Consider the following 72,089-nt stretch of genomic DNA (forward strand, 5'->3'; position numbering starts at 1 on the left):
AAGAAGAATAAACAATTCTGTTGTGTAGTCTTTATAAGAAAATATGTTTAAAATGTTAAATAATTGAACAATGCAGTGAATGTTTCTTTTCATCTTTCTTATGTAGCCTTTCTGAAAAGTGTGAAGCTACCTTAAGGTGTTTCTAACAAATAGTACCTAAAGTTCTGGTCAACGCTGGGTAAATCAGCTAGTGTACAATAAAAACGACAAAGGTGCTAAATAAAACACACCCTTCTCTAACTCCATTTGGGTCATTTTAAATGCATAAGTAGATTTTCCTTGCGGTTCATTCCTCAAGTTTCTATGTTGTTCCTGTAGAACAGTTGAATCACAGTGAGCAGGGAAATGGGGATCGCTTTGTCCTTTAATATTTGCCATAAAATAGCCCTATTGTGCTATCAAAAGCGGTTTGGAAGTCAATAAACACCAGATCATTAGGTATTTTATTTTGTGTGGTGACTTTTTGGTTTAGGGCAGTTCATACAACACAACATTTTGTCGGGCCTTTATTTTGTCTGAACTCTCATTGCAAGTTGGTTGTTGGGCAATTTACATTTACCCAATCTTCGAGTCTCTAAAGGAAACTTTTACCATACACTTTGGCAAGAGAATCTATGATCATTTGTTTATATATTGGTGGTAGGTTTAAATCAAGATCAATTTGACTCCATATTCTGCTTCTACGGTTTGGGGCTTCTTGGTTTGCACAACTAGATGGAATACATGGGATCTTGCTGTTGAACCGGAGATACTAAATCAAAATAATGGGGACGTGATCACTTGCTACTCGGATGGTTACTCCGAAGTATCGGACAAAATTGCTATTGATATTTTATATGTATCACGCTCGTTCACATGGGTTTCAGAGCGCGACGAGGCATGGGAGGGTAAGAAGGGAGTACAAAACAACGATGTTACTAGGACCAGTGACATTGAGAATGTGCAAGTGCATGGGAGAGTGAAAGGAGAAAGTTCAAGGGAGGGAGTAGGAGTGGAAAGTGCTGAGCAAAGGAATGCAGATAAATAATAAATAAATAATTAAATAAATAAACAAACAAACAAATAAATAAATACATAAATACATAAATTGGAAAAGCAACAAACAGAGGTAGTACAGCCAGCAAATGGCAAGTGCTAAGTATAAGGCAACAGGCAGGTTGTGTCTGATAAGTGCAAAAGAAAGGGGTGGGGGAGACTGTATGGTTACAGATGCACACCCCAGTGCAAGGGATCACCAGGAGGAAGTGCAGGAGGGTGGCAAGATGAGCAGGTACCTGGGCCAGAGAGTCAGAGGGTGGCCAGGTGCACAATACCGAGAATAGAGCAGAATCAGCAAGGGGGAGGAGGAGCAAAAGCAGAAGGAAAGAGGAAGGTCTTGAGGTGCTTCCGGAACCAGAGATGGTTCTCCAAAAGTTTGGCTGGGGAGATGTTCCAGAGGGAGGCACCAGCTGAAGACAGAGATCTCCCCCCAGCTCGTTTCTTTGAAAAATGACTGACCCTGAGGGAGTTGGAAGTGGAGGTGTGAAGAGCTCGAGTGGAAGGTATTTACAGAGGGGCAGCTGAAGGTATTTTGGAACCAGGCCCAGTGGACAATGCAAAGGGTTTTGAATTTAATCCTTGCAGCCATTCGGAGCCAATGGAGAGAATTAAGTGCTAGAAAGATATGATCCCAGGGCTTGAGGCTAAGCACAAGTCTTGCAGTCTTGTTCGGGATAAATTGCAGAGGGCAGAGAGTAGAAGAAGGTAGATTTAAAAAGAGGCGTTGCAATAATCCTCCCTAGAGAGAACCAGGGCTCGAGAGACAGTGAGCTTCTGGGAAAGGAAGAATAACTCTGAGGAGGTGCAGCTGCTAGTGTGACTTTTTAGAGACGTCAAAGATGTTAGGAGAGAAGGAGAGCGTGGAGTCAAAGATGACCCCGAGGTTCTTAGCCTCACACGTGGGAGTAGGAGGGGGGCCAAAGGAAGCTGGCCAGAGAGTGACAGGAAAGGAGGGTGAAGGTGTGCCGATGAGGAGGATCTCCATCTTGATGGCATTCAGGCAGAGATTGTTGGCAGCACACCACTCCTGAATAGCAGATAGGCAGTCAGAGATGAGACAAAGAGGGAGATGGCAGAGGGAAGCCTGAAAATGGGTTGAGTGTCAAAGGGCAAGAATCATGATCTACCTATATTGTATCAATGTTAGAAGAGGGCTGCCCTTTCCTAACGGTGGAGTTTTCTGGCTGGCCACATTTTGCCCGGCCATTTGCTGTGCGAAAGCCTAATTCAGTGAGTTTGGTTGCTACACCTAATGCATTCAGGTGCGCGCATTTGGAAAAAGGAGCAGTTAGGTCTAGAATTGACCAGGTCTAATCCTCGACCATCAAAAATGCTCCAGGCAGAATGTAATGGCTCAAAATGTACATTTACGTCACCCAACATAATCATCCCACATCTACAATTCCTGGCAACCGCTGATCTAACCAGTGAAATGGTGGGCTCCCATATACAGCAAAAGGGTGTACGTCCAACTTCCCATTAGATGGTTTCAGATAGACATCAAACAATTTCAAACTCAAGATTTAGTTAAAATAACAGCGTAAACACACTAGATCCGGTGATCCAGTCTTTACAGTCACATCATTAAACCCCAATGTAGAGCGGAACCCACACACACAGCCCCCCCACTTCAATGCTCTTTTGCATTTTTAATGGCGGGTACATACATATTTTGTGAGCCTTGTTTTACCACTGAATGTACTGTCTAAGTTTCTTGGAATCAAAGTATCTGCAGCCGACAAAATCCTGCCCCTTATGATGCTCACGGTTATTAACAATGAGGGTGGGCTTTTTGACGTATACTGAGTGCAAGCCGAGTGTAACAAAGTGGATATCCGGGACACCAAAGGTAAGTTTATGGTGATTTATTGTACTGGTCCTGTACTCCATTAGTAAACAGGGGGATGGTAGGGGACACAGATGACACAACATCATAAGGGAAACACCGGGCTCACCCCCACACCCATACTTCTCCGCTCTCACTCTCAGTCCAACGGTCACCCAGTAAAACACTCCGACCCTAACATTCCACCAGCTCATGACATCACTACACTGCTACTCCAAGCCACATTACAACACCTCTCCCTCCATAGGGAAACACAACAGAATGAAAAAGGTAACGCGACCAGCACCAAACCCCAATCATCCAAACACAAACACTGCACCAGATATCCCACACATAGCGGCCGCCTATGTCCAGAAACCCTGACAACCCAAAACATATAAGGAACCACACGCATAGGGAAAAATTCACAGGCCAACCGGACCACATAGAAAATGCCAACGGCACACTCACTCCCATGACAACAACCTGCCACGACCTTCAACACCAACTCCCCATATCCCTCGACTATCACCCTCTAGGACTAAAAACAATAAAATATGCACTTACGCATGTCCCAAGCTGCTCCTCAGAACCTAGGGTACCACTAGACATACTATTGATAGAGAACACTAACACAACTACCTAACCAACTTACCCTCCTACGCACCAACACCATCTGCTCCAGTCTGCCCTGCGGAGTCTCAGAGCTGCCCCTCTGAGCACAAACCAACCACTCCCTCAACAGAGCAACAACAAATGCCCAACAACAACCGAGGGACCCACAAACCACAACTCTGATTGGAGTACCACAAAAGAAACCACATTCACAATCCTGCTCCACAACCACTAACTCATTGCCCATTTTCTCTCTCTTACGCCACACCACCTCTAGACACATCAGTAAGACCGGGGTTTCGGGGTTTGCAGGAGCGGAGCCACGGTCTCTGGACAACAACCACCATCACTCTGCTACTGTGTGGTCTCTGCCTATTACAACATCGAATCAATAACTTTGTCAGGCGAGAAGGTTTCCCCAGGGAACTTTTTCCTGTTCTGGCACTGGAAGTTGGGGTAATGTATAAAGAACAAACCCTACTGGCAGAAACATGGTGATTGAACACCATGCACCATTATAGACTCCTTCCCCTTTGTTTTTAGAAGACTGTCCTGAAGAAAGTGGTCACACCTAATATACACCACTGAAACCGGTAGACAGCGGTTGTGATGTGGCGGAGAACCAAAACATACTCTACCATGACCATGAACAACCTTTTATGTCTTTTAGCATAGCCTTACGTCCCCTTCCACTGCAAAAACACTTTACTCGAAGGGATTATGTAGCCTATATGTTTGTCTTCACTTGATCTACACTTGAAAACGGGTACATCCCCAATAGTGTGGACCTGCTGTATTCATAAATATGGGTTTCAGCAGTAGAATGACATTGTCCTAATACCTGTTTCCAATGTGGGGTCTTTTTTTATTTGTAGAGTCACCCTGGGAAATCTTGATCTGTCTATCGGATAGTAAAGTTATATAGTGCCCGTAATAGACAGTTCAGATCTGTTACCTTGTGTATGTATATTCAGTCCCAGGTGTAAACCTTACTTTTACTTTCACGTTGATACTCTATTTTTGGTGACCAAGGACACACAAGAGTTGAACAACCTTGATGTTCTTCCGGTTATTCAAAAATGAATTCTCTTTGACCTCTTTTACTATCTCCCCCTTTTTGTAAGCGGCACACCAGCGCTTCCTAGGGGTAGGTCCCTTGAAACCTTTTTGAGTGAGGTTAAGGGCTAAGGGGTAGACAGTTTTGTTCCTCTCTGTCCTACTATCTTTCTAAGGTAACCTTGTGTCTCCTTTGGCCACACTCTGCACAGCGCTTTGGGTCCATACCTAATGGATCTCTCCACTGCCTTTCAAAATGATACACAGTTGTGTGTTGCCCTCCTTTGTTGTGTTACAATATCAGTAAGACCACCTGATTTACCAAACTAGAAATCAGGAGGGAAACTGCACTACCTCAGATCCAACACAGTAACTTACCCCAGTTCAAAACCAGGTACTATGGAAACACTGGCAAAACTGGAAAACACCCTCAACCATAGCGACCTACCTCAGCCATTAGACCAAGCGCTATGAAACAACAGGAACTTAAGTACATCCTCAAGCATAGCAACCCGCCTCGGCACTTGAACCAAGCGCTATGAAACACAACAGAACAACAGTGCTCTGAGAAACAACACTCATAGCGACCTACCCTGATATTGCATCAGGCACTATGACCACCGAACAACACTGCATTATGTCACCACAATACTCAGGAATAAGGCACTCTGAACACCCCTAACTGGACCACACGCAAAAGTTAGGTTCATCACTAAACACAAATGGGTAATCCAACCGAACACACAGACATAGCAACGTATCCTGGCACTAGAACCAGGCACTATGGGCAAAGACAACACCTACCACTCTAAACTGCTCCAACACGCGCCCTCACACACAGACATAGCGACCTACCCTGACACTAGGACCAGGCACTATGGACCCCACTGTAGACAAAAACATGCGACTCCATTTGAACTGGTCCACCAACTCAATGTACTCGCACCTATGCACTACACTCGACACTACAACTTACACAACATTAAGCATACACACTATGAAATGCTACTAACATTACAATATGCATGGCAAAAATAGGTGCAGACAAATTTGAAATGTCGCCCAGACACTGGTTAATTTCATCTGCGGATATATCTGGGATGGCATGCTACCACGCTGCATAGAATAAACGTTCCATGCTGCAAGAAAATCAGAGTTCCAAATAATGGAAGCCACACTAAATAAACGTATGTTCAGATTACTCAGTTCACGAGTAAACCTCAGATCACACTCCCTGAAGTTACCGTTTCACACTCCCTGAACCTTATCTTGGGGATGAAATGGGGCAGAAACACTATTCCTGACTACACAGGGCCCTATACTTTTACGGAAGGCCACAACAAAGGACACCACAGGCAACAAATAATGGACTTCAAACACTAATCATAGAAGACCCCCCAGGACTTAAATGAGGGCGCTGGGTACCTATCACATTAACATGAGCCACAACATGTACTCTGCACTCACACGCACTCACACGGCGCGATTAACTAACCTGACCAATGCCCCAAAGCCACGCTGAACACCAGGCAGATTCCAAAACTCTTGTGCCTAGTCGGAAATCAGCAAACGTTACAAGAAAATTGCTCCAAGATGGTTTGGCTGGCTTGTGATCGTCTCCTAATTACAACCAGTCTATGCCCAATAAAACGGCCTCTTGTAGATGCGTTCATGTTTACATCGGGACAGCTGAGAACGGGGCTTGACACGCAGGAAAACAACGTTCACCGCACACGTGACCGGCTGGGAACGCCTCTCCCAGTTGTGACGTCACCAGTTCAAATGGAGTTGCTGCCCCAACAACATCCACCGGAGCTGCTAATAGACTCCTTCCAGACTCCATTCAACAGGCAGGCGTATATCATACCAGGCAACGCCATGGAAAAGCCCCAGGTACACACAAGAGCTGGCACTCTCTCCTACAGAGCACCGTGGGTGTTCTTCCTGACCATCTCAGGCACCTTCTTCTTCTTCTTAATTATCGGAAGCGTGGGCGGACCCACGCAGGCGCTTCCCCAACCTATAGGATGATGTGCACCTCTCCGCCAGGTGGCTGAAGGAGTCGGGGAAAGGGCAAGGTCCACCCCATGACTACAGCTGCTGGCGCCCCTCCCCTCACCGCCGCAACAGCGGGCCCGCTCCCAGTCCAGAGACACTCTGGGAACATCTCCTGCACCAAATGGATGGGGCGGACCACTTTATTGCTTTTTTTTTTCTTTTGCTGCTTCGCCGCATTCAGAACTCCTCCTGACTGGAAACACGGTGGCGCAGGTCTGCCTTCCAACACAGCACAACGGGCTGCGCAGCTTGCAGGACTGCCCTCAGTCCGAGATGCTGGCTGCACACAGAAACAGCGCTCGACTCCATACTGTTAAGAGGAGCTCCAGTCCACTGCAGATTCACAGCGCCGCCTCCCATAACTGGAGAATTGCCGCCCATGGCTCCAACTGACAGAGACAGCAAACACTGTCCCACGTAACAATTGAGGCGCTCCGGACACGGACCTTGCCGAAGGAACCAAGTACGGTTGGCCAACTCGACACGGACCCACCTGGGTGTGGGGATCCTCCACGGGGCGGTGTTCCTGAAGTGCTGCACCGCCCCCCCCAGCAGCGCCGATGGCGAGGCAATCCACCTACCATCCCATCCTCGTCGCCTGTGTAACAAAGTGGATATCCGGGACACCAAAGGTAAGTTTATGGTGATTTATTGTCCTGGTCCTGTACTCCATCAGTAAACACGGGGATGGTAGGGGACACAGATGACACAACATCATAAGGGAAACAATGGGCTCACCCCCACACCCATACTTCTCAGCTCTGAGCTCTCACTCTCAGTCCAACGGTCACCCAATGGAACACTCCGACCCTCACATTCCACCAGCTCATGACATCACTACACTGCTACCCCAAGCCTTATTACAACACTGAGCCGATCCAATGACACACGCAGGTGCTTCATAATAGATGGTGCTGGGCTTGGGTTACTGAGTGGAAACTGGGCAATGCCAGACAGAAAAGCGTAACTGCAAAGCAGGATCTCAGTTCTTTCCTTGGTTGAGGCAGAGCTGGATGTGGTACATCTGGAATTTGCCCGCAGCGACACACAAAGATAAGTTCAAGGTGTTTGTCTAAGTGTAGGTCAAATTCATAATTGATTCTAAGTTGTGTGCTATCCGTGTATGTACTGAAGGACCTTTTAAGGGACAAGTGTAGACATTGAATTATCATAGCGAAAGGGAGAAACCCAGTATGTATGTACGTATCTGTATTTCTTATTTGTGAAACTATGGCCCAGAGTCATGTGGGCACTAACAGCAGATCAGCAAAGCAGTAAAATATGCCATTAAACAGAAAGATTTTAGGGGGTTTTTGGTGGTAAAGCAAATGATCAGAGATCCCTCGCAAGCTTTGAGGGAGTGAATTCCAGAAAACTGGAGCCAGTACAAAGAAGGAGCATCCTCTGGACCTTGACCTGCGAAAGCACAGGACTACAAGTAGATTTTGGGAAGTTGATTGCAGTCTAAGCGAAGGAACATAACAGATATGCTTTGAATGAAGAAAAACAGGACCTGCAGAGTGGACAGCTCGGTATGCAATGCACAGAACCTTAAACATAATAAGTCTACTCACCGGAAGCTGGTGAAGCTCAACCAATGAGAAAGGCTAGGCGCATTTAGGTCTAGACGTGCTGCAGAACATAGTAAATTCTGGAGTTTCTGGACTAAAAATCATTACAATAGTCCGGAGAACCCCTGATAGAGGCAGTGACTACCGAGGAGCGACATTGAGGCATTGAAAATGGCAGAATTGTCCACAGGAGTATTAGCCTAAGAAAACCGGCATTACAGATGGATACTATCTGAGACTCCCGCGAACCTGTAGGGAGAGGGGTCATCCCTAGACTCTTTACACAAGCACTGGAGGCCGGACATGGGCCCAAAGAATCTGGGTAAAAACCTGAGTTCCAGAAGGAAAGGGGATTTGTAGAGCCGTCCACCAGAATCTTAGTTTTCTCCCCGATTAATTCAGCCGCTTTATGGACATCCAGCACCCGATCCCAGCTAGACACTTCTTAAGTTTAGAAGGAGTATCTGAGTCTCGATCCCAAAGCGAAAAACTAGCTGCGTATCATCAGCATAGGTGTAGAAACTAATGGCATAGGAGGATAAAAGAGGCCGTAGATATAGATTAAAGAGAAGGGATGATAAAGAGGACCCCTGAGGCACCCTGAAAGGGACCGGGGGTGATGCCCCACAGGAAGAAAATAAAGAGACAGTCTGTTGGCAATATGAAAGAAAGGAAGCAAACTAGGCTAGAGAAGCCCCAGACATCCCGGTCTTCTCCAAATATTGGAGAAGAATTTCATTATTGATGGTATCAAATGCAGCAGAGAGGTCAAGGAGAATAAGAACTCCGACCTCTTCATGACCCTGGGGTAGTGCCAGATCATCAAGAATAGAAATCATGACTGACTTTTCCCATTAGTGGCCTAAAGCCTGCTTGATAAAGATGTAAATGACCCCCCCCTCTCACGAAACCTAGATAACTGAGGAGTGACAATAACCTCCATATGTTTCATCAGAAAGGGGGGCAGCGAAATGGGACGATAGCTGTCGGGTGCTGCTGATTGAGTTGGGGCTTTTTTAAAAGAGGCAAAGCAATAAGAGGCCAGAATAAAACCATTTGCAGAAGCAAAATGGAGGGCTGCAGTACATAGTTCAATACAGTCTAAAGGGAGAGAATGAAGCAGATGAAAAGAAATGGGCTCAGAGGGAGATGCTGATGTCAGTTTACAAACGGCTTTAGAAACAGTCTCATCAGTGACAAAGTCCAAGTGAAAAGCTGAGGGTGATCTGATGGAGTGCACTCCTAAAGAAGCAGTCGAAACCAAACTCCTAATCCCGGAAATGTTTTCCAGAAACAATGGAATGTGATACTGAAAGGTCTTTAAAGTAAGACCAAATCCAATCCAAGGCAGTTGCCTCAGTGCGGTGCTCTACAGTATTGTACAAAGCGGACAATTCCAAGGGGATTATTCCCAGGTGTTGATTGGCAGTGAGACTTGACTGTGCATGTTTTCTGGTGTCCAGCAGTTCAGTGTTGGTGCTTCTTCAATCAAACAACTTGTCAGCGAACCAACCCACAACCAAAGAAACACACTCAACTTGATATTGCCCAGCTGTGCAGCCATTGACTGTCACCCCACACCATACCCTTGGACTGGACAGTATATGCAGCCATACTCATCCTGCTCCACCTCTGACCTCTCCCCCACCATGACCAACCCAAACAAACTGCTCCTCAAGAACGTCCTGACAGGATGAACTGGAAGGACACCTCATCACTGTGGCCTCTACTCTCAGCCTTCTGGAAAAAGTAAACACCCAGCTCAGTGTACTCTACCACACCCTGACTGAGACAACTGTAGAGGAGGTCCCAGACATGGCCTGCACTCCTTCCCCTCATTACGAGGTACCAGGAGCGTATTCACCAAGGTATGTGACATTTGAGGAGCCGTACGAAACAAAGAGTACCTACAAACGGTCCATGAAGAGACCCAAAGAGCCCTAATGGAAGGACAGTGGAAATGACTCAAGGGCCTGAACAGACTTGTGAATGAACAAAAGCAGCTATCGAAGATAGCACGCCAGTGAGAGTAACTATGAAAATAAATTTAATGGACACAGAGAAGAGATGATATTAAAACATGAGGAAACGTTGCCACAAGACAAGATGGAAGCAACCGACCTGTTAAACGTGTGTAAATAGGCTTGCAACGCAAGAAGCTAAAGATATTGATACTGCTTGCAATGCTTAGTAGAAGACAGAGCGGCAAGCGCCAACTATATATATCTACCTCAATAAGGCACTTTATACAAGTGCGACTCCATTTTGTAAAAGCAGAAATATACCATGGCTGCCAGAGGCCTGACAGGCCAAGTTTCGTAACCCAGCCAAAGGCAAGAAAAGGAGCGGAATTGAAACTCAACAAAGAGTGGCTCATGCCTAGGAAATCGAGGTCAACCAGAGAAAGGGAGGAGAGCATCAGCTAACAAGACTCAAACTTCAGAGCATACCAGCCTGCCCCATGAAGGTCATGATAAGGGGGGGCCCATGCAGGTGGCGAGGTTGAAACAGAATTAAATGCACTAAAAGCTGGAAACTGAAGCAGATTCATGGTGACCTAACACGTGACCAGCCAGGCGCGAATAAGTATCACCGCCTGATGTCATCCAGGACCCGAGGATGCCATAACTTTTCCTAATAAGAGGCCACAGTTTCGAGGCCATACCCAGCCAACTAATTGACACATAGCCCTAAGATACTGATTGATGGAAGGGAGGCAGGATGAAACTTCATCAGGCACATGAGTGTCCATTCTGCATGCTGCTAATTAAAATGGGGATTTATGTCTAGGGGTCTAACCTGCCCAATCCCAATGGACCAAGTTATCTGGAGTCCTATAGATAGTAGAACCAATAAGACGTTGTACTTGTAGTGACGTCAATCACGTGTGGTGTAGTGGGATGGGCATAGCCGCCCACCCGATAAGAGTTATCCAATCCGCATACCCTATTATCAAATATAGATATAGCACCTATACTTAAGTTACCTTTCCTAACCAATTATATTGCATGTCGAGTTTTTGTAGAGTTAGATGTCAATGATGATGATTATTGCCTATAAGAATTGCTGTTCAACTGAAGTTTGAGGAAGTCGGAGCAAGACAGGTGATCGCAATGCTGCTGATTTCCTTTTGTTTCTCTGTTTGATGTACTTGTCATTAAACGGACTTCCCTTTGCCAACTTACTGAGTCCTCATTATTGAGTCGTGTTGGAGTAAGTGAATCCTGCACCCCCTGTCCTCACATGGTTCAGCTATCTTGTCTTACAAGTTCTAGAGGGTGAGCGCTGACCTATGGGCCCGTAGTGAATTCCTCTCCTGCTGAACACTTGGTAGCAGAGGATGGTTTCGGCCATTAATTATTGATTATATAATACTAAGACAACTTAGACTGACGGCACGAAGTACCTCCGGGCCTTTGGCAATATCACAAGTCCTTACGCATTCTGGCTGAGTAGACTGAGAAGCTCCCCGTGGACAATGATAGAGTAAGTCCATATATTAAATCTGCAGTGGGTCTGAAGGAATCCGCCTTTCCAAGCATAACCCTTCTCATTCCCACGGGCAGCCAATCGGACGAAAAAACCTTAAAAGGCTGGAAGAGGAAGGGGCGGTGATCCTGAAGTTCCAGAGAGGAAAAGATGCAATCGGTGAGTGAAACAACAAACTCGTTACTTTGGCAAATCTCGTGTAGGCATTAGAGCCAGTAAGGGAAAGGTAACAGTGGGTGGCGGAGAATAAATTAAATAGTCAGAAGTAGAGAAGACTGTATATATATAGGGGGTAATGACTCGAGCATAAGAGATAATGTGTGGATACCGGGGGGACACCCGAGAGAAAAACAAGGGGTACCGGGGGGACACCCGGGAGAAAAACAAAGGGTACAGGGGGACACCCAAGATAAAAACGAAGGATTACCAGGGGGACACCTGAGATAAAAACAAAGGAGTAACAGGGAGGCACCTGAGATAAAAATGTAAGGATTCACCTTATTCCTGCGCTTTAATACAGCGGTCAGAAGAAACGTGAACTCATAGCCCATATAATAAGGGACAAATAGACTACGGTGACGTTTAAAGACGCATCAAAGGAGTTCATTTAAACTCCATGACGGAGTATTAATTAGAAGGCAGGTATGTGTATGACCAGCTGGTGTCTTTCTAGTCTGTCAAGTGTCTGTCACATGTGTTTTGTCGTACGTCAAATGTAAAATAATTGTATTATTGATTGTGTGAAATTAAATTTGGTTTTATGCAATTCTGTAACTGAGAGGGAATCGCCAATGAATTGATGGTTTTGAGTTAATTGATAGTAAAATTTTGGCAGGAAAAGCTTGGATCGGAGCTTGCGTATTTGGTGCTTGCTCATACTATTGGAAGGATAAATTACTGTATAAACATTGTTGGTGGCGGAATCAAAAATGGAGGAGGTCACCCCACTTGCGCATCTGTGCATGCAACTACCTAAGCATACACCAAAATTCAAGAAGTATAGCACAAAGTGGGTTAAGGGTACCGCCCACAAAATGTCCATGCCTTGGCCACAGAATGGGTCCCTTTCCAAGGCTGTTTTACAGCATATGACGACCTTCCTACACGCCACATATACAGGCAAGGAGCTAGAGAAACGTCTTGCTGTTCTAGAATTGTGGAAGATGTTTGAAGAAACGAAGGCGGAAGAACCACCCACAGACTGGATACTAAATGTATGTATGGAGGGGGGTGAGATGCCTACCGCGCCACCAGCCCCGCCTTAGCCAGTCATTGAAGGGAGTAAAACAGAGGGGCTTTACCCACTAAGAGAACTTAAGGCAGCCACAGGGTATAGCAACCCCGCATATGAGTTGCCTACATACAGTAGTGACGATAATAAGGGAAAGGAACAGGAAAACAATATCGCCTCTGCGGTCTCAAGGGCCAAAGAGAGATGCGAAGATGAAGGAAAAGATTGGCACAGAGTTGTGCACCTCCAGATAAGGAGAAAGAGGGAAATAAACATAAAGAAAATGAAGGTAGAGTTGATGAGATAGCATTTACGAAAGACGAATAGATGGGAGGTCAGATATTACTGAAGTTGGATGGAAAAGGAAGTGATGATTTGAGGCCAAGGGAGAGGTCTGATGAGACGCAAAGGAGAGAGAGAGAGAGAGAGAGAGAAAGAGATGGAAGTAAGGGATGAAAGGACAAGAAAGAAAGATAGGCTAAGGCGAGAACAACTATATCGCGAAGAGCAAGAGAAACAGCTTGATCGCAGACAAGAGGTAGCCTACGACCGGTACAGACAGACTAAGCAAAGGATGGAAGAAGAGGAAAGGGTACGTGAGAAGAGAGCGAAGAGACGAGAAGAGGAGGAAATTAGAAGGGCAAAGGAACGTAGAAACGAAAGAATGCGGGAAGTAGATAAGGCTAGAGAAGAAGAGAGGAAGCGCAAGGAAGTAAATGAGAAAATGGAACGTAAGCGCAGACAGAGTGCACGGGATCTTGAATATCTGGAGCGGGAAGTTAAAAAACCCAATCCTGGTGTAGAATGGGAAGACATAAAAGAATTATTTCCTGCACACGAATCAGTGCAAGGTATAAGTGGGACAAATATTCAAGATGACTTCGACACCAGAAGCATCGGGGAAACGATTGATAAAATATACAATGAGATGGGGCTAGAGCAGATATCCAATGGGGGAAGGGAAGATGAGCACTTAGAGAGCACTCAGCTATATGACACTGAGGATGTCACCCAAAGTAGTGGGAGCAGGGGACTATCCCTAGACAGACTGGAGATCAGGCAGAATGAAGATAATGCAAGGAGTTGTGTAGATTGGGATCATTCAGAAACCGACTCCGGTGGGGAAACGGAGGACGAGGCACATGAAGAAGGGAGACGGTGCAAAAAACGGTCCCCATGGGACTGATGGGTACCATGGTCAGACGCTAGCGAGTCCACAAGTAGGACACCGAAGTCTGCCGCGCAGTCCAGCCGACATGAAGCAACACTCCATGGTCAGAGGGGGGCGGCAGCACCTACCTATGCAGACAGATTAAGGGCATTGCCAGGAATATGGCAATTCGAAAATGCCACCCCAGCGGTAGACAGAGGAGCTATGAGGAAGGAAAAGGAAGACTGTGCATTCCAATTCCTGTTGCTAGAAAAGGGGGGAGCAAGACCACAATATATTCCATGATCACACATGGACCGAGAGAACCTTAAAAATAAGCTTCCAATGCTGACATCGGGAGCCGGAAAGTGGATACATGAGTTAGAGAAAATGACAGGGTTGTCATCTTAGCTATAGGGGACATTAAGGGCCTCCAAATTGCCATACTTGGAGAAAGAGCAGATGGAAACGGGAAGGCTATCATAGGGTATCCCTAACTAACACCTCCCATGATGGAGCGCCATTTAATAACTGTAGGGCAGCAGTTTGGAAAGCGCTGCAAACGCTATATCCAGACACTTCTGATATGGGGGCTATAATGACTCGGAAAATGAAAGAGTCAGAGGATCCATTGATCTATATCCAGAATTTTCAAGACACGTGGGTGCTCGAAACGCATAAGTCTTGGACGAAATCTATCCCTGTATTCTACCACATATTATGCCAGGGGTTGCCTGAGCCGGTGCAGAAGCAGCTAAATAAATTGGTAGGAGTAGAAGCAAAACCATGGGCCGAAATACAGTTGACAATTGCACATTACTGGTGACTGCTGCAAGAAAAGAATCGGAAAAAGGAAGCAACCCGTAAGGGTGAGGAGGCAAAGCTGGTGCACAAGAATCTCTCAAAGTATTATCTCAAGGGAGCCATGCTGATGAGCTCAGCTGAGCCAAGTGCACATCAAGCGACTAACCCATTGCAGAACAATCAGGGTAACGCAGGATTTTACCAGAGTGGAAGGGGTTTTGGAGGAAGAGGATGGCAGATTAATCAGGGAGGGTTTCGAGGTATCCAGGGAGGCTTTCAGAATAATCAAAATGGCTTTCAGAACGCGCACATGGGAGGTCCAGCTATGCCAGATGGACAGATGGCCCGACCACCGCTAGTGTGTTGGCTGTATGGAATGACAGGACATGTGGCGGGTGTGCACAGAAGCCAAGGCATGTGGCAAAATAGCCAAGTATGGGGGCAGGCATGGTGAATCAGCCTGCTTTCCCACAGCAGGGCACTGCACAAAATCACACAGTGCAGCAGCAGGCGCCAGGCCTGCAGCAAGGTGCACAGCAAGTGGTTCAAACCCCGAACATGGGGAACGTACCGCAGGGACAATCCCAGCAGGCACCACTACAAATGTCACAGGGCACTAGCTCCGGAGGGGGAGTCAACTCTGGGGCTGGGGGAAATCAACAAGTATACAGTGGGCCGAACTTTTATATGAAATAGGACAGCTCACGGGGGACTCTGATGTGTTCTATCCTATCAGTGAAACCGGACCCTAAAAGGGAACCCAGGGTGAATGTCATCATAGGGGGTACAGAATATTCCTTCTTAGTTGACACGGGTGCGACACGCTCGTGCATATGAGAAGGCAAGTTTTCCTTGTCCGGCGGGCCATAGATACTCAGAGTTTCACAGGAGCTCACAGTAGAGTTGCCTTTACAGACACACTCCCAGTCTCTGTGGGAGAGCGCGAAATGAATGTACCCTTATTACACTCACGACAGACCCCAGTAAACATCCTGGGTCGGGACTTAATGACTAAGTTGAATATGACAATCTCATTTACTGAGAACATTATAGTGTGCTCCACTCCAGGAATACATTGTTCAAACTTGTGCGAAATGATCAGAGCATACTCCGGATGTATAGCCGTGAGAGCTATACCATTAGAGCCAGAAGACTTCGCATTTGGGGTGCGGGTGCTCATGGCAGGATTGCCAGGCCTCGCAGATAGAACTATGAGGACACCTGATGAGTTTTTAATCAGACCCAGAATACCTATGCACGAAGATGAGGGACAAGTATTTCCCTTAATGATACAATTTGCCGCAGTGCGAGGGAAAGTGGTATTGGTAGAAGGATATGATGACGAAGGCAGACAATGGTGTGCTATTATTGCCATCGAAGAAGGGTATCGAGTGACTGACGTCACTGACGACGATCTGTTCGAAGATCACCCTGACCTGGAAGAGACGAGGGTGGAAGTAAGTCTGACACTTTGGGTCAAAATGATCAAACAGGAGGTGCCACAGAGAATGATGTTGGCGCTGATACGTCCAGAATACTTTGATGACGACATGGCCCAAGTGCCTGCCTCGGCATGGACTACAGGGCCCTATGACGTAGGCCTCCTGAAGGGGCAGGTGAAGTAAAAATTAAACTGAAACCAGGAGCAATTTTACCACGAGTGAGACAATATCCCATGTCCAGAGAGGCAGATGAGGGGATTGCGAAGACAATTTCTGCCATGATGGAGCAGGGCATCCTAGTGACGTCGGAATCACCTTGCAACACGGTTATTTACCCTGTCAGGAAATCAAAGGGAGGGTCTTGGCATTTAATCGAAGATTTACGAGCATTAAACGATATAGTTGAAGCCGAATTCCCTCTAATTCCTAATCCATCCACAATTCTGTGCAACATACCAAATGAGGCAAAATATTTCACAGTGATTGACCTGAAAATGCGTTTTTCTCAATCCTGTTGCACCATGACTCTCAAGATCTGACATCATTTACTTTCAGACAAATGTGCCTGAAAAGCACGCGGTTGCCACAGGGGTACTATGAGTCACCATCCATTTTAAACAGAGTCCTGCATATGTACCTAAACAATATTGCAGTAGACAGTGCTGTTTTGCAGTATGTGGATGACATTCTGATCTGCAGCATCACTGAGGAACAATGCAGGCGCGACTTTGTCCAGCTACTGACAATCCTGGCTGAGAAAGGAAACAAAGTTGATAAGGAAAAGTTACAACACTGTCAGCGAGAGGCGCTGTACATAGGCCAGCTAATCTCACAGAAAGGGAAAAAAGTAACCCCAGACAGGGCTGAAGCTATCATTAACACCGCTAAACCACTCATGATAAAACAAATGCAAAGCTTCTTAGGCCGGTGCAATTATGTCAGTGCATGGGTTTTCGACTACAACTCGTATACCAAGCATCTGCTTCAGGCTTTGAAGAAAGCCCAGGCAACAAAAGGAGAAATTGAATGGACTGAGGCAATGGAGAAGGGGTTTGCAGAATTTAAGGGGGCAATTTGTAAGGCCCCATTTCTTGGGATTCCTAATCATGCAGAGGAATTCTACCTATTCTCACACTCTGATGGTAATTTTATGATGGCAGTGCTCGCGCAGCGAACCTCACTGGGGTACAAGCCCCTAGCATATTACAGAGGGAGTCTGGACCCGGTCTTGAGGGGCCACTTCCCACGCGAACAAAATCTAGCTGCTGCCGCGTTCGCCATTGAGAAGGCGTTATCTATTGTGATGGGCTGCTCCATAACATTGTACATCGAGCACTCGTTATTCGCCATACTAGTGAAACCAAAGGGCACGCTGACATCACAGGGAGCATCTGCCTATGAGGTGATTATCTCTAACCTATCGTTCAAAATACTTTGATGTAAAACTGTGAAACCTGCTACATTCATAGCTGAGCCAGTCGCAGAAGGAGAACCTATACATGACTGTGCGAATTATGAGGAATTCTCTGATGAAATCCCCAGGGTAAAAGAAAATGCCCAGGAAGGTGGCAAAATCGTGTTCATTGACGGTTCTTCAAGAATCGATCAAGAAGACGGACAAAGATATACAGGCGTGGCCGTGGTAAAACACCTATCGTATGGAGAGTTCCAGGTACTCATCAGTGCGCGAATACCCTCTCACTATTCTGCGCAAGCTGCAGAACTATTGGCGCTGATACTCGCCATTGAGAATCATGCAGACCAGGAAGTAACTGTGTACATTGACTCTGCCTATGTGACATCCACAGTACATGCAGGTCTAGCGCGCTGGAAAAGGAGGGGCTACCTCTGAGCGGATGGCACGCCAGTGCAACACGCAGCCTTATTGGACAGGTTGATAAAAGCACTACAGCTCCCAGTGGGCATAGCGGTCGTGAAATGCACCACCCACACCAAGGGGACAGATTTCGTGTCACATGGAAACCATGAAGCGGACATGGAAGCCAAGCGCATGGCATCTAAAACTGAAACAATCATGGACGTGGAGGTGGCACGTACCCACGAGAGCATGATAGTAGTGCGAGCCACACCTGAGGCCTATAGTAACATGGGCCAGACTCAGCTAATGGGACTCGAAGGGGAGGTACCTCAGGAAGAGAAACATTTGTGGAAGCGTTGAGGGTGTTCCTTAAACCCTCTGACGGTTTGTGGAGGCAGGGCAGCACTGGTAATGCCTGTCGCCCTACTGAAGGTAGCATTGGAGCAGTTACACTACCCTATACTACCCTATACATATGACAAAATAAAATCTTGCTGCAATGCTCGCAGAAGACTGGTTCACACCGAATTTAGCAGAGCATGTTGCATTTTTCATGGTGAACTGCATTCTCTGCCAACAGTTCACCGCTGGGCACAGATTAAAAGTAATGAGAGCAGTTATCCCCCGGAGGAATGGACCATTCCAGCACTTGCATATTGACTACGTCGACATGATTCTGTGTGCAACGGGTACAGGTATTTAATTGTGGTGGTGTGTCCATTCTCTAGTTGGATAGAAGCAGGTCCCTGTACACACCCAGACGCTACCTGTGCTACCAAATTTCTAGTGAGGGAAGTGTTCCCTAGATGGGGGGTGTGCGAAGTAATGAGATCAGATAACGGGGCTCACTTTGTTAATGCAGTGTTCAAACAGATCAGCTTGTTGTTTGGTATAAAGCAGAAGTTCTCGTTGGCGTATCACCCGGAGGGGAATGGGATATGTGAGTGGCTCAACGGCCTGTTGAAGGAGAGGATAGCCAAGTTTAAGCTCACATTAAGAAAGGGATGGCTGCACTGTCTACCACTGGCATGGTATGCACTTTGGAACCAACCCGGCTCCGACCATCATCTTATGCCGCACAAGATAGTTACAGGCAGAAGGATGAGGACCCCTCTTACCCATCAAGATAGAGCTAGAGGTGATGCCCAGCCAACTAGAGAGGTTCTGGGAACAGAGATACAGGAGTACCTTAACTGTATGACATCCAGCGCCTCTGTCATTTCAGGCCAGCTGCAGCAACGGCGAAACGGGGACAGTGCAGCACAAAACACATCAGGAGGTGCTGGAGCTGACCCCGCCCAAGGTCTACATGGGCCCCCGTCTTCCCTGGTGACAGCGTGCTTGTAAAGAACTTTACCAGGAAGAGGTGGGATGAGCCAAGATTTAATGGCCCTTTTATCGTAGAAGACTGCACCCCTTCCGCCGTCAAGCTCCAGGGCAGAAGGGCATGGATCTTCATAAATGACATTAAGTCGTATATAGGGAAGAGCCCTCCTGCTGCATCCAACTGCGAAGAAACCACAGACAACAGGGAAGAACCTCAGCACGTGCAGATAAGAAACATGGCGAGGAAGAAGGATGCATGAGCAGCATAATAAAGGCAAAAGGAACACTGATTTAAATTGTGGCTTATAAACAAGACATTTTCTCAAACCAGTGAAAGATAATGAAGGACATAAAACGAACACTCTGTGCATCCCAGTTGCAGGATAAAGAGAAGCACATCCAAAGCCACAACAATATTGATAAAACAAACTTTTGAAAGCACGTCATGCCCAAGTAGTACAAAGAATCAAGACTCTGATAGACTGTAAACAATATATTCTCTGAGAGTGTACCACGGTATCCTGATGCGACCAGTACTGAGACTTTGTTCACAGAATTTATGGTACATTCCAGCAGAAGTCTCAAGTGGGATGTACTCACCTATTTTCAACTGGTGGTGTTATCCTATCCGTCACTCATAGGGAGAAAAGCCGGTGTCACAGACTTTATTCAAGATCCAGCCAACAAAAAATTGATCAGGCGACTGCTGACTGTCATCACGGAAGCCTTTGCCGAACTACCCGAGCACAGCGAGGAGGACACAAATGCTTCCACCATGAGTAGACATTGATGAACTCACATTTAATTTGTTCTTTCAAGTAATCGAGAAATGCTCAGGACTTGTCGGGAGAACAACTGACCCAAACACTTTCATCAGAGACCCAAGAAATCTAGCTAAATTGAACCAGCTGTGGACTAAACTAAATCACCTCATGTTAGTCCATGCAACAGGAAGGTGCAGAGACTGTGCGAATCAAAAGAAAAGCCCATGACCAGGACCCAGCCAAACAGGACAAATGTCCCTATCTCCCGAGGACTCCCAGCTGGCACACAACGTCCTGCTTAGACTAGTGACAGACTATCCGGAAATGGTGGGGAGTCTGCAGATGTTGATGTCATCACCTTCCTTAGAGATCCGGCCAACGCCCCACACATGGGCACACTCCTCCACAGCATAATGCTCCAGGTGGAGTTATCCAATTTCCAGCGAGACTGCCTTAGGAGATTCCAGTAAGACTTTCTGCCGTGGTACAAACAGAGGACAGAGACACAGTTCTTCAATTTTCAGCCGCATGACAGATTGCGGAGAGCAAAGACAAGAACTACACCATCCTATTTTTTCTTTGTACTTTTCCTCTACTCTTTCTTATTTTTATTTTTTATTTTTATTTTTATTTTTTCATGTTTGCTTTTATTTTTATTTTTATTTTTATTTTTATTTTTATTTTTACAACATTTTATTTTTGTGTGATTTTTAGCAGTTCCATCTCTTCATTCCTTTGCATTGAGCAAGTTCCAGCATGTCCTCAGGACCAAAGCAAATTGAAGGAGTGCACTGGGACCTTACTTATTATAGATATACATAATGTATGTGATGTACCAAAGTTGCTAGCCTAACCCTTTTCCATAGTCTAGCACAGGAACTATACTGAATACCCAGAGACTACCGTCGTCACTCACATGAGGGGGGACATTTGGGAAGCACTTGTCACTTAATAGTAATGAACTCTCGAACTACGAGACCAGAGCAAGAGAAGGAATAAATAACTGACTATGAACTCATTCGAAATGGGGGCTCAGAACAGTAACTTGGTTTTACCCCCAACAGAAGGGCGCCCCCACTTCCCTGAAAGAAAATTCTGCAAATTGTCGTTCCAAACGATTATGTGTATATTTATAGTTATTATTATTGTTTTTCTGTCATTAACAATCAGAACTGCTTTCATGCCAGCTCGAGTACTGCAAACAAGCACCAGATCTATGACTCAGCCACACGTTAAGGAAATGGTGAGCCAATGGCGGCCAGAGAACCTCAATGAAAAACTACAAGAGGAGAGGAAGAGAAACGAAAAACCTTTTCCTACCACAGCAATGCAGCAAAAGGACCCTGCCCCACCAAGACGCACAGAGTGGAAAAGCAGCACAGTTGCATTTAGAGACATAGTCATAACAAACTATAGAAAAACGATGAGAGTCAAGAGACGCCCGTACAAAGATGACAATGAGCTCAACCATTACCTGGACAGCACAGCGCATCTCGGAAATAACATATGGTACCAGCACATGAAGGAAGTAGGACAAATGCAGTCAGAAGGAAAATGCTTTGTCTGTGCTCTCCTGCCGTACAGCATGGGCAAATCCAAAACCTTTGTGGCTGTAGAAATTGATGTCCCCATAGCACACTATATGTCACACGTAGCAATGTGCAACACCAGAGGACAATTTATGGGAAGAGACGCTTCACTGATATGGGCTACCGAAAAGGACTACCCAGATGAAGATGGCTAAATCCAGGACATTAAAACAAGAAACAGGGCACACACCAGGAATCACGTGATCCGATACGAGAATCCTGATGTCAAAGGATCAGGAACACGACCGGTGACAAACCTGAGACTGAATATTCAAGGAAAACTGCAAAAGAGGCACAAATCTGGAAGAGCAGAGGCCAAATGCAGATCTGGGGAACAGTGGTTTCCCCATATGGATGGGAAGAAGGAGTAGTGATCTGTCGAGCTTGGATGGTCCTTGGAGCCTGCAAAGAAGCAATAGACAACTCTCAAAAACTGTGCAAACCCCTATGGCCAAAGCTAGTAAAGTTACTAACATGGGTCACAGATAGAGGGGGACCCCTGCAGATAGTGCCACTGGAGAGCCTGAAATTATGCTTCAGAAACAATGGCACAAGGAAGATGGGAGAGAATCAAAACTGCGGACAAATCTTTGAAGCTCCAGGAATGACACAAGGAACCGCAGTTATTATGGACCATTACTGGCCGTGTGGATCCAAGGCATACATAAGGCTGCCGAATAACTGGGGAGGCATATGCACACTAGTGAACGTCCACGTTCCCGCACTAGTGATCTCTAAGAATGACCTGAAGTTGGACAGTTTCCTGAAAGCAGATGCTCATCTAAGAAGGAGATCTGTGGAACTGGTATCCAGGATGAAGAGGGACAATTACTTTTCTCCCAAATCAGAAGATGCATTCCATTCAATCCCATATGAACACAGGCTGTTCAGCCTCACCTCAACAGTATTCACAACACTACTCCTGCCCCACATCCAAGTTGGAGTGAATGCTAAATGGTTGCAGATAACCAGATGGGAGTTATTGCAGACCATCATTACCACTATCAAAGGATTCAATGCAATCAAAGAAGAGCTGAGAGCAATCAGACTGATGACCCTCCAAAACAGATATGTGCTTTACATGATCACAGCAATGGATGGAGGTGTTTGTGCAAAAATCAGAGAATCATGTTGCACATTTGTACCATCACACGATGAAGAAAACGGAACCCTAACAGAGGCCATAAGCATGTTGACAAACCTGAAAACCCAGATGATCGATGAAAATGATGAAGTGGACAATGACAGCTGGTTTGGAGACCTATTCTTGTGGGTCCCACAATGGATGGCAGATATATTCAAGTTTCTGGGAGCTCTACTAGCAATGGTATTGCTAGGATTCTGTGTTATCAAGATAATCATTACACAGTGCCAGAAAACTGTGAAGAAAGCCATAAGGATGAAAATAATGGTTGATGTCGAGCCAGGGTGGAAACCCAGAGACCTGACTGATGAAGAAATAAGAGACTTTGTGAAGGCCAGCAAATTTGCGCCAGAAGGAACAAGGTTCACATACCCTAAGAAACGAAGACGGCATGAAGGAAAATGGATCTACTGCAGCCCAAATGGACAATGCTAGCTAATGACATCGAACAAAGACGAACATGTGAAAACAGCAGGGAGTTTGAAAGGAGTGATAGCATAGGGACTCCAAAGGCTCACACATTCACACCATCATGTACAAACCTTGAAGACGATGAACATGACACCGAAGAATCAAAAGAAATAAATGCAAAAGAGGTTGCAGAAGTGGTCGATGAACCGACCAGAGGGGGGAGTGTAGAGGAGGTCCCAGACATGGCCTGCACCCCTTCCCCTCATTTTGAGGTACCAGGAGCATACTCACCAAGGTATGTGACGTATGAGGAGCAAATGAACCAAAAAGAGCTGCACTGGGACTCTGCCCAGTATACATCAGAAGATCCATACCTGTTGAAGCGCCCATAACCAGACAACCCTGGGCAGCACGGTACCCTATCAGACAGCCGTACCAACCGCTGATACGAAATGAAGAGCACCTACAAATGGTTCATGAAGAGACCCAAAGAGCCCTAATGGAAGGACAGTGGAAATGACTCAAGGGCCTGAACAGACTTGTGAATTAACAAAAACAGCTATCGAAGATAGCACGCCAGTGCGAGTAACTATGAAAATTAAATGTAATGGACACAGAGAAGAGACGATGTTAAAACGTGAGGAAACGTTGCTACGAGACAAGATGGAAGCAACCGACCTGTTAAACATGTGTAAATAGGCTTGGAACGCAAGAAGCTAAAGATATCGATACTGCTTGCAATGCTTAGTAAAAGATAGAGCAGCAAGCGCCAACTATGTATATCTACCTCAATAAGGCACTTTATACAAGTGTGACTCCATTTTGTAAAAGCAGAAATATACCCAGGCTGCCAGAGGCCTGACAGGCCAAGTTTCGTAACCCAGCCAAAGGCAAGAACAGGAGCGGAATCAAAACTCAACAAAGAGCGGCTCATGCCTAGGAAATCGAGGTCAACCAGAGAAAGGGAGGAGAGTGTCAGCTAACAAGACTCAAACTTCAGAGCATGCCAGCCTGCCCCATGATGGTCAAGATAAGGGGGCCCATGCAGGAGGCGAGGCTGAAACAGAATTAAATGCACTAAAAGCTGGAAACTGAAGCAGATTCATGGTGAACTAACATGTGACCAGCCAGACTCGAAGAAGTACCACCGCCTGATGTCATCCAGGACCCAAGGATGGCATAACTTTTCCTGATAAGAGGCTACAGTTACGGCTGGCTACAGTTTCGAGGCCATACCCAGCCAACTAATTGACACATAGCCCTAAAATACTGATTGATGGAAGGGAGGCAGGGTGAAACTTAGGACACCAGGCACATGGGTGTCCATTCTGCATGCCGCTAATTAAAATGGGGATTTATGTCTTGGGGTGTAACCTGCCCAATCACAATGGACCAAGTTATCTGGAGTCCTATAGATAGTAGAACCAATGAGACATCGTACTTGTAGTGACGTCAATCACGTGTGGTGTAGTGGGTATATGAGTTAGTGGGTATGAGAGTTATCCAATCCGCATGCCCTATTATCATATACAGATATAGCACCTATACTTAAGTTACCTTTCCTAACCAATTATATTGCATGTCGAGTTTTTGTAGAGTTAGACGTCAATGATGACGAACATTGCCTATAAGAATTGCTGTTCAACTGAAGTTCAAGGAAGTCGGAGTGAGACAGGTGATCGCAATGCTGCTGATTTCCATTTGTTTCTCTGTTTAATGTACTTGTCAATAAACGGACTTCCCTTTGCCAACTCATTATTGACTCATGTTGGAGTAAGTGAATTCTGCACCCCTTTTCCTCACATGGTGCAGCTATCTTGTCTTATAGGTTCTAGAGGGTGAGCGCTGACCTATGGGCCCGTCAGTGAATTCCTCTCCTCCTGAACACAACCAACACCCATGTGCTATTGTAATGTTGACTGAACAAACATAGACCCGTCACAACTTGCTACACTCAGCAACTCATTGCCATCAATCGTGGCATGCATAGACAAGAAACAGTCTGGTGAAATACCCAGCAATAAAAATACCTTACCTTGCCGGGCACTCACCAACACAGCCAAAGCCTGCTATAATGCAACAATCATCAAGGAAGCATCAACAAGAGTGGAGCGATCTTCAAAGGAGTGAGGGTCCATCAACCCCCTATCAGACTCTGTAATACCACAACCCACTGATACATGAAACACCATTAACAACAAAGACAATGGGCCTCATTACGAGAATGGAGGTAGCCATGGAGCTGCTAGCTCCATGGCTGCCTCTGTTCCGGGCTCTATTACCGGGTTCCTGCAATGGGGACTCACCAGGTTACTCCAACATAGGAGGACCCGGTAATTCCTCCTTGCAGGAACCCATCCTCATTCCCATTTGAGCCCCCATAGGGCTCAATGGGAATGGGGAGGGAGGTAATAACGGGCAGATTACATCTGACCCGTTATTGCCTCCCTCTTCCCCTCGCATGACCCGGAAAGCACGCCTGGTTTTACCAGGCATGCGATCCGGGTCCCGCCATGGGAATCTCGTAATCAGCGCTCCGGGAATGAAGGGGGCCAGTCCCGTACCGGCCCCCTTCATTACGGGAGCGCCAGACTTATAATGAGGCCCAATTAAGTCAAGATAAGGGAAGACATTTACAACTTCATACATACCACAGACAGCCCCTGCCATAGAAAGAGAATAAAGTCAAGATATGGGAACACATTAACAACTTCATACACACCACAGACAGCCCCTACCATAGAAAGACAATATAGTAAAGGTAAGGGAACACATTGACAGCTTCACACACGCCGCTGGCAGACCCTACCACAGAAAGAATATAGTCAAGATAAGGGAACACATTAACAATTTCATACACACCGCATACAGCCCCTACCACAGAAAGAATATAGTCGAGATAAGGGAACACATTAACAACTTCATACACACCATAGACAGCCCCTACCATACCAGGCAATATCATATTAAGATATTTTGAATAATTTTGAATAAAGTACAATTTCTGCAGAAGACCTGACCAACATTCTCGCAGCCCTCACACTCACCACCTTTGAAGATGACACCTTTCCCACCCTCATTGTGAGGGCCATCACAGATGAACAATCAACGCCACTTCTCAATGCTATCAACACATCGCCCATGAAAGGCACCCTCCCAGATGCATTGCAAATAGCGCCCATCATCAACCTGCTGAAGAAACATGCACACAATTTGGGTGGCATGGCCAACTACCATCCATCACACATCTCCCCTCCTCTGCAAAGTGACCTGGAGGACCTTCACCATCCAGTTGCACAAAATGATCCTTCTGCAATATCTGTGATAGGACTACCAATCCCGATTTCAACCACAATGAAGTACAGAGGTCGCCACCATGCAAATTATCGAGGATGCTCCACACATGCTGGACTGTAGGATATTTTGTGTAGATCTGGGGTTGGCAGTATTTTCTTACTACCAAAGAAGAGTGGTAATTTGGTGATGACTTATCCTTGCAATTAGATTGGGTTTGGCCTTACCTCCGTTCAGTGACCATGTCTTATTACACAATATGGGATATTTTAGTAGTATACACTATTGGTGGTAATTTCTGGTGGTAAATTACTTAGTGGCAAATGACTTAGTGGTAATTTAGTTAGTGGTAAATTACTTAGTGGTGAGCATAACTTTCCTGTCTATTTATGGGCCCAACATACACAAAACCTTCCTTATTCTTATAATGTTCTTGTGATCTATAGAGAGCCTTGGACCTACATTCAGAACACCATAATTTTATATAGAGCATTATCAATAACCTGTGGCGTTATCACTGATTTATCTACACCAGTGAACTATGCTTTCATAGGCCTCATTACTGATTCATTACTGGTTCATGGACCCCCAGTAATCTATATTTTGTATTAGATTTCACCCAGACACCATGCACTGGGTGAACACACGCACATAACTATTTATCACCGCTAAATCTATCTATTCCTCCATCTGCATGAACAAATTAACAGCTATTACCAAAGAACATGAATCTTCCCCACACCCGTTTAGGCGGACCCAAAACAATTAAAACTCAGAGGCATATATGTATATATATATATATATATATATATATATATATATATATATATATATATATATATATATATTCAGTGAAAAAAACTTTGTTAAAGGGACGTTATGGTTAAGTTGCGCTACTAAAGACCTATGAAATTCAGTGAAAAAACTTTGTTAAAGGGACGTTATGGTTCCAAGTAAAACCGAAAAACCCTTGAAATTCGCCAGTTATGGTAGGCTAAGCAACCATAATTCGCGCCACCACCGTGCACTGCTAAGACTAACACCCAGGACTTCAAAGATGACATCACAAATGTCATTGATGACATCACTGATGACATCACATGTCTGGCTCACTATTTTTTCTTTTGCTGACATATCTAGGCCACATGGTTTTCTTCAGTAACAGTCAGAAACTAAAAATTTTATTTTATTTGTAGACATATCCTTCTAGTAGGTTCTTACAGTAATTCCCTTAGAGTCCAGTCACATCATATGAAACATATACATACGGGAAGACACAAGCTTGAAAGACAGCAATCCTTTTTGTGCATAAAGATAATCACTAGACTTATGAGCACTTTCTGATAGTTCTGTTGTTTTTTTTATGGCTGTACTTTCCCTGTATATGGTATATGGTCATATTTGTATACATTGTACTCACACTACTTCCTTAGGGTCCAATCACATCACATCAAGTGATACATATACATAGGGTAAATAGCAGCTTTGAAACAGAGCAATCATTTATTTGCATGAAACTAATCAGTTAAGTTATGAATTGTTTCTGCTAATACTTGTGCTATTTTGCTAACTTCACTTTCCCTGTATATACCCATATTGGTATATTGTGTTCTTGTGTCTTTGTGTTTTGTCTATAGTAATGCAATTATGTAATACATGGGTTTTATTAGCTACTTATTACATATTTCACAGTACACAAAAATCTATTAAGAAAACAATTATCATTTCATTATTCAACATATTAACATTACGAATATCATACCTTCATCTTGTACGCTGCACACAATGCTATGTTTCTGTATGAGTAGCTTAGTATACTAGATAGAACCCCATAATAGGATGATATTTATATCAATGCATCGTTCAATGCACTTATTAGGGTATATTTCTTGCAATGATTCTTGACACTTTTTTCGCAACATAATAAGAATCCCTTCTACACATACTTCATGAGAATTACATACACATGTGATGTCATCAGTGATGTCATCAATGACATTTGTGATGTCATCTTTGATGTCCTGGGTGTTAGTCTTAGCAGTGCACGGTGGAAGTGCGAGTTATGGTTGCTTAGCTTACCATAACTGGCGAATTTCAAGGGTTTTTCGGTTTTACTTGGAACCATAACGTCCCTTTAACAAAGTTTTTTCAGTGAATTTCATAGGTTCTTAGTAGCACAACTTAACAATAATGACTTTGACTTTATATACATGTCATATGGAACTGACTAGATCTCTTCTTATGAACTTGATGTCCGCAAACTTATTTAATGTTCGCGGACATGTTCGGAGAACAGTACCACCACCTAAAAACTCTGGGGAGGTATGATGAGTAATAGTTATATCATAACATAGGAAATTCACAAAGCAGCACACATACAAAGTATATGTAGTAATACTTAAAAAATGTTACCCATATATATAACACACTAACCATTCATGTAAATACAATATGTTTTAAAATGGAATATACCAAAAGAAGATAAAGTGGCTTCCACCATAATTACCTCACAGACGCTCCACAACCAACAGCAAGACCAGACGTATACACTACTGATTACATATCTCACCAGACATAGTAAGTGCACTTCTTTTTACTCATATATTTATAAACTTTCTATATTAGAAAAAAAAAAAAAAACATATTACTTCTTTGTTTTCTCACAGAAATGTGTAGTACTCTGGACTGTCTAGAGGACCATTTCCCACGAGACGAAATGTTAGAAGATAGTCCTCCTAATGGTACACACTTTACTGTATAAACCAATTGATAAATATTATTTTGTATACATTCAACATATACATTTTTTTTTACAGACCCTACAAAAATTGCAACTTCCAAAGAAAAAGAAGTGGTGGATAACACTCTTGAACACATTACCCACAAAATGGACCAACTTATGGCAAATTTTGTGGATTTAAAGAACTTTGTGGAAGATCACCTAGAACCACCAACAACATACCATTGTCCCACCTGTACTTGTCCCCCCTCACCATATCCCATTCATTTGTCCCCAAACTATCTCCATGGACCACAACGTTTTGATGAGATTTCCATCCCTTCTTCACCTGATCCCACTAATATTGAAAACCCTAATTCTCCTGTTTTTGTTTCCATTTCTGCCCCACCTTCTCAGTCATAAATTGTTTATATATGTTAAATAAAGTTACTTTTTTATATTGTGTTGTAATTACTTTCAGTTCCTTGTAATAAAACCAATTTAGGTGTCCACGGACACCGCGGTTGTTCGGAAATGTTCATAAAGAAACGAAAATGTAACTGTCCTGATGACACTACATCTGTCCGTAATGTTCTCATGCAAGTTCAAAATGTTCTAAGAACACTCGTAGTGTCCTGATGTGTTCGTAAAGAAACAAAAATTAAATGGTTCTAAAGAACACTATAGCTGTCCGTAATGTTCGCTATCAACTTAAAACTGTCCTAAGAACACAATTGGTGTCCTGAAATGTTCGTAAATAAACAAAATGATGTGTCCTGAACAACAGTACAACTGTTCGTAGTGTTCGCTACCCAATTGAAAGTGTTCTAAGAACACAATTGGTGTCCTGAAATGTTCGTACATAAACTAAATTACACGTGTCCTGAAGAACACTATATCTGTCCTTACTGTTCGCTACCAAGTTTAAACTGTTCTAAGAACACACGCGGTATCCTGAAATATTCGTTTCACGTGTGACGCACTTTTAATTACTTCAGAACCCGAACAGTGTCCGTAGGACATCAATGCGCATGCGCTAACCAATCTCCATGCACTTAGTGTCCTGCGGACAGGCGCTTCCTTCGCAGACTAGTTCGCAAACAGATCATATGACCGCGCCCACGCTCATCGTGTGTCCTGAAATGCGGACACTGTTCGTGTCCCCGAACATTTTCAGTTAATCCATAATATTTTTCAATAAAATCTCACCATGCCACAAGTCCCACATAGCAATCTTGAGTTTCTATATACCTTTTGAAACTTTCCGATCCTTTTTTTGTGTTCGATCTGTCCGCGCACAGTGCGCATGTCTGCGGACCGCGCACAAGCACCCCTATAAAAGACCACGCCCAAGAGCTTATTCCCATTGTGTTTCTGGCTATTCTTCAGAACACAGTGATTTTTGCTGCCACCTGCAGACTACACCATCATCGACATGGCATCCTTGGCTGCTGAACTGCCACTTGGTGCTGCACCTGCTTCAGCACCACCACCACCCCCTCCACCCCACCACCTCCCCAAGGGCCTGAAGAGGGGAACAGGACTGAGGATGCAGAGGAGGAAGAAGAGGATGATGAGAATGAGGTAGAGGAAATCCCTACTACCCGCACTAGGCGTGAGTCTTGGGTGTGGCGGTTATTTACCATTCATGGGAATGGTCCTAAGGCTCGTGCGAACCATGTTACCTGCAATGAGTGCAAAATGATACTCAGTCGCGGGAAGCACTGTCACTACAGCTTTGGGACCACTACTATGAAGCGACACCTGAGGTCATTTCACTCTGGGGCTATTCGCAGGGTTGTACCTTGCAAAGAACGTAGCAGGTTGATTTCCTCTACTTCATCCTCTGTTTCTGATCCTGTCACCACAAGGACCACCTCTGTGGGACAGCGTCTTTCTCAAGCTGCCTCACAGGCCATACAGAATGCTGATGACCCTTACCTTTCGAGGGTCACAGTTGTATGTATGTACTGTGACACAGTACTCTGCAGGGGGGAGCGACTTTGGAGTGCTTTTGAGACTATCATCTCAGAGCACGAGAAGACCTGCTCACTACCCAAATAAAACCCACTCTACATCTTCCTCTCTCAGCTCGCCCTTTCTTATCCCTGTGGTTGGTGTCCCCCCCTTTACCCTCCTTTACCCTCCTCTCCTAATGTGTCGTGTCTGAAAAACCAAAAAAAATACAAAATTACAAAAATCAAAAAAAAATAAGGCTCTTTTCAGAGCCGCCTTTCCCAGTTAAAAAATAGAAGTGAAAATAAATGAAGCAGGGCTCTTTGTATTTTTTAGAAGTCCGCGGACAGTTCGCGAACATTAAAAAAATTGGGTTACTACTCCAAACATTGTAATTTTCTCTGGAAAGAAGTGGTGGCTCTGAAAAGAGCCTTTGGGTGGTGTTTGTAAGTCAAAAATTGTAAATGCTTAACATCTACTTCAAAATCGTTGTTGTAATTCCAAAAAAGGTCGCAATGCATTTTGTACATTTCTCAGAAAAATCTGATTGCCAGCATAAGTAAGATGGACTCCATCTCTGCGAAAAATGTATGTGCTACAAAACATAATATTTTCATTGTGAAAAGAAGACATGCCAAAATCTCTTAGAAAGCCACAAACAGCCTTATTAACATTGCGCCTTGCTTTTTCCATTTGTGGACCAAATGAAGAAGAACAAAGCCACATTTGTCTCTGCGCAATCCGTGAAAATATCACTTGAGAATTAGGAAACATGTCCATAACCTTCCTCAGTCCTTCTTTCATAGCAAATTGCAAAAAAATTCCAGTCACATGCCCTAAACTGTTCCCTCCACAATGAATTACAATTATGTCTGGATGTTGCTCTGTCTCCAAAGTAGCACAGAGAGGTAGCAAATCCAACCACTTCATTCCACGTACTCCATGCCAGTGTACTTCCACATGTGGGAATCCAGGATCTACAGCTACTCCACAGCTTTCTGCATGCACCTTCAACCAATGTATCCACAAATCTCCTAAAATCCAAACAATCTGTTTTCTGAAACACACAGCCATAGCTATCTTTTGTTCTCTCAGCAAAAAGAGTATCTCAGAAAATCTCTCCTGGCACAACACACCCAACAAACTTTCCTGACCAATCCCTTTCAGGGCTTATTCTCATTTGCATGACTTCTGAACCCAAAAATCCCCAGATGTAACTCCCGATGTCCGGGAACTACCGCCATGTCCGCGGACATATCGTAACATGAACAGCCCTTCTACCATCATTTCCACTACACTCTCTCTGCCATTCCCTCATTGGATGTACCTAAAAAATCACATGACCATGCACCAATCACATTCAAGACCTCTACATCTAACTGCATCATCATATATCAGCACTGCAAATGTACTCTGAATCTCTCTGAGTACAAGTGTCATATCATTGGCAAGCAGCATCTACCAGAAATACTGTACAAGTCTTCAAGATTTCTACTTGCAGCTCCATGCATATCCATATGCATGAACACAAACTTCAGGTATGCATATTTTCTATATAGTAGATGACATAGCTCTCAACCATTTTTGTTTTACAGGCGGGTGAAATCACCCGATTTTGTTTTTGGCGGGTGAGACGCCCATTGGAATGAATGGGCGTGCAGGAGGCTTGGCGGGTGAGTCTGCCCTTTACAAGGCGTGTGACACCCGCCAAAAGCGTGTGAGTTGAGAGCTATGGTAGATGAACACATTTTCAAACAGACTTTTACCTTGTAAAATCTGTAAAATGAATTTACTGTACTTTTTTCAATTTCCTAAAATCAACTATCACTTATACACCTTTATACTTTTTACTTTCTTTATACACACACACTCAAATCATGTTAAACTAAAAAATGTTTTTAAATGAAATATATAGACTACATATATTCAAACAAAATTGCATGCAAACACAATCTATGTTTAAACCTTTATAAAAATACTTATACAATTTCATATTTTTTGTTTTTATTTATTTATTTACTTAATTACTTTAAATTAGACATGACATTGAGGCGCTATTACCTAGAACAGTTTACTTACAGAAATAGTGGTATTCACTAATATATTATAAATTTCACAAGACATAGTAAAGATATTTTATTTTTGCTACAGTTAGTCATTCAATACAATTTGTTCATTAAGAACATATCATATGTACTGAACTGATGCAATGTATCTTATGTAAATAAATTAGTTTAATGGTTTTACAGAAGGCACTGAGGATTTCAATTAAAAAAATCAATATCTAAATTAAAAACAGTGCTATATACAAACAAAGTTACTAATTTGAAGCTTTTACAGTTGCAGTGAAGACCAGTTTCCTGAAAAGAAGCAGCCAAATTCGAAGAAGAAAGAAAAACTAAGAAGTTACCTGTTATTTTTTTTAAAAAAGTAAGTAAAATATCACCATAATATTTATATTATTAATCAAATATAGTATAACATTAATACCAGCTATTTTGGTTTCTTAAAATAGAGATTTTGTACCATTTTGTCCAAAAAATTTCCATGTCGTAAACAGCGATTTACAACCAGAATGGCCCACACATTTCTATTTTTGGACACACAAATTAGCCAACTGAACCACTACAATTTTCATATTATAGAACAAACAACTGTTTTATTGTATACATTAGATTTACTATTTGTACTTTTCCACACCACTAGCTTACTTTTTTTTTTTGTCATCTGAACCCCAGTTTAGTGACACATAAATTCAAGAATACCTATCCCTACTAGTTTTAGTTCCCAATGCACAATCACACACCATTACAAACATCTTTATCATCTTACTCAAACACTCATGCACACAGCACACATACATTCCAGAACACCCCAACCCATATCTTCTTTATTTTTTTCAACAGACCCTAAAGAATGCCTACCAAAAGACAACTCCGTAGAAAGCAACGCAAAAGTAGAGCAAATGAAAATAAAGGTGTCCAACATAAGCATCCATCTCTAGCAGAATTTGCAAAAAAAGTTGAAACAAAACAGCTAATACAATCATTTAGTGAAACACAAGAAGTTTCAAGTACAACAACTTCGCTTCCTCTATCAAAATGTAAAAAAAAAACAAAAAACAATTAACAGAAAATCAGCTATCAGTACAGATAAAACTACTTATTCAAATTTTAATATAGTGCAAAGTAAGCATACCAAGAAAAGTATTTTAGCCAAAATATACCGTCACAAAGTCCTTCAAAATCTTATAAAAACAGGAGAGAAATCAGGTTCAAAGCTTAAAACCTATCGTAGGAAATTAATCTTAGAAGCATTGATGGACAGTGCAATTCTTCTCAAAAGAAATTTATTTATTTTACTGTTAAACAAAATGAAACCACTAACAAAACTAATAACTAAATTACAAAAAAGACTTCTCAATAAGCGAAATGTCAACAGAAAGAACTTCTTAAGTATCTGCGGAGGTGAATGGAATCACACTACGAGCACAGAACCATATTTTAATGAAGAAGCGTACAAACAAAAGCAAACGAATACAATTGCCATAAATAGCAGTGGTCGAGGTTATGAAAAAGTGAATAATACCATAATGGAACAAGAAGTACTCCTTACAAAAATATGCCCTGAAAACTTAGAATTACCCCTCCATTCAACTGAATCAGAACGTCTAGTGTACAAATGGCCATGCACGTCAATGTGTAACATTCCCAAACAATGTTTCAAATCTTTACACCAATTCCTCAATAAATATGTAAAAAGCAAAGACAAAATCAAAATTAAATTACTGCAAAATATAGATACCTGTCCAGTGCACAAGTACACAGGACTACAAGGACATTCATTGGCCTGCATTACAGGACCTACTTGTAAAACCACTTTCCATGATATCAAAAGGATATCAACACACCATTCAACTATAAGAAATCTAGTCTATAAACTGTACTATGCTAAAAGTCCTGCTTTAGCACTAGCAAAGTTAAATAACATCCTTATACATGGTACAGCAAAAGACCTACTTGAAGAAATTCACTATATCCAGAAAGAATATTTTGGAAGAGAAAGCCATTTACAGAATAAAATAGCTTTAAACCAATTAAGCAACAATTCTACACATGGCAACCTTTTGCTAAACACATACAAAAAAGAAATACTAAAATGTAAAAGTACATCAGCTGAAGTACCAAACCATTTATGTGTATGTTGCTGTAGAATTTTTTTATAAAAGTAACACAAAAACTGTGGACCTATCATACAAAATAGAAGACAATGAAGATTCTAAATGGTTTGAATTAGCTCTCTACCTTCTAGCAGAAAACAAATATGAAATAACTGAGCCCTTAATACTTTGCAGTTATTGCACTACAAAACTTGACAACAACCAAACTCCTTCACGTTCTATCACAAATAATTTGGAATTATACCCAGTACCAAAACCTCTACAACAACTTAATTTATATGAGAGCATCATAATTCAAACAGTACACCCATTTCAAGCAATAATATGCCTTCAACCAAAAACAGCAAAATTACCTCCCTCTGAATTGGTAAAAGGCATTTGTGGAAAAGTAGTTTATTTACCATTAAATCTAAAAGAACATGTGCATACTCTAGGAGTGCAACATCCAATGCAGCAATCTTTAATTATATTAGTAAATGGAGTACCTACAAAAGACAAAAAAATATGGCAACAGCTGGTAGATTTATATATATAAAGTTAGACAAGCCTTCCAATATCTTAAAGAGAATAATGAATATTACAAAGAAATTAATATTGAAGAAAACTTGAAAGATACAACTGAAATAATTCAAGAAACACAAGAAGCTGGTCAATTTGAGCTACTAGATCCTGCTACAATATCAAATACTTTAGACCATTATACAATTCATCCTTTGCACTGTAATGACACCGTACAAGATCTACTAGAAACTATCCGAATGCGTCAAACAAAAGGATCACCAATCAGTATATGGGAAAAAAGTATAGAAGCACGTGCTTTTCCTCTACTCTTTCCTACTGGCAAAGGAGGAAGGTATGATGATAGACCTATTCAAATATCAGCTTCAGAATACCGCTCATTACGGATGTATTCTGAAGATCCCAGATTTAGACAAAATGTGGAATACATATTCCACCTACTCTTTGAAAGTGAACTAGCAACTTTATGTTACGGAGTTGCACACATATTAAAATCAGGATCACACTTTCAAAATATGACAGTTACACAATTATTAGAGAAAGTGCAACAAAAGGATGAGGTTTTACAATCAAATATTACAAATCTATTAGCCAATATGCGTGGTACTAAAGAGTACTGGTTTCGACGTCATGGCGATGTACGTTGTATGATCAGAAACCTTGGCCCACCCACTTGGTTTGTTACATTAAGTTGTGCAGAATATGCATGGGAAGATTTACATGATTTCCTACGCATATCAAATAAAAACAAAACAAACATAGATATTCTAACACCTGGAGAACTTTGTTCTTTGGATCCTGTTAATGTTTCAAGATATTTTCACCATCGCTTCATTGCTAAGCTACATTTTATTTTTAATAAAACTGTTCCTCCCCTTGGAGAAGTGCAACACTTCTTTTGGAGAAAAGAATACCAAGCCAGAGGAGCACCACATATCCACATGCTTTTATGGATTAAAGATGCTCCTAAATTTGGTCAAGACAGTGATGCCACTGTTTTACAGTTTATTGAAAAATATGTCACTTGTGAAATTCCATCAGATGCCACAAATAGTGATCTTCGTGCACAAATTTTACAATTTCAAAGACACAAATATGGAAAATATTGTCGTCGCAAATACAAAAACAAAGGCAAATACTACACCAAATGCCGATTTGGTTTCCCTAGACCAGTTACAAATACAGGTCAAGTAAACAACCTCATGTCTTCAGTTAGACATACTGTTAAAGGAAAGTCACCTAAAAATACATATTACATAAAAAGAAAAGAAGAAGAAAAATATATCAATGATTATAATGCAATCATTGCCCACTTATGGAATGCAAACATAGATGTGCAGTACATTGCAGACAATTCTACTGCAGTTGCACGATATGTCACAGCATACTTAACTAAAGCAGAAAAGACAGAGCTCCAAGACCTCTGGAATGACCTGTCATCAGATAAAACGGTATCTCAGAAATTATACAGCTTGGGCATAAAAATGCTCACCCATAGAGAATGTGGATCTTATGAAGCAGCTGATAGTTTAACTGGTACTTCATTGTATGGTAAATCTGAAAATATAGTATGGCTAAGTCTTGGTCCAGCTAAATCTAGAAAAAGAGTTCTAAAATCATATGAAGATATAGAAACAATAGCCAAACATGATCCCAACAGCCAAGACATTTTAAAAAACAATTTATTGGACACATACTACCCAAACAGAAGTAATACTTTGGAAAACATGTGTCTATACCAAATAGCCCAAAACTACACATACAAAAATAATATGAAACCCGATGAAAAAAAAGGTAAATATAGAGTGACAGACTGTGAAGGCAGCTTAGTTAAACTCACTAAACCAAATGTAATTAATCATATCAAATTGTCATTGAAGACTCCTCAACATAAAGAAGTATATTACATGTCCCTGCTACAACTCTTCAAACCATGGAGAAAAGAAGAACAATTACTAGATAACTATGACTCATATGAGGATGCTTTCAAAGCAAACGAAAGCACTATAACTGATGTAAACTTTACACAGTACAAAACAATGTACAAAACAATGTTGCACAATGAACAGCAACATGAAGAAGAACTCCAAGCCCAACTAGATAAGGATACTCCTGACAGTAGTCAACCTTCTGTAACAGGAAGCCAAGAACCACTGGGAGAACCACTAATAACAAATGAGGCAGAATTAGCTATGATAGAAGTAGAAAATACCATGTGTCAGTATGAAGATAAGGAAGACTTAACTATACTACAATCAAAATTAAACAATGAGCAAAGTAGCATTTTTCAAGAAGTAACAAAACAAATTGCACATGGTGTAAAACATGAAAATAAAGAATGTTCCTGCCATAATTATAAACCTATACTACTGTACGTCAGTGGTGAAGCTGGTTCTGGCAAAACATTCCTAATCAAAATCATTAGTAAGTTCCTTCAAAAGTTGACAAACAACAAACTGTCAGCTGTTGTCACTGCCCCCACAGGTTTAGCTGCCTACAACATAGGTGGTGTTACATTACACCGATTACTACTATTACCAGTAGAACACCAGAACAAATTAGACTATTACAAACTTTCTGCAGAAGCTGCAATGGAATTACGCAGAGTATTGAAACAAATGAAAATGCTACTACTAGATGAAGTGAGCATGGTCTCCAACCTGATGTTAGCTTTGATTCACCTCAGATTACAAGAAGTACTCAAACCAGACTATGAAGAGCTCTTTGCAGGAAAACACATTATTGTTTTTGGAGATCTGCTTCAATTAACACCAGTAAAAGGTGAACCTATTTTTAAAACATTAGGGCACAAACTCTGCCGTAAAACTGTTGGCAGCATTGGAAATGTCAACCTTTGGCAACATTTCCAATACAGAGAATTAACAGAAAACATGCGCCAATCTGCAGATCTAACTTATGCCAACATTTTAAAAAGTTTGAGAGTTGGTATACTTTCTAAAGAAGCAGAAGCAACATTGAAAACCCGGCACATTAATGCACTTTATGGCGATAATGCATGTGCTACAGATGTTATGGAACAATTAGCCCACAAAAATGTCAATTGTATGGCCTTAATACCAACTCTTGCAAGCTGTTCCAAATTCAATGAAATCATGCTAAGTAAAGAAATGCAACCAATAATGGAAATTAGCGCCACAGACAAACTAGATGTACATGGTATGACACTACCCATGTGTGACCAAGCCACAGCAAGACTAAATCATTTAGAAAAATCAATCTCAAACACAGCAGGCTTAGAAAAGATGTTAAAATTATCCTTAAATTGCAGAGTAATGCCTAAACGTAACCTTGACGTGGACCAAGGACTAGTTAATGGAGCACTGGGTACAGTTGTTGGCTTTCAAACATACCCACGTGACAACAAAATTCAGTTTGTCAATATACTCTTTGACAAACTTTCAGAAGTAAAACGGATAGGACGCTCAACAGCTAGATTCCTTCTCTTCAAAGATATGTATGTACGCAGAGAACAATTTTCTCTAACTCTTGCATACGCAGTCACAATTCATAAATCACAAGGTCTTACCCTAGACAAAGCAATGATAGATATTGGTAACACAGTCTTTAAAGAAGGCATGAGCTACGTAGCACTATCACGCTTACGTACACTTGACAGTCTATTTCTAATCAACTTTGATGCAAGTAAAGTAAACGTTGATATTCCTTGCATTTTAGAATATAATAGACTTCGCTCACTATACACTCCCCATCTAAACACATATTCTGTTCCACTAAAACTAAAACGTTGTAAAAGAAAACTAAATCAAATAGAAATGCAACAGGACGTCACTGCAAATCCTCCGAAGAGAGTAAAAGAAACTAATACTTCATCAAGTACCACAAACAAAAAAGAATCAATTAGAGAAAGTAAACCAGGTACTTCTTTAAAGAAGGAAAACAAACTCCAAAAAAAGCAGTTAGATACAGAACTACCTGGACCATTTAAATTCTCAAATATAGTTGGTGTAAGTTGCTATGCAAATGTAGCAATGAATATTCTATTTCAATTACCACCAATTGTTGACAACATTTACTCACACAGTACAGACCCATTGTGTTTGCAAATGTTAGTACTTCACAGAAATGCAGCAAACAATCCTGACAACACATATAGTGTTTTTGGAATAAGACGACAATTGAACTACTGTGCTGGAATGGTGAAATTCACTATAAACTCACAGGAAGATCCACAAGAATTTCTAATGCACTTACTAAAAGTACTGGAAAACAAATACATACCTATAAATGAAATCTTTCAGATTTCATACATGTGGAAACATACATGCACTCTCTGCAACAATGTGACACAAGAAGAAATCCCCAATGAACGCTTCATATATATATCAATACCAAATTGTGAATCCATTCCATTTCAGCAACTTGTACAAAATGCAAACCATGGTAGATTATGCTCTACCTGCAATTCAGATAATCGCTCCACGTTAGTAATACAAACACATAGTAAATACGTAATACTAATGCTTCTACGTTACAATGCAGATGGTACCAAAAACAACTGCAAGCTGACTGGATTCACACATGGTCAAATATCACTTGGTAAGAAAACCTTCACAACAATAGGTATAATCTACCACGCAGGAGCCACAACCAATTCAGGGCACTACACTGCATACATAAAATAGAAATGTGGATGGTTTGAATGTAATGATAGTACCATTACTCTAAAGCAGAGATTACCAGCAAATCTTACAAATGCTTATTTGATGTTCTTAAAACCAAAATTTGATAAATAAACTGTATTTAAACCTTTAAGTAAATTTGTGTTACAAAAATATAAACTGTTAGAATACTCCAAATCTAACTGCTCAAAGATTCTACAACAACTAATCAGATAAATGAATACCACTAAATTAGGCCAAAAAATACACAGTTAGAATACGCCAATTGGTATCTAACTGTCCCAAAATTTAACAATATCCAAATAAGTAAATCAAAACCACTAAAATATATTAAAAAAATAGACAGTTAGAATATGCCAATTGGTATCTAACTGCTCCAAAATTTTATAATATCAAAACAAATGCAGAATCTGTTACTGCTCCAAAGAAAATACAACAAAGCAAAGTATAAAGCATTAGCCAGAAACAACAAGTGAACACTGAAAACAAACAAACAAATAAACTGTAGCATAACAGAAAAAGGTTTTTTTTTTAATCCAACATGGATTTTTTTTCTCCCACAGACCCAATGATTTTAGCAACAAATACAGAAACTGAGCAAATTGCACAGTACTCTGATTTGTACTCGACTAAATATGAGGGTCGAAAAAAATAAAAGTATATTGCTTATACAATGTAATAAGTCATTACAAAATACTAATACTAACATGCTATTTTCTTTTATCACAGAAATGAAGAAAAAAAACATGGACTCCCATTACTAGACCAAACAGTAAGTATACAATAATAAGGACAACCATAGCAGCATATCACATCTATAGTATCTAATACCTTTGTTCCTTATACATTTGTTTTTCACCCAAAGTTATAAGCAAATATGAATGTGATATGCTGCGTTGGTTGTTGCCAGGGCATAGAGTCTTGGGTGCATGGATGGCCAAAGACTCTATGCCCTGGCAACAACCACCGCAGCATATCACATCCACAGAGTCAAACATTTCAACTATGATCTATGGGAAACTTTTAATGTCCGTGAACAATGTGAGTGTTCTTAGAACACTTTGAACTTGCCAGCGAACAATACGGACACCGTTTTCAGGACACCCCCTATGAACATTTCAGAACAACGCGATAGTTCTTACAACACTTTCAACTTAACAACGAACAATACGGACAGCGTACTAAAGACACCCCATACGAACATTCCAGGACACCGGGAGTGTTCTTAGAAGCGTCTTCAGAACACCACCATCTTGTTTATTTGCGAACATTTCAGGACACCGCGAGTGTTCTAAGGACACATTCAACTTGACAAAGAACAATACGGACAGCGTCCTCAGGACACCCCCTACGAACACTCCCCGGACACCGGGAGTGTTCTTAGAAGCGTCTTCAGAACACCACCATCTTGTTTATTTGCGAACATTTCAGGACACCGCGAGTGTTCTTAGGACACATTCAACTTGACAAAGAACAATACGGACAGCGTCCTCAGGACACCCCCTACGAACACTCCCCGGACACCGCGAGTGTTCTTAGAAGCGTCTTCAGAACACCCCCATTTTGTTTATTTGCGAACATTTCAGGACACCGCGAGTGTTGTTAGGACACATTCGACTTGACAGAGAACAATACGAACAGCGTCCTCAGGACAGCCCCTACGAACACTCCCCAGACACCGCAAGTGTTCTTAGAAGCGTCTTCAGAACACCCCCATTTTGTTTATTTGCGAACATTTCAGGACACCGCAAGTGTTCTTAGGACACATTCAACTTGACAGAGAACAATAAGGACAGCGTCCTCAGGACACCTCCTACGAACACCCCCCGGACACCGCGAGTGTTCTTAGAAGCGTCTTCAGAACACCCCCATTTTGTTTATTTGCAAACATTTCAGGACACCGCGAGTGTTCTTAGAACACATTCAACTTGACAGAGAACAATACGGACAGCGTCCTCAGAACAACCCCTACAAACATTTCAGGACACCGGGAGTGTTCTCAAAAACGTCTTCAGAACTTCAGAACACCCCCATTTTGTTTATTTGCGAACATTTCAGGACACTGCGCGTGTTCTTATAACACATTCAACTTGACAGAGAACAATACGGACAGCGTCCTCAGGACACCACCTACGAACACTCCCCGGACACCGCGAGTGTTCTTAGAACAATTTCACTTTGCTTGCGAACAAAACGGACACATATTGACTCCTTAGAACACCCCCTAGTCAGTTATTTAGAACATTTCAGAACACCCGTGATGGCCGCAAACAAATCGAACACAAAAAGAACGTCTAACACATAAAAAACACAACTTTCATCCTATCTCATACACTCTCACCCTCCCCAAACACTCCTACACACCAACACACTCTACAAAATACACATTTTGAACAAAGTTTCACCGCGCTGTCCGGGGACGTCCGCAAATCCAATATGGCGGGCGTTACCGAAAAATCTGACGCGCTTCACGCTCCACGCCGTCCAATCAGCGAACACTTTGCATGTCCGCGAACATCACGCAAGACGATTGGCCAATCAGGACACTTTCCGCGGAGCGAACAGGGAAGTGTATCCGCAAACCTAACACAGATATCACTAATTTTTTTTTACCTACTTTTTGGTCATTTTAAAAAAAACTACTGGACGGATTTTCACCAAATTTGCAAAAGCACGCTTTCGGGGCCAAGCCGCTGCTCCTGGTCCAAATTTGGTGGAAATCCGTCCAGCGGTTTGGGCTGTATGCGCGAGCAAAAATGTTTTCCCATTCACTCTATGGAGAGTGAGTATAATGTATACAAATATGAGCATATAGAGGGAAGGTAGAGTAATACAAATAAAACTATGAGAAAGTGCTGATAAACATAATGATTATCTTCATGCACAGAAAGGATTGCTCTCTTTCAAGCCTGTATCTTCCGCTATGTATATGTTTCATATGATGTGACTGGACCCTAAGTCTTCAAATATAGTACCTTTTCAATTTTTACTTCCTGACTGTTACTGAAGAAAACTATGTGTCTTCGATATGTCAGTAAAGGATAAAAAGGGAGAGCCAGCCATGTGATGTCATCAGTTATGTCATCAATGACATTTGTGATGTCATCTTTGATGTCCTGGGTGTTAGTGTTAGCAGTGCACGGTGGCGCGAGTTATGGTTGCTTATGTTACCATAACTGGCGAATTTCAGGAGTTTTTCGGTTTTACTTTGAGCCATAACGTCCCTTTAACAAACTTTTTTCACTGAATTTCATAGGTTTTTAATAGCGCAACTTAACCATAACGTCCCTTTAACAAAGTTTTTTTAATATCACGCAAACAATATACAAACATGGCGTGCAAAAACCAACTTCTACAGATGGCTTTACACAGAATGTTGCAAAGTAAGAATTTATGCTCGTTCACAGTGAAGGTCAGATGCTTCCACAACTTCTACAGATGGCTTTACACAGAATGTTGCAAAGTAAGAATTTATGCTCGTTCACAGTGAAGGTCAGCTGCTTCCATTTTTTTCTCGGGCCCCGGAGAGGCTCACGAAGCGGACTATAAGGTTGTATTGTGTTTTGACCTTGACAGACAGAGATTGTGATGAAAGACTTCTCTTGAAGGAGTGTTGCTAAAACGTAAGAGAAGATAAAGATGAAATTTCTGAAACAAAACCGCTTTTACATATTATATCACTATACGAAAGATCGTTGGCACACGCAGAGTCGTATTTTGGGACTGCACCACTCGTAGACAATGGAAATTGCAATTGTACTGTAAGTAACCCTTTAGATTACTTTATACCAAATATAATTACAATAGCATAGCATTAAAGACCGCTCAAGTTGAACTTGTTCGTTGAAAGTGGCATAATGTTTTCTACTGCGCACTATCACCGCCGAATTGATCCCCTGTCGTTTAGAGGGCTCTGAAAAAGGAAGACAACACACGGTGGGTTAATAGAAATAATTTAACCGATCTATAGGCGGTTAAGCGCTCTACTCGCTGTGCCACTTCACTGTAGCCTGTCAAGTGGCACAGCGAGTACAGCGCTCGCTTTGACATCCGTGCACAGCTTGCTAACGCAAGTTTGAATCCCGGCAAGGCGAAACTCAGCCTTTCATCCTTCCGTGGTCGATAAATGAGCACCACACACCGTGGTTAATAATAAGCACCGCTTACATACCTCACGGTTCTTAGCGCTATATGAATGGGAAAATATTATTATTTTATTATTAACATACTCTGTTGCACTATCTTCGATAGCAAATAGTTTCACGCCCTAATAAATAAAATGATGATTTTTAATGAAGATCGGCTGGTGAGACTAATTTATGTTTTTTAAAACGGGTACGTGGCCCCATTTTTGTCTATGTCACGATTTACAGACTCCAGCGGATGGGGTCTTCAACTGCCAGGTGCAAGTCCAAATATGCAACTTCATGACCTTCACCATTTTATGGGACAATTGCCAAGGACCAATATGCCCTTACGCAGTACAACATACCAACCAATACGGTGGTCTAATGGCTCGTTGTTGGAGCAACCTTCTGATTATCAGAGCGACCATTTACTGCTTTTATCATAAACCAACAGCCTATCTACCGCAAAGGAACAACGCGTGGCTCCAAATAAACTTTTGCTGATCGACAGCAGAGACAATAGCAAATCGCTGAATATTCACTAAACATTTCATGTGAAATAAATGTACTTTACCAAATGTACAATCCTGCTGTTTACTTTTAAACCACAGTTTCATATTCCGAATTGTGGTGCACTGAGTTGTAAGCTGATCTAACACTCTCTGTACCGCAAAGGAACATCGCGTGTCTCAACATGAACTTTTGCGGATCGACAACAAAGACAAATGCAAATTGCTGAATATTCTCTAAACATTTGATGTCAAATAAATGTACTTTACAACATTTACAATCTTGCTCTTTGCTTTTAAATCACAGTTTCATATTCCGAATTGTGGCGCGCTGTGTTGTGACATAATGTGTGTTGTCTTCCGGGTTCTGTGTAAAGTCGCGTAGTACTGGAGACGACTGGGCACGTTTCATTACGCACCCTGTAACGTCACGGAGAAAGGCGGGGAATATGAATGCTTTGATAATATCAGGCTTAGGGGCGGGAGATATGATTTAGTGTCGCAAAAGCAAGTCAGCCAGGTCAATAGCGCCAGTCATAGGATTATCACATAATGTCGGCGCACACCAGCCGGATTTTTCGTTTCTTTAGTGGACAAAAAGTCGGTTGACGCCCCTAGGAAATTGTACTATTAGCGAACAAAAGGAGTGCTCTTAAAACACTTTCACCCTGACAACAAACAATACAAACAACGTTCTCAGAACACCCCCATTTTGTGTAATTGCAACCATTTCGGGACACTGCGAGTGTTCTTAGAACACATTCAACTAGACAGATTACAATACGGACAGCGTCCTGAGAACACCCCCAGTTTGTGTATTTACGATTAATTAAGTACACCGCGAGTGTTCATAGCTCATTTTTACCTTCCTTGCGAACAAAAATGACACATACTCCGTCCTCTAAACACCCCACCATTTAGTTTATTTACAAAATGTCAGAACAGCCGTGTTCTCCGCGGACAAATCGAACAAAACAAAAAGGTCTAGCACATAAACAAAACAAAACATTGAACCTATCTCATACTCCCCCCACCCTCCCCAAACACTCTTACACACCAACACACGGCACTAAATACAATTTTTTATCCACGTTTCACTGCGCTGTACACGGCCGACTGCGAATACAAGATGGTGGGCGCCACAGAAAATCTGACGCACTCACGCCCCTCGCCGTCCAATCAGCGAACACGTCGCATGTCCGCGGACATGACGCAAGCCCATGGGCCAATCGGGGTGCTGTCCGCGGAGCGAACAGGGAAGTCCGTCCGCGAAGCGAACGCAGATATCACTAATTTTTTTGCCTTACATTTTGGTCATTTTTAAAAAAAACTACTGGACAGATTTACACCAAATTTACAAAAGCACGCTTTTGGGACCAGGCCGCCGCTCCTGCCGCAAATTTGGTGTAAATCTGTCCAGCGGTTCGGGCTGTAGCCGTGCGCAAAGTTTTTTCCCATTCAGTCTATGGGAAAAAAAAAAGTTTTGGGACCTCCCCTATAACTTTTCCCCCCCTGGACGAATCCTCACCAAACTTTGCAAAAGAATTCAGAGTGACCCAACTACTTTTTTTGCAAGGTTTGGTGAGGATCCGTCCAGGGAGAGCGAAGTTATAAGCCACCCAAAAAGTGCTCTTCCTCTGGAAACAGCAACTTAACCATAACTACATGGCCATGTTATATATATATATATATTGCAAAGAATTACCATGTCATGATGCAGTTCTTACATCTACATTTCAGAGCTCCCTGTAACAAAATGAGAAGAGAAAAACAAAACCACATATACAATGCAAATAAATCTTTTAAAAAACAAGCATTATATTTTATGAATCAACACATGGCACATGAAGATGCAGGATGTCTCTTTTGCTTTGCTACTCTGACTGCATAGTACTTTGAAACACATTCGCCAGTCAATCGCATAAAAAAAAACTCACTTCGAACTAAGCTGCTTAGCAAAATATTTCTGGTTTTCTCCCCCAGGCGATTTCCCTCTGAAGAGCGGCCCGGACGACAGGGGGGCCTTTCGTAATCTCAGTGTCTAAAGTGTGTGTGGCGAGAACATAGGGTTCTCAAGCCAATGTTAAGACACCAAGATCATCCGTCTCTGCAGCCCAGCACCAGTGATCTGAACTTTTTCTGACAGACTTTCCCCAGCAGAACTCTGCTGCCTACGTGGCATATCTGCAGATATTCTTCTTTCCAATCATATTAACAGAAAATGTATTAAGTTAACACCCTCATGTCACAAACAATGGTAGCTTCGGATTATATATTAACTGTTTTTTTCTCTTTTTCCTGCTGTCTTCCTGCCTTCTGCATTCACCACAGCAAGAGAAACTAAGAGAGAAAAATGCACGTTTAAAAAACGAATTTCAAAACCTGTGCTTGCACCTCATTTTTCACATAGAGATTACATTATAAGGTTAATGAGTTAGCACTAGTGATTAGTACTTGTTAATTAGGTCAGGTAGTTAGATGAATAATGTAGCCCCCTGTGTATGAGGCATTTCAATGAAGAGAAAAGAAATAAAATAAATGATGCACATTTTACTCTCTGTAGCTTTGTATTGGACTTTCTGGTTGCATTATGAATTCCATACCTTGCACGCCTCCATCCATATATTCACCTGTTATATTGGCAACATAAAGATGACTATATGTGTGTGTCACATTATTGCTGGCAATAGAATGCTATCACATTCAGTGAGGTGCTATAAACTTCAAGGCGCTATACTTCAAAGCACTATTAATTATACTACAGGACACAGGAGACCCCCTTCTTTGGTGTCCTACTCAGCCTCTCTCCCACCATAGACACCTTTGACCTTGAAGGCCTCTTCGCCATTCTTACCACCTGCATGACTTCAACAGAACAATCCAGTGGTGGTTTGCCACGAACCTACCAAATGTATTCTCCTTAGAGACCAAACTCAGCATACCAGGTCAGGTAGAGTCGTGCCTCACCTCACCTGCAGTGTCCATCTCTCACAGTGGAGTAACTTTGCTACCATAGACTGGGACCTCTCCATCAAAGCACACATTAGAAAGCATCCCCAAACATCATGGAAGCATCTTGCTCTCCTCCACAAGGTCGAGCCTTTCATACTTGCTACAAGCTTTTGTCCTAAACCCGGTCAGCTGCCACCTGGCCAGAAGCAACTGCCCTACTCACAGGAGACCCAGATGCCACCGCTATCCAACACGCTTCAACACACTGCATCACAGGACTATGACAATGTAACCCCTTCACCCCCATCCTCAAGCAGTAGCAGGGGCCACCCCACCAAGAATGCACGATTTTCAAGCTAGCCTGCATCACCAACAAAGCAGTCAAACCAAAGCACCCCTCTACCTGGCAGAGAAGCTCCCTACCTCTGGAGGTCAGTGTCCCATCTGCATGGCAGCACAAACACCAGAAGACACAAAATCACAAAGAAGTGTAAGAAAGTAAAATCTAGGAACCAGGCCTTTTACTTCCGTTGACTCAGTCTCTGGAACAAGTCACCCATTTTTGTTTTCCTCGCACCTCCCTGTAAATCCAGACTCTTCTGACTCTAGAGCGCCTTTCCATTCGGCATAAGAATGACGCTTGGGGGTTTGCTCTGCCATCTACTCGGGATAACACTCTTATAATTCATGCATAGACTCGATCGCTGGTTTATTAACGCCTGATTGACGTGGATGTTGTCAGGTGGCTAAAAAACAGCTCTGCGGGTGGAGAAAGGCAGTTATGTAATAACCCTGCCCACCTTCACTCCTCCTTATCCTGGGCCTTCACACGGCTGATGTAAGGTGCTGCGACCTTTCCCAGCAGGGCAGAAAATGCTCATTAACGCCCGAACAGTAAAACGTATTTGGCAGATGCTAAACTTTAAATTGGGCACAGTTTCTCGCGTTTACAATAGCTGGTGATACTCGACAAATGACCGAGTCACTTCTGGCCCTGCGTAACACTAGGAATAGAGTGGCCTGGTTTGAGAGGGGGTGAGGGGGTGGAACAGCTGGCAAGGTCTTATTTAGAAGCCTTGTGGGCCAACATCACAGGGTTCAGTAATCAGCAAATAGGGTCTGAGCTGACTGCTGGCACAAACATCTGTACACATGTCAAGAACCTGCTCCCAGAGGCAGGTCAGTGTCCAGCAGCAAAGGGATGAGAGGTAAACCACTCAATTAGGGGAAGAGGCAGAATATGTCACTCCGAGGCAAGAAGGGGGTACCCTAATGTTCTGCAGCGGAATGTGGGTAAGGAAAGTGGGGGCGGGGGGGGAATGCGTGTGGTGCTAACATTCGGGCTCAGGTCATAAAAACACACAGATGTCACATGCAGTATTAGAAGACTGTGAGGCTCCGAAATAGGTGTTTGTATACTTGTCCAGAAAAGTCTGTGAATAACAAATGGCACACACATCAACATATGTACATAGATGTACAGTTACATGAACAGACAGATACATGCTCCCACACATACTTTACACAGTCACAAATACCAAAACATAAATGCGTGTGCACACACACCTTTACCACACCCTACCTGGTAAATAGAAATAACCATATGAGGCACCCTTAATCCATCGCCATCACCACCTCCCAGATGGACAACACCGCACAGTCGCCCCGGCTTCCATGAAGTGAAGTAAAAAGCTGACTATCCAAGAAGCTGCACTCAGGCAGCACAATGAAAATCAAGAACCAAAATGACCAGCAAGACCGCAAACCACACCTTGTTGTAGAACTGGCAAAACAAGGTGGTCTATCCTCTACATGTGAGCCTGGGTAATGGAAGAAGGTAACGGGCAAGGAATCTGGGTTTGGACACAAAGGATTGACAGATAAAGATGTCAGAAAATATATAGAGGCCAGCACTGTAGTCCCAGAAGGAACAAAGTTCCTGTATCCAAAGAATCATAAGAAGTATGTGGGACGATGGGTCTATTGTAATCTGAATGGACAATGCAACTACATGACCTGGAGTGTAGATGAACATGTTAAATCAGTCGGCACCCTGAGGGGGGTGATGAAGATCTGAACTCCGATGAAGCACTTCTTCAAGAGAAAATATCAAGATGTGGAGACAACTGAGGTGGTTGAGGACTCGACCAGAGGTGCAATGTAGAGGAGCAGTTACATGCCTCTGCTGGAAATCCCGCCCTACTACCTCCTATATGTTGGAGGCCTAATATTGTGCCATGTATGACAACAGCAGTTGTGCCAATACCACAGCAGATATTCGAAAGAAGGTATCCACTGAGCAATCCGAATCAAATGTATTCCCGATGATACAACAATCTGAGGGAGGAACTCCCTGAAGGAATATGAAAAGGAACAAAGAGAAGCTAGTGATGTCACAAGAGGCGAGCTTGATGCCCCGAGAATACTGGCTGATGAGAATGCATGGATTTTACAGAAACTGATGACAAATTTAAGAATCGAGTAAACTTTCACATGCAAAAAGAAGATTGCATGAGTGCAAAGTTCTGCAGAAAATCAACCGTTCAATAATTGTACAGATGCTGAAACGTAAGCAGACTAAATCATCATAGAAGCTGGCTATACGTAGTGAATAGACTGCAGGCGAAGCTGCCATTGTTTAGGAGCTGGACATCGGTGTCATGAATTTAGAAAGTCCGAACCCATGCAGAGCAAAGGCAGAGAATTGTGTTGCAGCAAGAATATGCTGAGATTGTGGAAGCGCCGGGCGAGGCTGTCTGGACTGGTATCAAAACTGAAGCAGCCGAGTTTGGTTGTCTAGTCTTGAAAGCAGTGAATGGGCAAAGTATGAATTTCCATTGAAACTTTGGATAATTCCCACATTTAAACTGTTACTTATACTATACAGTATGTATCTTTTGCAGAAATCACTCTATGTCGCATACCGGATGAAGGTTCCCAATGCCTGAAACCCGTAGTACATACAAGGAGCTACACTACACCCTACAGACCATCAAAAGTGCTGTGTGCTCCCAATAGGAAGCAGGAGCTTTTTTAAAATCCTGCATATTCACTGAAATGTTGTTAACATGTTGCTCATGTATTTTTGATTGCGTTTCCAGTAAATTACACCAATTGCTGTTATGATTGTAGTGATTTATGAGCATTGCAGGATCCTTTGGGAAGTTGTTGAATCTAAGCAATATATGATGAACTTATTTTCCTTGATTAAAATGTGTTTAATATAAAGTTTGTTTTAGTTCCCCCTATTGAAAATTCAGCTGCCTATGTCAGTTAAAAGTGGGCCTTGCAGTTGTCCCCAAAGCTTGGATCACCTTCTTTCTTTCACAAAAGATGAATCACCCACTGGTAAGGTGCATTCATTTAAAGCAGGCTTGTCCAACCTTTTTGAATGTGGGGACGAAGCATTAACTTTTTATCTCCCGTGGGCCCGCGAGCCAAAAGTGACCACCCTCACCCAAAGCAGTATATTCAAAAGCGATGGTGTGTATACACAATAGCATCACAGGCATAGCCATGCATTCCCAAAGATAGCTTTTGTTGTCAAGGGCAGTGATCAAAGGTTAGTTTTTGTGATTTATTCCAGTGATTATGTATTGCTATTTCTCTAAAATAGTGGGGGCGACCGAGCGTATCGAGGGAGCTATAACGGTCTACAGAGGGTTTGGGGGGACCCCCCCCAAGATTTCTTTTCCAAATATGGGGCTGCAATTGTGCATTTTACAGCAGGAAAATTGACAAAAAAGACATAAGTTTACAATCAGTTCTAAAGGGGAACAAGTACTTTCCATGTCACCAACAGCAGACAAGAACATTGTAGAACACAACACATTTTACTGATCACTGTGTCCACAGTGTAAGACAGCACTGTCACCGATGTAACACATTGGCATGCTGGTTGTGCCCAAAATATGCCTCTGTAGCAACATGTCTGTGCTGGCTGTTTCCAATTTAGGCCAGCATTGTCCTGTACAAAGCATGATTGATGCTGCCTGAGCATGTGCAGTGTGCCCAATACATATGGCAGCTTATCTCTGTAATACACATTCATTACTTCTGTGTTAATGATTGATGCTGCCTGTGCAGTGTGCCCAATACTTATGGCAGCTTATCTCTGTAATACACAATCATTACTTCTGTGGTAATGATTGATGCTGCCTGAGCATGTGCAGTGTACCCAACACATATGCCAGCTTATCTCTGTAGTACACATTCATTACTTCTGTGGTAATGATTGATGCTGCCTGAGCATGTGGAGTGTGCCCAATACATATGCCAGCTTATCTCTGTAATACACATTCATTACTTCTGTGTTAATGATTGATGCTGCCTGAGCATGTGCAGTGTGCCCAATACATATGCCAGCTTATCTCTGTAATACACATTCATTACTTCTGTGTTAATGATTGATGCTGCCTGAGCATGTGCAGTGTGCCCAATACTTATGGCAGCTTATCTCTGTAATACACAATCATTACTTCTGTGGTAATGATTGATGCTGCCTGAGCATGTGCAGTGTACCCAATACATATGCCAGCTTATCTCTGTAGTACACATTCATTACTTCTGTGGTAATGATTGATGCTGCCTGAGCATGTGCAGTGTGCCCAATACATATACCTGCTTATCTCTGTAATACACATTCATTACTTCTGTGTTAATGATTGATGCTGCCTGAGCATGTGCAGTGTGCCCAATACTTATGGCAGCTTATCTCTGTAATACACAATCATTACTTCTGTGGTAATGATTGATGCTGCCTGAGCATGTGCAGTGTACCCAATACATATGCCAGCTTATCTCTGTAGTACACATTCATTACTTCTGTGGTAATGATTGATGCTGCCTGAGCATGTGCAGTGTGCCCAATACATATACCTGCTTATCTCTGTAATACACATTCATTACTTCTGTGTTAATGATTGATGCTGCCTGAGCATGTGCAGTGTGCCCAATACATATGGCAGCTTATCTCTGTAATACACAATCATTACTTCTGTGGTAATGAGTGATGCTGCTTGTGCAGTGTGCCCAATACATATGCCAGCTTATCTCTGTAGTACACATTCATTACTTCTGTGTTAATGATTGATGCTGCCTGAGCATGTGCAGTGTGCCCAATACATATGCCAGCTTATCTCTGTAATACACATTCATTACTTCTGTGGTAATGATTGATGCTGCCCGTGCAGTGTGCCCAGTACATATGCCAGCTTATCTCTGTAATACACATTCATTACTTCTGTGCTAATGATGGATGCTGCCTGAGCATGTGCAGTGTGCCTAGTACATATGGCAGCTTATCTCTGTAATACACAATCATTACTTCTGTGGTAATGATTGATGCTGCCTGTGCAGTGTGCCCAATACATATGGCAGCTTATCTCTGTAATACACAATCATTACTTCTGTGGTAATGAGTGATGCTGCTTGTGCAGTGTGCCCAATACATATGCCAGCTTATCTCTGTAATACACATTCATTACTTCTGTGTTAATGATTGATGCTGCCTGAGCATGTGCAGTGTGCCCAATACATATGGCAGCTTATCTCTGTAATACACAATCATTACTTCTGTGGTAATGAGTGATGCTGCCTGTGCAGTGTGCCCAATACATATGGCAGCTTATCTCTGTAATACACATTCATTACTTCTGTGGTAATGATTGATGCTGCCTGAGCATGTGCAGTGTGCCTAGTACATATGCCAGCTTATCTCTGTAGTACACATTCATTACTTCTGTGTTAATGATTGATGCTGCCTGAGCATGTGCAGTGTGCCCAATACATATGGCAGCTTATCTCTGTAATACACATTCATTACTTCTGTGGTAATGAAAGAAGCATAATCCAATTCCAGGGGGCACCTGAGGCAGTAAAAGTCCTCCGCCACGGCCCAGTTTATTGGTCAGACCCAACATTGCAGAAATAAATTAATCGTGTCCACGGACCGGGCAAACATTGAACAAATAAATAAATCGGGCAGGGGAGCCGACTTATGAATTTCCCAGGGGGTGCCCAAATATAGGAAGTGACATCACCAGCAGTTATATGACTGCATTTGCACGTAGTCGCCAACTTGGTGGGAGGGGGCGGGTGGTGCAGAACAGTGGAAATATTGGCTAGCATGTACTGCATATACTAAAGTCAAGTAAGAAGGAGGTTTAATCACTGCCCCTACTCCACCCCTCTATAATCATCCAGGTTGTAGTAGCCCTCAAAAGGCAGAGCAACACAACTAGGATGAGAGAACGAAATTGCATCCCATCCTGTGAGTGTGTCAAACCTCACAGCAAAGACTGTGCGTATGTCTCCTACCTTGTAGCACAATCTCAATAATTTGGTGCAAATCTCGCAAGTGGGTGCATGGGAATCCGATGCGTGTGTTTGGGCTGCAGACCCCGTATCAGTTGCTCACTTCTTCAGTGTGAAACTCTGGCCAAGGCAGTACTGACCCAATGGTGAGAAGTGTTGTATTTTCACATTACTATGCTTAAGCACTTTGGGTTATGGAATAGTGCTGGTACATTCCGAGTAATTCCATCCCTTTAAATATATTAGCTCTTGTATAACCACAGCAGTGTTGATTTATTCTGATGATGATGAAGATGATGTTAGACTTGCTCAATAGTTCTGGTTCTGTATCATTAAATGTACTTCAGATCTTCAGAGTCTCGGGAGGATAGCTCAGGGACAACATGCTCGCCTTGGAAGCAAGACGACATGGAGCAACACAGGTTCGATCCCTCTCGGTATATTATGCGCATAATAAATAACCAATACAAATGAATAAATCTGCTGAGAAGTGCTGGGGCCTTGTCAATAAGAGTGTAGCAGCTCAACTGAGAAGTGCTGATGTTGCCCCATCAAAAGTATAGCAGCCCCACTAAGATGAACTAGCTTTACCTCAACAAAAGCATAATATTAGAATTATAGAAGCACTGTTTAGCAAACTAACTGAGGAGTACCAGCATTGCCCCATTTCAAATATGGCGGCTCTAGTAGAAAATAGATTACACAGCCCTGCTGAGAAGTGCTGTTACTGTCTCTTTAAAAATAAAGAAGCCCATTAGCTCTGCACCATTAGGTCCTGCAAGCACTGTCCCATTGAATGCTATTACACTGAACAAGGTCAACAGTATGGCAAGGTCCATACTGGGTTCTATGTGATAATTCTGCATTTTGAAGAACAAATACAAAAAAGACTGATTTATTTCGGACGATTTGTGTGGTCAAAAGGCTGAATTAAATATAAATCACAACAAGCATAAGTTGTTCGTGTAAAGTAAATTAATTTATCAAAGTTAATAGACCCTAGGCTTGAACAATATTTCAAATTGGATACGTAACACAAACCCAAACTTAATTTTAAACAATTGAATTTTGCACCAACACCCCTTCTTGCTAACTGGCAAGAATTCACTTGAAATTGTAATACATTAAGTCGACAACTCCACATTGATTAGGGTTGAATCGAGTCAAATGTTAGATCACATTGAGCACATACTTTTCATATGGAAATTTAAAGAGTTGTAACATTCATCATAAGCCTATAGAATGTCAATATCACAATGATACTTCCGGGAATTCTTTGTTACAAACAATTGGATTTCCTATATTGATGTCCCAATATGTTCCAATTCAGTGGGCAGTGTCCACTTTATTATATACAAAAATGCCAACGCGTTTCGGAAAAAATCCTTCTTCAGGGCGGTTACTGCTGTACATACATTTTCATTCAAATTCAGTCTGAGTTGCTTCTGTTAATCACCAAAACGGGGGCCACAATGGTGGAGCCAAAGGCTGTACTGGGATATGATAGAATATGGTAGAATGCACTCAAGGCTGAGGACAGGACCTCGCGCGGCCGCCACGGTCAAAAACCAGCTCATAGGGGGGGGGGGCGCTGTTGCGCCGAAACAAGATGGCCGCCTGAGTGAGGAGCTCCGGACAACGAGGGCACGTATTTGCAAACTCGACACCAATAATACAGCTGTGCCGCTACATATTGCCACAGCCGCGACGTAAACCTGCTCCCCGCGGCCGCCTCGGCTCCTGAGCTCGTGGGACTTCTGCGGGCCGAGTTATCGCTGTCGGAGGCGCAGCGACGGGAGCACCTGCCCCGTCCCGGACGAGACCTCGTAGAGCGCCGGCTCCAGTTTCTACCCAGCACCCCGGCGTGTGCGGCCTGTGTGGGGGAGGGGCGGCGGAGCTCCGGTGAGGGTCGGGGCGCCCTGCGGCCGCCGAGCTGACTAACGGCTCGAGGATCGCCCTGCGCTGCGGAGTGCGGGCGGCGGGGGCCCTGGACTCGCGGGCGCCTCCGCTCTGAAGTTCGTTCATCGGCGCCGCTGGAGCTGCTGCGGCCACCTTCCTGGCGAGGTGAGGAGCCTGGCTGGTCGGGGGTTGATGGGCACACCCCCCCCCCCGGATTGACCCCTTCTGATGTTCCCTGGCTATTCTTCCCCCACTGGTCGACAGGGGCCTGTCGGGGCTGCTACGGGGTGGTTGCCTCCGGTGGACACCGCTCAGCTTCAACCCTAATAAACCCCACAATACGCCGGACTCCTCCCGGCACGTCGGAGTGGGCGCCTTCGGGCTGGAGAGGCCGTGGGGTGCCTCCGTTGTTTCGGGGGGCGGCCCCCCCCCACCGGCTGGCCGCGTCGGCAGAGGAGCCCTCCATCTCTCCTTCACTAAAACAAAACCTGCTGGGAATTAGCTAAGGCAACCCTTAATCCAAATTGTATCCCGCGCCTCGCCCCTTGAATCCGCCCTGTAAGCCCAGATAGCTTTGGATTTCATACCTGCTATATACTAAACACGGGCACTAGAGGTGAAAAAGAACCCGGTTTTTAACTTTTGAGACTGCGGCACCGACTTTTGCATTTCTACGGGCATCAACACCAGCCCACTGACTCGGGGGCCAACCCCCCACTACCCGGATACCCATCTGGTCATATATCTGCTTCGCCCTAAGACCCCGGTCCCCTAACCCAGCCTCCAGTATGACAAAAGGAGCCGGCGCTGCGAAGAAACAAAGCTCGCTGAACATGTTCGCTAAACCACCGTCCAAACCTCCCCCAGATGACCCTGAGGAGCTTTCGCCCGTCCCTGCCCCACCAACTTCCGACGATTCGCAGAAAATGCTTGAATACATACGTGATGGCTTTACTACACTTCACACTAAACTGGACGACATGAACGGGACCATCTCCTCCATTAAAGCCCACATCGAGAAAACAGACGGGCGAGTCGCGGAGGTCGAGACTAGACTGGGGGCTGCAGAAGATGACCTGGGCTCCTTACGCGCTGCGATCTCTACGCTCACCAACCGAGTATCGGTGATAGAGAAGAAGAATGATGACCTTGAATCCCGATCGAGGCGAAATAACCTACGCATTGTCGGAATACCAGAGGACAACATTACAGAACCCATGGAAGACTACATCGAAAGGATCCTCATGACACTCCTGGATTCCCCCAAGCTCTCCCCACAGTTTGCGATCGAGAGAGCACACTGATCCTTAACCGCGAAACCCCGTCCAGGTGCACCCCCTCGGCCCATCATAGCCAGGATTTTAAATTTTCGTGACCGGGATGCACTCCTTCGAGCTGCCAGAAGCAAGGGTGAACTTATGCTTGGAGCGGCCAGAATCCACATATACCCAGACTACTCGGTGGCAGTGCAGCGTGAACGCCAAACGTTTGCGGCTGTGAAGAAGAGACTCCGAGACCTGGGAGTCAAGTACTCCATGCTGTTCCCTGCCAAACTGCGGATAGAACACTCCAACAAAACCTTTTTTTTCACGATCCCTGTAGAAGCTTCGAAATTCCTGGATGAACACTATCATGGCTGATCACCAGTCACCGCCATTCTGATCCATAATGCAACCTAAGATGATGCCCTTGGTTGAGTTGGCCAGAACTCAGCATTGTTCACGCTGGTTGTAGCAATTCAAAAAGTTATCGTATGTTTGGCTTGTTTTTCTTATTATATTGATCCTGTTGTCTTTGACCCCTAGGTAGGGGTATTAATACTATATGAGTGTTTTCAGATCTCAAAATACACTTGGGCTTCCTGACCATTGGCAGGGGCCGGTAGGGTTGTGTCTACGGGAGGTAATACCTGAATCTATGATAAGGCATCGTCATGGAATGGCAGCCCCCTCATGTCTGGACCGTCAAAATGTACATGTACACCGCGAACTGAATACACCAAAGACTCCGGCTGTATTTGTTTTATCCTTACCCTCTTCAGTCCGTTGCGCCATTGCTCGGTTAGCCAACAGGCCCCCAGGCGCTGATGCCGAGAAGTTTGTTGTTATCATGGATGGGTTTGGGTATCATTCCTCAAGTTGGGGGAGGGATGTGGGTGGGAAAGGGTGGAAGGGACAGTTATGTTAAAAAAGTTTTGGCAATCACTAGAGAGACCACACAGGACACGCTATTGCAACACAGAATCACAGATGGCATGAGACGCGGACCTATCCGGACATGGACTGGTCCATTACAAATCTATATCCAAAAACCCACACAACCCCTCTATACTAATGGAGGATAGAAACTTAACATTTATGAGTTGGAATGTCAGGGGTCTGGGTAACCATAAAAAGATGCGGCAGATACAACTTCACGCTGAACGCCATGGTACACAAATCCTGTGCTTACAAGAAACCCATGCATGCTCTGAACAGTGCGAGAGGTTCGCCAAGCAGTGGGGACCCCAAAGGTACTACACTGTCTATTCCACTCAAAGCAGAGGTACCCTCATCTTAATTCACAGAAGCATTAAATTCAGCTGCTCTCATTCACTTGTAGACCCTTGTGGCAGATACGTACTTATTGTAGGTAAATTGCAAAATCGAGAGGTAGCTATCCTGAATATATATGGGCCCAATGTTGACGACCCGGAATTCTATCTTCATCTAGCCTCGATCCTTGAGAGTTACCCTCAGATCCCAATAATATGGGGCGGTGACTTTAACACTATTCTAGATGTCTCCCTAGATAGATCAGGCTCCAGACCCCGTCAGCTCTCAAGGGCAGCTTGCACGATCCTTACAACTCTCCCCCGATTGGCGGTGGTCGACGCCTGGCGTTTAATGAACCCCCACTCCCGCAGTTATACCTTTTATTCCTCTGTCCACGATTCGCACTCTAGAATAGACAGATGGTTGTTATCTGACATACTAGTTAGGTCCCTGTCCAAGCAGTCGATCCTCCCTAGAACTCTATCCGATCATTCCCCAGTGATCCTCTCCCTGAATTGGGGGCAAGATTTTGAAAAATCAAGGCAATGGAAAATGAGACCCCATTCCCTTCTAGACCACACCTTTGCCTCAGAGCTCGAGGTATCCATTGAAGAGTTCTTTGAGTTCAACACAGATTCAGTACCCTCTAGAGCCACCCTCTGGGAAGCATTTAAAGCCTATATTAGGGGCATCGCCATATCTAAAGGAGGAGGCATCTTAAAAAACATCCGGGAGGATATCGCGAACAGCGAGTCGACTCTCGTTGGCCTTGAATCCCAATACTCTGACGATCACTCCCCTGACACACTCGCATCCCTAAGTCGTGAATTGGCCAGATTTCGTAATCTTGCTGAGAGAGAAGTTAAATTCCTCGATGACCCTCGGGCGGTTAGACGTTATGGGGAGGGTGAGCGGCCAGGCCGTGTGCTGGCCAGGCTGCTTCGTCATGAGTTCGGTGCCCCCAACATCCCAGCGATAGAGAGACCGGATGGTACGTTAGCTACGTCCCCGCAGGACATCAACACGGAGTTTCTCACATTCTACTCGTCCCTATACTCGAAAGTTGATGGGCCCCAAGACTCGGAAATTGACTCCTATTTGGAAGGACTCCCACTCACTACCCTTTCCATAGACGCCGCTATATCCCTGGACAGGCCCTTCACTACTGAGGAGCTGTCTGAGGCCATCGAAGCACTTGCTGCAGGAAAGGCCCCCGGTCCGGATGGCCTGCCTATCGACTTTTATAAGCGTTATAAATCTATTCTGGTCCCACAATTACTCGCTCTCTGGGAGGAGGCTTGTGAAATGGGTACACTTCCCCCCTCGCTCCGCGAGGCCATGATAACGGTCCTTCTTAAGCCTGGTAAACCCCCCACCCAGTGTGGTTCATACCGTCCCCTATCACTGATAAATTGTGATATAAAAATTATTGCTAAACTGATGGCTAACCGCCTTGCCCCATTCATGCCCGATATCATACACCCCGATCAGTCGGGATTTGTCCCCGGTAGATCCACAGCCCTAAACCTTAGGCGATTTTTTAATGTGGTTAGTAGGATCAATCCAAAAACACAAGCTGTGGCGGCCACTCTAGACATGCAGAAAGCTTTTGATTCGGTGTCTTGGGAGTATCTATGGCGAGTCATGGAAAAATGTAAGTTCGGCCCCAACTTCCGATTCTGGGTCAAACTACTCTATACCAATCCAGTGGCAAGAGTCCGCACCGAAGACAGATGTTCCACCCTATTTCAAATAGCCAGAGGTACGCGACAGGGGTGCCCCTTCTCCCCATTAATCTTTGCAATAGCAATTGAACCCTTCGCTGACATGATGCGCCAATCGCACTCCCATAGGGGCCTACGTTCAGCAGGACAAGCTGACATCGTCTCGTTATACGCTGACGATGCCTTACTTTACATTCGTTCCCCAGAAATAAACCTCACTCCAATCCTAAATGACGTGACCCGCTTTGGGCATATATCCGGCCTTAAGGTTAACTGCTCAAAATCGACCTTATTTCCACTTACTGACAATACACCACCACCCGCTGACCTGTTGGGCTTTACTTGGTCCCAGTCCACCTTCACCTACCTAGGAATATCAGTCTCCCGGCAAGTTGAGAAACTACGCTACGATAACTACCAAAATTATCTAGCCATACTGACCACCAAAACCGCAAGCTGGACCAGACTCCCCATTTCCCTAGCTGGCAGAATAGGAATACTAAAGATGGTCGTACTGCCCCAACTCCTATACCGTTTTGCAAACATCCCACTCTGGCCGGGTGATGGATTCTTTAAGACACTACGTAGCGTTACCAACAAATTCCTCTGGCACTCCGGTGCAGTCCGGCTTAAACTGAACACTCTCACCGCTCCCAAGGAGCTGGGAGGATTCAGTGCCCCCGATTTTCTCAGATATTGGATAGTGGCGCAATCCCAGTTTTCATCATACTGGTTTAATACAACAAACCCCCCTCCTCATGTCCGTCTTGAAAAACTGAGGGTCAGCGAACGTGCTATTGGGTCCCTCATCCTTGAACCAACCCCGCCGGACCCAGATTCCCCTGATCCAGTGAGTAGCACGTCGCTTGCCCTTAGCAAAATATGGACAATGGTTGCGACCCCTAATCCTTTTCATGGTGACCTCCCACTCTGGAATTTCCTCCCGGGAGTACCCTACATTCCCCAATCCATTGTAGCCCGATGGACAGGGGCGGGCTTCTTAAGTATCCGGGATATCTTTGAACGTGGCAGTTTCTTGGATTGGTCGGACCTCCCCCCTGGGCTTAAGCGTAAACCATCAGTTTGGTTACAATTCTCCTCACTGCGGAAAAATCTAAAGACCAAATTTCCCGAATTCCCTGCAGTCCCGCCAGATGACCCTATAATAGCTGAACTCTGCGACTCCGATTCCTTTAGGGGGAAAATATCTAGACTATATGATCTATTGCAGACCAGGGCCACTCCCTCCTTTTCTATGCTGAGAGCTAAATGGGAGAAAGATCTGGGGGTACAGATTTCGGACGAACGTTGGGCCCGTATGTGCGCTCGAACCCACGAGGTCTCGTTCAACTCCAGGTTCAAACTGCTACAATTCAAGGTACTACACAGGTATCATCACACTCCAACTAAACTGCATCGCATGTTCCATGAAACCTCGCCTAATTGCCCCAGATGTGGCGCAGACCAGGCTAATTATATTCATATGCTTTGGGAATGTTCACACCTGACACAGTATTGGCGGCACATATGCTCCACTATATCAGACATACTAGACTGCACCATAGACCCTTCCCCAATGCGATGCCTCTTTCATGAGTTTCCAAAACTGCAGCGCGATTCTAAGAAATTTGCAGGCCTATGTATGTTGCTCGCAGTCAGAGGTATACTTCTTTGCTGGCTTCGCCCCTATGCACCTATGCACGCACAATGGCTCCGGGCAGTTACCTGGGCACACGACACTGAGGAGGCATGGGGGGTTACACAACACCCCCACTCAAGGCCAAGGGATATATGGTGCAGATTCCGTGACTACCTGTCAGCCCGCTCTTCAGATTCGGAAGCCTCATCCCCGACCAACTCCCCTCATTAAACCTAGGTGTGATATTCTTCTCCCCTACACGAAGCATAATGCTCTCTTTACTATAGGTCTGTTCAGTTCTGTGTCGCTATGAATACTGTACTGCACAATGAAACTGTTGTATCTGTGATTCGCTAAGTAATGTTACGTTATGCATTTGCTGACCTGTTGGTCTATGTGAGTTGTCAAGTCTAATAAAAAAAGTTTTAATAAAAAAAAAAACTTAAAAAAAAAAAACCAGCTCAGAGTCAATTGATAGTCAACTAAAAAGAAAAAAAATAGAGAAATCTAATTAACCAGTATGTCCCGTGCCTGTACGAACTAAACAGAATATCTAAATCCTACAAGGCACCATAATGCGAACAACATCACTTGTAAATATAAAGAATGTCCACATCAAACACTCCCCAATAACACAATCTACTACGCCTCACGTAAACAAGCCATGACTACATAATCGTACATGGACTACACTTCTCAGGGTGCATACTACGAGCAAAACTCTCTCTTGCTGGTCATCGTAACTGTGTTCCAAAAAGCCAAACTTACATTGCGTAGTATCAGCGCTGGGCGTCCGGCTGCAAGCGATGTATCGCTGCTGTGAGCCCAATGTTATACAAGAGTCAACGCAAATGGTGCACATGCGCAGAACGTCACCCAGACGCCATGATGGTAGGGGCAACAATGTGTGTTGTCACGACGACGGCAATGTCAACACACGCTGGGACCGCTCCCGGCAGTTAGCAGCTGCAAATAAATCTGCGTGTACCTGAAGCATATTACGGAAAAGACAGCGCGTTTAAAATTCGATACTATGCTCGTGGAACGTCGCTGAACAGAGTGAGTGTAGAACGGAGGAGGGACCAAGCGCCAACCTAGGTAGACGCCTGTGTCCCTCCTTACCGTTTAAAAGTACCTAACGCTGTGGCTGACAGTTGGATACAAAGGAACCACTGTGCAGCCAAGCTCTATACTAGATGTTAAAAACTAGAATACCACGGTAAAGACTAAGCGAGTCCTGTCCTAAGCCTTATGTGCTCCACAATTTAAATGATCCCTCACAAAGTGTAAAGGGATAACTTCCTTATGTAAAACCCATGCCACCCACTTACATAGCAAAACAACAAATGACAGCTTCACAGTGTGTACAAAAACAAATAGATGGTTGAGCATAAATCAAGCAAAAAAACAAAGTTAAACATTTGGACCGTGATACGGTCATATACCCCAGAGCGCCCGGAGAGGCTAGGCTAGACACAGCAATGTATAAACCATTCACTTGGACAGTCAATTCGAACATATACTGGCAATATGTTAGACATAGCACATAAAGTCTGTTTCACAGTTCATTCCCTTTGGATACATGGAATCCAGATAATGAATCCACCACACTTCTCTTTGTTGTAATTTCCTGGTAATGTCTCCCCCTCTATTTCCAATAGAGACTTGTTCTAAAATCATACATTTGAGTTGTGCTATGGTGTGCCTAGCCTCAAGAAAATGTGATGTAACTGGGGATTTAAGATTGCCTGTCCGTATGTTGGACTTATGCTCTGTCCAACGAAGCTTCGCTTTTCTGGTTGTGATGCCTACATAGAAAAGTCCACATGGGCATTTTAAAGCGTATACGACATTTTTCACAATTGTCAGAATTGTGGGAACATTATCAAAGGGAACACCATCACACATCCTTATACAGGCAAATCTATTACCTTAAAACATTCATTCACGTGCGACTCGAAAAATGTCGTATACGCTTTAAAATGCCCATGTGAAGCTTGGTCCCTCCTCCGTTCTACACTCACTCTGTTCAGCGACGTTCCACGAGCATAGTATCGAATTTTAAACGCGCTGTCTTTTCCGTAATATGCTTCAGGTACACGCAGATTTATTTGCAGCTGCTAACTGCCGGGAGCGGTCCCAGCGTGTGTTGACATTGCCGTCGTCGTGACAACACACATTGTTGCCCCTACCATCATGGCGTCTGGGTGACGTTCTGCGCATGTGCACCATTTGCGTTGACTCTTGTATAACATTGGGCTCACAGCAGCGATACATCGCTTGCAGCCGGACGCCCAGCGCTGATACTACGCAATGTAAGTTTGGCTTTTTGGAACACAGTAACGATGACCAGCAAGAGAGAGTTTTGCTCGTAGTATGCACCCTGAGAAGTGTAGTCCATGTACAATTATGTAGTCATGGCTTGTTTACGTGAGGCGTAGTAGATTGTGTTATTGGGGAGTGTTTGATGTGGACATTCTTTATATTTACAAGTGATGTTGTTCGCATTATGGTGCCTTGTAGGATTTAGATATTCTGTTTAGTTCGTACAGGCACGGGACATACTGGTTAATTAGATTTCTCTATTTTTTTTCTTTTTAGTTGACTATCAATTGACTCTGAGCTGGTTTTTGACCGTGGCGGCCGCGCGAGGTCCTGTCCTCAGCCTTGAGTGCATTCTACCGTATTCTATCATATCCCAGTACAGCCTTTGGCTCCACCATTGTGGCCCCCGTTTTGGTGATTAACAGAAGCAACTCAGACTGAATTTGAATGAAAATGTATGTACAGCAGTAACCGCCCTGAAGAAGGATTTTTTCCGAAACGCGTTGGCATTTTTGTATATAATAAAGTGGACACTGCCCACTGAATTGGAACATATTGGGACATCAATATAGGAAATCCAATTGTTTGTAACAAAGAATTCCCGGAAGTATCATTGTGACATTGACATTCTATAGGCTTATGATGAATGTTACAACTCTTTAAATTTCCATATGAAAAGTATGTGCTCAATGTGATCTAACATTTGACTCGATTCAACCCTAATCAATGTGGAGTTGTCGACTTAATGTATTACAATTTCAAGTGAATTCTTGCCAGTTAGCAAGAAGGGGTGTTGGTGCAAAATTCAATTGTTTAAAATTAAGTTTGGGTTTGTGTTACGTATCCAATTTGAAATATTGTTCAAGCCTAGGGTCTATTAACTTTGATAAATTAATTTACTTTACACGAACAACTTATGCTTGTTGTGATTTATATTTATTTAGAGTGAATGTACCTATTTCTAATACTGTAGGGGTTTTGTTTTCCCCTGTTGGAGTGCCGTTAGGGACCACCTGTCAGCAGATGACAGGTTCTGTTTGTCTCCATTAGTGTACTTGTCTCTGGTGGTCTTGAGACACTTTTCAGTCCCTGTGCACCTGAAATATATTTATAAGCCAAGAGTGCGATTACTTAATTCTCCCTCTATGTTTGTTGTTAACATAGTTTACTTACCAGATTTACCACTTTTTTGTACTTTGTAGTGCCCCTCCATCCTTCGTCAAAAGGCTGAATTATCACATTCTACTGCCCACCCACCCTGCTAAACCTCCCAAGAAGGTGATCCCACCTCACCCCACACTCCCACCCTCTTCCAAGCTGTTAACTTCCTTAGAATTCAGGGGAGTTACCTCCCTCAACACCTCCATTCCCCACCCATAGCATAGCATTCACCCTCACCACGTACACACTCGGAGACATGCAAACAGTCTCATTTGCCCTCTCCCTGCCACCTCCCTCCGCAGATGCAATGCAAGAGGGGTGCACCTATGTACAAAAACATCCAACCCAAAAATATTTTTAGAAATTGAGGGACAGACTTGCTTTGCATCTGTGCCTCGTTTTGGGTTGGGTGTACCTCTACATCTGTGCCCCCCTCTTGCTAAGAGGGGTGTACAGATGTACAAATACATCCAACCCAAAAAGATTTTTAGAAATTGAGGGACAGACTTGCTTTGCATCTGTGCCTCCATTTTTAAAAATCGTTTTGGGTTGGGTGTACCTCTACATCTGTGCACCCCTCTTGGCAAGAGGGGTGCACAGATGTACAAATACACCCAACCCAAGAAAATGTGGGACAGACTTGCTTTGCATCTGTGCCTCGATTTCTAAAAATCGTGTTGGGTTGGGTGTACTTCTACATCTGTCCACCCCTCTTTGCAAGAGGGGTGCACAGATGTACAAATACATCCAACCCAAAAAGATTTTTAGAAATTGAGGGACAGATTTTCTTTGGATCTGCGCCTTCATTTCTAAAACATCTTTTTGCGTTGGGTGCACTTCGACATCTTGCCAAGAGAGGTGCACAGATGTACAAATACACCCAACCGAAAACGATTTTTAGAAATTGAGGGACGGACTTGCTTTGCATCTGTGCCTTCATTTCTAAAACATCTTTTTGCGTTGGGTGTACTTCTACATCCGTGCACACAGATGTAGAAGTATACCCAAACCAAAACGATTTTTTTAAATTGAGGGACAGATGCAAAACAAGAGCCTCTTGCTCTGCATCCGTCCCTCAATTTTTAAACATCGTTTTTTACCCGGCTTTTACCCAGGCCGCCAGTGAGAGACACAGTATGGATGGAACAAAGGGCCATCCATACTGGTCTCTTCTCTCTGGCCTGGGGGAGGCGAGCACCCGCGTACTCGGCCCCCCTGAAACCGGACCGTGGCCTGTAACTGCCTTTGGTGCCGGGCGCACCAGAGGCATTTACAGGCCACGGCCGGTTTATTTTTTATTTGTTCCATGTTTGTCGGGTCCGTGGGCCCGATTAATTTATTTATTTCTGCAATGTTGGTCGGACCCAACATTGCAGAAATAAATAAATTAATCGGGTCCACGGACCCGACATACATTGAACAAATAAATAAATAAACCGGGCTGCAGCAGAGGCAGTAACAGTCCTCCGCCACGGCCCGGTTTATTTATTTATTTGTTCAATGTTTGCCGGGTCCGTGGACCCGATTAATTTATTTATTTCTGCAATGTTGCTTCGACCATCATTGCAGAAATAAATAAATTAATCGGGTCCACGGACCCGACAAACATTGGGCAAATAAATAAATAAACTGGGCCGTAGCAGAGGCAGTAACAATCCTCCACCACGGTCCAGTTTATTTATTTATTTGTTCAAGGTTGTCTGTACAGCCTCGCGGGCCACATGAAATGGCTTGGAGGGCTGCATTGTGGCCCGCGGGCTGTATGTTGGACAACCTTGATTTAAAGCATTTAAAACCTGCAAAATGGACAAAATCATGGTCTCCTGTCACGTGAGCCAAGGATGGAAAAAGAGTTGACCTTGGAGTCCTAGAACAACGATAGTAAGAGCCTGCACTCCCATAAAGTCCCACAGACAAGGATACTTTGCAAGGCCAAGTTCAAACACAGTGTTCATGGCAGAAGGCATGGGTGATGAGAGATATTGGTCTAGTTGAGTGGGGAGGTAAAGTCAAGTCCACCTCCTACACCTGGGTCTGAGCTTACATGCTGCTAATTGAACCGAATGTTCCAGGCATGGCACGGGCATGCCAACCAATTCTAGAGGGCCGTATAATGAAGGGCCTTATAGCTTGAAGACCAATGATACACTGTGTACTTAATAGTGTTAAAGATGACATGTTTTAGAGGTAGGCATACATTGCTCACCTGACATTAGGCAGCCAATCACAATCCTAGTCCCTATAGAAAGTACAAAGGTTTTTCCAATTGGTATCCTTTCCTGTGCGCCAGTTATACTTTTGTTATTTGGGAGATTGTTATTGTTTTCTCCAATTGATCACACTTTTCAATCTTTCATTTTTTTTACAAAAGTTTTTTTATTGGTCCATCACAAGTTGTCGAAGGAAAAATTGAAAATAGTCCATATGTTTTCAATATTTTTAGAACTCACTTATTAACTTGTCCTACCCACTTTTCTTTTTCTCAAATCGCCTATTAGCTTATTGTTCTCTCTTTGCTTTCTCTCCACACCTGTTTCACCATTGTTTTTTTTTCATGGCTCATCAGGAGAGAATCTATCAACAAAATCAATTATTTTTGGCATATTAGCATTTATCACAGTAATAGTCCAAAACACAATGTTGTGTCTCTTGTTAGACAAGTCTTATAACATAATAGTAGTTTTCTGTTGTTCAATTAACTGATGGTCTTGCTGTTGTATTTTTTCTTTTCTTTCTCAGCTATTTGTTTAACTTTGAGATAATCAATTGTTAATATAATTTTAGTGGGGTAACCACTAATAGCAAATGGTGATTTCTTTTCACTCATATCAAAGCATAATGGGCAAAATAAACCTTTCTTATTACCTACTAAAGTTTTTTTAGTGGGTGCTGAAAAGGTAAAAACCTTTTTTTTTTCCAATACTGGCTTATGGCATAACAGAATGTGTTTTTGGAGAAAGTGAGTAATGAAAAAAAAATGAAAAGAAAAGAAGAAAGGGGTTAGGGATAGATGGAGGGAAAAAAAAACATATCAATATTTCATTCCATTAGTATTGTACATGACAAGATTTATATTACACATAGGTACTGGTCTCAGTTTTTCATAACCATTATGACATCTCATGGTCTGCATTCAGGCCTGTGAAGCAAGTGTCCATAAACCAATCCATTTAGCTTCTTTTCTTCTTAGAATTAGCTCCATATTGCCTCCTCTTGCTGTGGTGTTTACTTGTCCTAGTCCAGAAAATCTAATTTGGTCTATTTCAGATTCTTTATGTTCTGAACAAAAGTGTATCACTAGGAGGTATCTATGGTCTGTGTTTTTTATAGCTCTCATGTGTTCAAGTAGTCAAAGTTTTAGGACCCTATTCATGCTTCTTATAAAAAACTTACTTGCAGACGCATTTAATGCCATAGACCATGAATTTACTGTTACAGTTAATACATTGTTCATTTACTTTACTTTTCCTACACAGTAAATCTAGAGTCTTTATTCCATTATTGATCTGTGGGCATAATTTACAATTTCTACATCTGTACACTCCAATAGGTGTTTGTAAATTAAGAAGGTTGCAAAGTTCTTTTGGTAGCTCCGGTTTGAGGACACGTGGGCTAATCTTTTCTTTTATAGTTTGTGCTTTCCGGAAGGTGATTGTTGGGTTCTCGTTGAAGTATTTCTTGATGCTATAATTGGTTTTAAGGATATTCCAATGTTTTTGTTAGTATTCCTTTTGCTATGTGCGCATTAGTGCTATATGTTGTTATGAAGTTCACTTTAGTTGTTTTGTTGTTTGTTTTTGGCTTATCCATTAGCAGATAGCTTCTTGAAATGTTTGCTGCTTTCTCCATTGCTTTTGCCAGAACCGTGGACTAGTAGCCTCTTCGACTGAACTTCTCCTTAGTATTTTTTTACATGACGTCGGTATGTTTCTATTGTCCTACAGTTCCTTTTTACTCTTAGTATTCCTCCATACAGGATATTATTGATAATATAATGTTGGTGGTTGCTTTGCACATGTAGGATGCTATTCCCTGCTGTTGGTTTGATATATAAATCTGCGTGAATCTTGTCTCCTTGAGTATAGAGTTCTAAGTCTAAAAATTCCACCTTCTCCTTACTGTCTTTCATGGTAAATTGTATGTGGAAGTCGTTATCATTTAGGTACTCCACATAGTCTATAAGGCCAGTTCTTTCTCCATCCCAGATCATTAAGACATCATCTATAAAGTGTCTCCAATAGACTATATGTTTGTCTTCATCAAAAGCTTTGTGTTTCCATGCATGGTTTAACTCATAGAACCCCATGAACAGATTTGTGTGTGGGGGCAAATGTTGAGCCCATGGCTGCTCCTTGTAACTGAAAAAAGATTTGGTTGTCAACGATGAAGATGTTGTTACTTAATGCACATTTTTGTATTTCTATGATCATTTTATTCTGGTTGTTATATGAGATTGATCGAGATTTTAGGAAGTATTCCGTACTTGCTATCCCCTTTCCTTGCTGAATGCTCGTTTACAGGGATATCACATCCAATGTTATAGGTGTTCTCCCACAGGATTAGTTCCAACTGCTAGATAACATGTTTCATATCCTGTAGGGAGGAGGCTGACCCGATGCCAGGAGTTGCAAGTAAATGTCGATGAATTGAGAAATCCTTTCGGTAAATGATCCAAAACCATTCATTATAGGACGACAAGGGGGAAATGTCCCATATTTTGTATGTATTTTTGGCAAGAAACATATTGTTGCCATGACAGGGTATGACACGTCCATGTAGTGACATTCTTCCTCTTTCAACAGACCCTCATTGTTCCAAGCTTTACTTATTTCTTTCCATTCCTTTTGAAGAGCTGGTAGAGGATTATGTATATGTTTTTGGTAGCAGTTTTTATTATTAAGGTGTAACGTGCCTTCCCTTACAAAGTCTGACCTATTCATTAGAACAATGTTGCCCCCTTTATCAGCCTTTTTTCATAATAATTTCCTTATTACTTTCCAATTTCTCAATCGCCTGTTTTTCTTTTAGAGATAAATTATAGTGTCATTTTGTATGTTTATCCATCAAGTAGTTTTGTCTTAGTTATTTACATGTGGCTTTCTGAAACATATCTATAACATTATTTTCTGGCAATGTGGGCACAGCTTTTGACTGTGGTCTTAGTGTTCTTACTTCTGCCTGGAAGGTATTAATGTCTTGTTCTTCCGTAAACCTTTGCATAGTAAATGCTTAGTGTTCTTCATTTAGATTAAGTAGATTCACTGTGTTTTCTACCAAATCTACTGTAAACTCTGATACATCTTGTCTTATTGATTGTTCCTTTTGTTTGATTGGGGTTTCCCCAAAGTATTGTTTTAGTTTGAGCCGTCTGCAGAATTTGAAAATACCTGAGTTTGAAAGTAATCAGCTTCATTAGTTGGACTGTATGACAGGGCTTTATTGCATGCTGCTGTTAGGGCTGGATCAATTTGGTAATCTGATGAAATGAATCACTAAATTGTATCTGTTCACTCGTTATTGGGATATGGTTTGCATACCTTGTTGATTTCCTCCTTGGTTTCTTTGAACCTCTGCTCTTGCCTCTCCTACGCCTGTATACATTGTCGAAATATTTGTATTTGCAGTTTTTCTTTGCCCCATGTTGGTTGTATCTGGCTGTTGGGGGCTATGTCTTGAGCTCCTCGTGTTTCTTTGGAGTTCCTCTAAAAAAGGAACAATCTAGGTTTCCTGTAGATGTGTATTAATTATTTAATTATTATTAATTATATCAAAAGTATTATTATGTGTAGGTGTTCCAATTTGACCTTTTTCACTTTCATGATTGGTGTACAGATCTGATGACAGAGACAACACATCTTAGTTTTTGGCGGTACTTGTTTTTGTCTTGTAGTGTATCCACCTCTGGCATCATACTTCCTTTGATAGGTGTAAACTCTTCTGTTCTTATAGTCATTTTCATCCTGAATAAAGGTTTTTTTTTTTTATTCTTTAGTGAAATTTGTTAGATAATCATCCTTGATCTGGTAATTTTTAATGGTCAGTTCAGGAAGATTGAGTTTTTCTTTTATTTCTTTTAACTGTCCAATTTCATTAGCAGTCTTTTCATGTACAAATGCTGCTTGGTTAATTATTCTTATCATCATTTCTTTAGATGTGCTTGTCAATAACTCTTCCCAATCATTAAGGGCCGCTATGTCATCCTCTTCAAATGATGGAAAGATACAAATTCCTAAGCCTCGGGGT

Source organism: Ambystoma mexicanum, chromosome 10 (assembly GCF_040938575.1).
Source record: "Ambystoma mexicanum isolate Mex_15411 chromosome 10, UKY_AmexF1_1, whole genome shotgun sequence".
In the NCBI taxonomy this organism is placed as follows: Eukaryota; Metazoa; Chordata; class Amphibia; order Caudata; family Ambystomatidae; genus Ambystoma; species Ambystoma mexicanum.